The sequence below is a fragment of the Lycium ferocissimum genome, chromosome 5 (genome assembly GCF_029784015.1).
Source record: "Lycium ferocissimum isolate CSIRO_LF1 chromosome 5, AGI_CSIRO_Lferr_CH_V1, whole genome shotgun sequence".
Lineage (NCBI taxonomy): Eukaryota > Viridiplantae > Streptophyta > Magnoliopsida > Solanales > Solanaceae > Lycium > Lycium ferocissimum.
Window position 1 is genome coordinate 4,674,750 of NC_081346.1, and position 52,150 is coordinate 4,726,899.

The 52,150-nt window shown below is 32.6% G+C and overlaps 3 protein-coding genes across 11 annotated transcripts; all 3 read left to right on the plus strand.

The window, feature by feature from the left end:
- The first annotated feature begins 1,391 nt into the window (after nucleotides 1-1,391).
- On the plus strand, nucleotides 1,392-15,391 carry LOC132055553 (uncharacterized). 9 transcript variants are annotated; one of them, XM_059447434.1, is made up of 19 exons: nucleotides 1,398-1,578; nucleotides 2,361-2,402; nucleotides 2,564-2,638; nucleotides 3,445-3,510; nucleotides 6,270-6,374; nucleotides 7,048-7,159; nucleotides 7,505-7,550; nucleotides 7,628-7,699; nucleotides 8,680-8,742; nucleotides 8,846-9,000; nucleotides 9,084-9,148; nucleotides 9,657-9,807; nucleotides 11,326-11,431; nucleotides 11,523-11,658; nucleotides 13,826-13,890; nucleotides 13,996-14,160; nucleotides 14,488-14,560; nucleotides 14,654-14,732; nucleotides 14,961-15,391. In XM_059447434.1, exons 1-18 carry the CDS (start codon nucleotides 1,575-1,577, stop codon nucleotides 14,701-14,703), a joined length of 1,551 nt encoding a protein of 516 aa, XP_059303417.1. In that variant the 5' UTR covers nucleotides 1,398-1,574; the 3' UTR covers nucleotides 14,704-14,732; nucleotides 14,961-15,391. The 9 variants fall into 9 exon arrangements, 8 of the variants coding, with proteins under 8 accessions (XP_059303417.1, XP_059303419.1, XP_059303418.1 ...); XM_059447436.1 differs by having other exon boundaries at nucleotides 1,399-1,578; nucleotides 2,519-2,638; XM_059447435.1 differs by having other exon boundaries at nucleotides 1,399-1,578; nucleotides 2,567-2,638.
- Nucleotides 15,392-38,170: 22,779 nt separating this feature from the next.
- On the plus strand, nucleotides 38,171-42,094 carry LOC132055555 (protein DETOXIFICATION 16-like). The gene is made up of 8 exons (XM_059447442.1): nucleotides 38,171-38,511; nucleotides 39,853-40,397; nucleotides 40,721-40,807; nucleotides 40,912-40,968; nucleotides 41,062-41,300; nucleotides 41,395-41,513; nucleotides 41,685-41,771; nucleotides 41,861-42,094. The coding sequence occupies exons 1-8, from the start codon at nucleotides 38,218-38,220 to the stop codon at nucleotides 41,918-41,920; spliced, it is 1,488 nt and encodes a 495-aa protein (XP_059303425.1). The 5' UTR covers nucleotides 38,171-38,217; the 3' UTR covers nucleotides 41,921-42,094.
- Nucleotides 42,095-43,471: 1,377 nt separating this feature from the next.
- On the plus strand, nucleotides 43,472-51,108 carry LOC132055556 (protein DETOXIFICATION 16-like). The gene is made up of 8 exons (XM_059447443.1): nucleotides 43,472-43,775; nucleotides 48,639-49,183; nucleotides 49,486-49,572; nucleotides 49,678-49,734; nucleotides 49,888-50,126; nucleotides 50,222-50,340; nucleotides 50,499-50,585; nucleotides 50,671-51,108. The coding sequence occupies exons 1-8, from the start codon at nucleotides 43,485-43,487 to the stop codon at nucleotides 50,728-50,730; spliced, it is 1,485 nt and encodes a 494-aa protein (XP_059303426.1). The 5' UTR covers nucleotides 43,472-43,484; the 3' UTR covers nucleotides 50,731-51,108.
- The last annotated feature ends 1,042 nt before the right edge of the window (nucleotides 51,109-52,150 follow it).

Genomic DNA, 52,150 nt, shown 5'->3' on the forward strand with positions numbered 1-52,150 from the left:
CATAAATATTCCGACCCACGAGATATCCTTGTCTATCCCTTTCCACCAATCAAACTACCCCTTAATTAGGTTATTATTATAAAGTTGTAATTTGAAACTGTTTACTCCTTTGTTTTAGTAATTTTTTAAGTTAAATTCTACATGGATGGATCATGATTTTACTTACTTGAGCTCTGAGGATTTCCACGTAAAAAATTGTGTCTTGTTTATTTTTGCATTTTATTTACTACAGAAAATATTTGAACTAGTACTAAATATCATTTCGCAATACATAGCTCAACCATTTCTCGTTCAACTTACGCAAAGTTTTAAAAAATCTAAAATTGCCAAGATAATTTAACTGGTGCAGTAAACTAACACCAAAGGAGGCTCGAAGGATTTTACTGGTTATATAGATAACTTTTGAGCTTAATTATCACCTACTATTGAATATTTTAATTAGCTGCGATCAAACTTTAGTTGCTGGAAAGTTAATAAATTCAGAACTGTCTCACCCGTTATTACATACATAAAGGAAGCCATGTGGGCTATCTACACAAAAGAGCCCTAATAACTTGTTCAGTATCATACATCTAACCATCTAATAAGTACAAAGAATAATTTCACCAAAATACATCTTCATCAACGTGGAAGCTGCTAGGTTCCTTGAAGAACCAAACAACACAACCTGTATGGACCCTAACATGCAATATATGCATGCGTTACATGTGAATTTTTTTTGTCAATATATCTAAGTACCAAATGCCACATGCATGCATTACATGTGAAATATTTTTGTCAATCTCACAACCAAATGGAAAATCAAGCAAGACATGATTAATTTACCAAGAATATCTTAAAAAGTAAGTACTCTTATTAGGTGATCTAATACATATTTTTTCTAATATATTTATCAGTATTCTACCTTAAATTTGAAGTCAATGATTAATATTATTACTATATTTTCCACACCAGCGTAATCCCTGATAATATACCAAAACAATCTATTGCTAAGCCTGTTTCTCATTAATTTTTATTACGTCTTCCTTTTAGAATTCAGAACGGTAATCAACTAATTTAATCTTAATTTAACCTAAATGTTACAATATTGACAAAATAAGTTTATCAGTTTCCCTCGTTCCACTTTATATGACAAGGTTCAGAATATGAGAATTAAAGTTGACTCTTCGAATAATAACATTACCCCAAATTAGACAAATGAAGTATGAAAAGTAACTTACCGTATCTTGCAAGTTAGTAATTTATGCTACTATAAAGAAATTACCCCGTATGATTAAATTTCAAATGTGTAAAATCCTCTGCAAAGTATAAAAGTGTAATTTATTTGTCAGACCGACGTTCCTCCACTTACCAATATTTTGTTAGGCCAGGTTCCGTATTGGACCTGAAAACCCAATTTTTGGTTTCTAACAACTGGTAAAAGCAGAAACAGACATCACCCCACCACTATATATAGAGTTACCAACTTGCAAAAGCAAGCTGTAAACATTTTCCTGCTAATAGAACTTTCCAGGTCTCTGAATTGATCTTCTATCTGCTAACCGAATCAATCCTTCTCTATTCAGTTCATCGCCATGGGTACGTACTTTTTGATTACTTAGATCTTCATTCGTTAATCAACCTAGGGTTTATTATTTTGCTTTTTTTATTTAATGAATTTTATGTTAAATTTCGATTCGAAGTTGTTTATTTTGTGTGAAATTTGGATGCTTCATTTCGATAAGTAAAGATATTCTGTTGCCTTAGTTTAAGGAGTTCCGAAATGCTTCGTTAATCGACCTAGGTTTTATTGTTTTAATTTTATTTTTTATGAATGAATTTCGATTCTAAGTTGCTTATTTTGTGTGAAAATTGGATGTTCCAATTCGATAAGTAAAGATAATCTGTTGCTTTAGTTTAAGGAGTTCGGAAATGCTTCGCTAATCGACCTAGGATTCACTATTTTAATTTTCTTTTAATATTACGTTAAATTTCGATTTGAAGTTGCTTATTTTTTGTGAAAATTGGATGCTTCAATTCGATAAGTAAAGATAATCTGTTGCCTTAGTTTAAGGAGTTCGGAAATGCTATGTTAATCGACTTAGGTTTTATTATTTTAGTTTTGTTTTAATGAATTTTATGTTTAATTTCGATTCGGCGTTGCTTATTTTGTGTGAAAATTGGATGTTCCAATTCAGTGAGTAAAGATAATCTGTTGTCATAGTTGAAGGAGTTCGGAAATACTCTCTATCTACATAGACAAAATTATAGCTACGTATTTGTATATTTTAGTAATAATAAAGGTTATATCAAGAGCATTTGGATCTTCCTATGGATGATTACTTAATGGATGGTGGAATTTTTGGTTGTTTACGTGATAGATATTGAAGAAGACATCAAGGCGTTGCAGCTTGATTCATCTGGTATTAAGTTCACCACCTTGTACTTAGATATATATACTTTATTATATAGTGCGTAAAAGTGAAGTTAATATAGCTAATAAATTGCTTAGCATTATCTTACATGTCTGTAATCTAAGGAGACATGGTGAATGTGTTTGTCTGTGCCTGTACTTGAATGTCAGCAGAAGATAGTGTGATGACTAATGCTGAAGATGGAAAACCTGATGAAGCTGTAAAACCTGATAAAATTGATGGAGGTAGGCAACAACTTCAATGATGTGCTTGTTCTGCTTTCAAGTGACGCTCTGAGCAGTATTGTTTATTTTGATCTTCTGTTTTTTTTTTTTTTTTTTTGGCCGGAGTATCTTTTGTGTGTTTTTTATGTGTTTAATAGATTTAAGGGCATTTCAATTTTCTTAAGTATGATTTGTTATTTTGACTACGCTAGTATAACAATCATTGCATGGTAATAAGGCTATACTTCTGTGTTTTTAAACTGTCCCTTGCTTCTCTAGGCCTTTGAAGTCTTAGGTTTGTATAAACATACACTCGAAACTTTATGGTCTTTGTTTAATCATATATCCTTGCACCATGGTTCTTGGTGGCTGCTGAATACCTTTGTCGATTTCTTTTGTTTAAGGCTACTTTTTAGAATTGAAAATATTCCATAAACTCTTCTTTAGCATTTTACGCAATCAAAACTACCACAACAAAATCCATGAGACTTTCAGGATTATCACAATTACTACTGTAATTATTTTGGACCAACAAAAAATGCTTCACAACTTTCAGAATATTTTGTTAAAAAGTATACCCTTTGTTTAAAATGTCTAATTTTTTCCAGTAAACAGGGGCAAAAAAGTTTTTTGATGGGAGAAGGATAGTTCTAAGACTTCATTCTTTTTAGATTTCATTATTTTGCTCGTTATTTTCAAATCCATTGTATATTCTTTAACTCATATGTGTGGCTATCCTTTATTCCCTTGCTTTCATTATCCCTTCTGGATGAAATTAGCAACCGTTTTGGATGTTTTTGTCTTGAATATTCATGAATTGGTATCAAACGACAGTGTGATGTCGGAAGAATGCAAGCCAGATGATGTTGTAATACCTGATAATATGGAAGATGGTAGGTAGATCATGAACAGGTTAAGTACAATCTATCTCCTTTTTGAGTTTTCTCTCTGTCTTTATTTCTAATTCTTGCTCATTTAACTACTGAATCTGTATCTTTGAAGCTTTTATTCATGTGTAGGCGTGATAACATTAAGAAATCTCTTAATTTATTTATTTATTTATTTATTTGTGTTTTATTTATTTATTTTAAATTTTTGGGGGAGGGCATGGGCTCATGAATATGGGAAAGGGGAAGATGGAAGAAGTTTGGTGAGATTGAAACCCTGTATATGAGTGGTGCATGATGAAGTTTCAACTATTAGGCTGCAACTCTTAACCTCATTATGGAAGCTGGCTTGTGTAGTTCATAAATTTCCTATAACTTTTTCTATTGAAAGCTACTTTTGCTGGCATCACAAGCCTGTGAAAGTTACACCTCTGTATCTGGTACTTGTTTTTGTATTTTGAATTCTTGCGCATTTATTTTTTCATACCTTAGTGCGCATTCCGTTCAAGTGACAGTTCCTCTTATTTATGAATCCCTTAAGCAGAAGCTCTTACTTCTCAATAGTTATGATAGTTAAATAGATACTCCGAGGAGGGCATGGGCTCATGAATAGGAGAAAGGGGAAGGAAGAAGAGCGAAGAACTTTGATGAGATTGGAACCCTGTATATAAGTGGTGCATGATGGAGCTTTCATAATGGAGGTCTCAAGTTCGAAACCCCCTGCCTACGACAACAGTGGATTTGCCTTCTGGGTCGAGCTCGTCGCCTTTGGGCTTGCCTAGTGCGGGTTACCTCTCCTGTGTTTTGCGAGCTATTGCACAGGAGCTGGGTTTACCTTGTGTGCACCCGAAGGGTAGCGGCTGCCGGTTTCCATGTCATCAAAACAAAAAACAAAAAAATGGTGCATGACGGAGTTTCAAATATTAGGCTGCAACTCTAATCTCATTGTGGAAGCTGGCTTGTCTAGTTCATAAATTTCCCATAACTATTCTTTTGAAAGTCACTTTTGGTGGCATCACAAGCTGTGAAAGTTACACTGGGCATCTAGTACTTGTTTTGTCTTTTGAATTCTGCTCACCAAGGACTATTTCCACTTATTTATGAATTCGGTAGAAGACCTTCTCAATAGTGATGATAGTTAAAATGAGCGGCTTCAAGCAGTTGATTTGTCTATAAAGCACAATCATGTCTCTTTGTTTGCCAGATTTATGAGATTGAATTTTATCTTAGGGCTTCAGGCAGTTAGTTTGTATATAAAGCACAATCACGCCCGTTTGTCAGCCAAATTTAGACGGTTTTTGGGGGAGAAGTACCAAATTTAGATGAGTGTGAAATTATGAACTTTACTGTGAAGAGTCTAATTTTGCATAAACATTGGATTTGACTTGGAGGTTTAGTGTTGTAATAACTGGCATCGAAGACATCGAACATGGGTTTTGACGTTGTGAGGCGAAAAGTTTTATTACAAATAAAGCGGGTGTTTGGTGGTCCAGACAGGCAGACAATGCTTAGAGTAGTAGATCCCGAGAGTTCTCTGCCGAATAGAACCCTTAGTCCCGCGTGATTCACTTTATTCTCTCTCTTTCTCTCGCCTTTTCTTGAACCGTCTTTTTTACTTTGTTACTACTCTATAGTTTCACTAGTCAGCAATGACTATAATGCTAATGATTGCTACAGCTAATTACCTTTGGAGGATGGCTGCTTTGTTAGATTTATTCGTCTAAATGTCTGGCTTTGATTAAAAGAGTTGAAAGAGGGAGCGTCAGCCTATATTGCTGAATTTGAATCAGTTTGTTGTGCTTGAATCAGAGAGGCTGGAGCTGACTAGGCAGCATTATCTCAAAAATAAGAAATAATCATGGCATTAAATTATTTTACCTCCTTTTGCTTTTCTGTGAGCTGTGAGTTTCCACTTCCTTCTTTGGGGTGCCTATATCTCGTGCATTACTATCGTTATGAACGTTGCCTTTTAGAAAAAGTGAGGGATCCTTATTTCCATTTCCTCTCAGGGAGGGTTGGGTGAGAAGGGCATTTTAAGGTACTACTATGGGAAGAGTCATGATACAAGCTAGTCTATGGAGTTGGTTGTGTCATCTCAGCTAACATGGTAGCTTTATGTCACAAAAAGAAGTCAATATGTTGATGAGAGAGGCATCTCAAAAGCAGCACCTTTTTGTTTATCTTTATGTTCTGTAAAGAAGAGTTTGTTTGTTGAAAAGAAGAGAAATCAAGTAGTTTTGCTTCTTTAAATCAAGTAGTTTTGCTTCTTTTTCTCTATATTTTTCTTCAGAAATAGACTATATTATTTTGATGGCTTGGCTGTCTGTTGTTGTTTACTATTTTCGAGCGTAACATATCTTTTGGTGATAAGACAAGTCTTTACTTATTCACTTAATCATGAAGATTTATTTGGAACAAGTCTGCTTGTTAAAACTGTGGTGAAATGTGAACGAGCTGATTTCAATTGGTGGAACGTGCCTTGTATTTTCGGGAAGTAAGACTAATGCAAAATGATATTAATACTGCTTGTTGATGGTTGCCTGACAGCCATCCTTCCCTTACAAGTATTTAGAATGATCCCTGCTGTTTGACTATTCAAGATGTTATGCAACTCAAAACATTTTTTATTTTTTGCATTTATAACTAGGAATTTTGGTGTATTTGGCCTGAGTAGATGTGTTAATCCGTTTCTGAAACAGTATATAATCTTAAGCAAAATCTACAAAGAAGTATGCAGCAATTGTTTACTTAATTTATGATTTCAGGCCGGAAAGGGGAAGCAAATGCAAAGGTGAAGCCGACACATGTAGATGAGGTTGTTAACGTTAATAGAAAGAGACATCTGAATGTTGTATTCATTGGTCATGTTGGTAAGTTTCATTTTCCTATGTTGTTTGATAGCCCTACTTTTTAGTTTTTACAATTATAGGCTTTCTAGAAGCATCAAATCTAACTCTTTAAAATATCAAGGAAGAGAGAAAATGTAAAAAAATGATTACTTTTGCTATACCACTTGTACACCAGGACTTAAACCTAACATCAATAAATTATTACCTTAAAAAAACGGTAGGCAGATATTGTGACTGATATTTCCATTCTAATGTATTGGTGCATCTATTTCATAAGAGAAACTATGTTTGCTGTGTCTGTCCAGAAACTGAAGAAAACGACTGGGACAGAAATATTTGACTCAGCCCTCCAGATGTGTCGAGGTTTTGTGTTTGAGTGCATTTGTGATGTAGTTCTTATGGAATTTGGGAGCTTGAAAAGTTGGCATCTGTATGCACTGTTTTTGTTCCTCTATGCATCTCTTTTTTTGAGAAACATTTCATCCTTGCATTGATAATAACTAGCAGTAACTCGAGAAGTCCGACCTGTGAAATAGAAACGAGGAACCGCGATGTCTCTGGATTTTGGTTAAAGCAAGTTTTAGTTTGTATTTAAAAAATGGTGAAAACTTACTAAAGCTCATATGTCTCACATGATCATTTTTAATGATTTTCATACAATTCTTAGGCTTATTATATTTAATTTCAACTGCAGATGCTGGAAAGTCCACAGCTGGAGGACAGATACTATTCCTTAGTGGTCAAGTTGATGATCGGACTATCCAGAAGTATGAGAAGGAAGCAAAGGACAAGAGTAGAGAGAGTTGGTGAGCTTTTCCTTGTTTAAAGAGTTCAACTTGTGCTTATGGCACTTTTTAATGCCGGAACATATGTCAGGCCAGTGTTTGTGTGATTTGTTGATGCTTGATAAAAACTTTCTAGGATGTGATCTTATTCTGTCAATATTGGCCGGACTATACAAGGATTTGATGTAGAATTATTGGTTTTGTGAGATTTCACTTGAAGAATTTTTGTTTATGAATTTCATTTTGTCTTGCTTATCTGCTGTTTTACAGCTTCGTAGCTTCTCCTGCCTTTCAAGTTACCTAAACAAAAAGGGAAAAAGAAAAAAGAAAAGTGCTTCTCTTATATTTTCGGTTTTTGTCTGTTAGGTATATGGCCTATATCATGGATACAAATGAAGAGGAGAGAGTGAAGGTATTCTTATTATTTATATACTTTTCTGTAAGGTTAGACTGCTTTTGTTTATTTCTTGTTTGCAATTTTCTGTGCAGGGAAAAACAGTTGAGGTAGGAAGAGCACATTTTGAAACAGAGACGACAAGATTTACAATCTTGGATGCCCCGGTAACTTCCCTAACAGATTGTTTCTCTACTTTGCCTTGTATATAGGAGTATAAGTTGTGAATCTAGTTGATGAGTGTATTTTGCCAAGGATTGGTGTTTGCCCCATGTTTCCTTTAACATAAGGATTTCTATATAAAGTCTCCCTTGCAGTGAAAATTTTGTTGTCCTTGAAACAGAGACAACAAGATTTACAGTCTTGATGAGTGGCAAATCCCTTGCAAATTGCTTCTCTGCTTTTCCTTTTATATACGAGAACGAGTTATGAATCTAGGTGAAAGGGTTTATTTTGCATGAGGAATAATGTTTGCCCCATTTCCTTTTAACATAAGGATCTCTAAAGAACTCCTGTTGAAGTCTCTCTACTTCTTGCGCGGATAAATCTTTTGCATGCTTGTTTCTTTCATCTAGCCTTGCGGAAGGCAAGAGAAATTGCAGTAATGAGCTACTACATGCATTTATGAACAAATAAATCAAATTTAACGTGATCACTGATAATTTATGCATGTCTTTCTGATCTTTCAAATGAAATGAAGCTTGACGTCTATCTCCTATCATATCTCATGAACTCGCCTTCAATTCCTCTTGTCATAAGGCAGTAAATTTTCTTCCATTTTGGTTTACTAGTTTTCTGATTTTGAGCCTTTGATGCCAACAAATTCGCTGCATGGTTTGAAGAAGAAATGTTTAGCGCATTGTTTTAACATGAATGAACAGTTCCTTGAAGAGGGACATTGTTTCAGTTTACTACTGTTTTGAGGACTAAATTATGATAATATATGTAACATATTATTTGTAAAGTTCTGTATTCACTTCAATAATGTGTGAGGCAACTGTGATTTAGTACTTATCTAAAAGACAAGTTCGTGCTCTTCAGGAGTGTGAAGCGTTTTGTGACTAGTAAAGACGCAGAGATCATCAATCACGATGAATGCGAGTTTAATACTTACTAAGTTTCTGTAACTGCATCTATTTATTACCAGGGTCACAAGAGTTATGTCCCAAATATGATTAGTGGAGCATCTCAAGCCGATATAGGTGTATTGGTAAGAAATGGTACCTTTTGCCATTGGACTCCTCCATGGAAGTTTATGAATTTTGTCTTTGGATTTGGAAGTGTTACTGATCCTTGATGTGGCTAATGTGAAGGTTATATCCGCTAGAAAGGGTGAATTTGAAACTGGATATGAAAGAGGTGGACAAACACGTGAACATGTTCAACTTGCAAAGACATTAGGAGTTTCCAAGCTCCTTGTTGCTGTAAATAAGATGGATGATCCTACTGTGGACTGGTCTAAAGAGAGGTCTTCTTCTATCTATGTTTTCCGACATGCATTTGAAATATTAATTACTGTAGGTATTAATTTCTAGCAATTGTCTCATGAAGGTATGATGAGATCGAGTCAAAAATGGTACCATTCTTGAAATCATCTGGATACAATGTGAAGAAAGGTAAAGAGGATTATCTACTCATATATTGCATTTCACACCCTCTCATTAGAGTTTAAAGGTGAAAAGCTGATCTATATCAAAGTTTATCTTGCTTTTAGTGTATAACCAAGTGAGAACGTTATAATTGTTTCCTGATCCACTTCTCCTATAAACTATTGTAAATCTTCATTTTCATCTCCAAGTTTAAATAATCCGTTGTCAATCTTGATATTGAAGTAAATAAAGCGCGTAATCAAAAGTCTTGTACATACCTAAGAAACGAGTGTTTTTCATTCTTGCCACTTGTGTTATGGACCTTACAGAAACAACACCACCTGTTTGTATGATCCTTATAAATATCACCTGTTGGTATAGTTGAAGGAGAATGCTGTTTGTGGCATCTTACTTTCCATCATTACACTGTATTTCAATCTGTTTCCTACTTCATTTAAAAATTCCACGTGTTAGCTAAGATGCAGATGTTTGATTTCTGCACTTGCTTCTGAAAATTTTTGTACTTGAATTGCAGATGTTCAGTTCCTGCCAATATCTGGTCTCCTTGGTTCAAATATGAAAACTAGGGTGGAGGATAGTGTATGCCCATGGTGGGATGGTCCGTGCCTTTTTGAAGTTCTTGATGCAGTAGAAGTTCCTCACCGAGATCCTGATGGTCCACTAAGGTACTTCATTTTTGCTAATCCTCATGTCTCTCTCTTCTCCTTTTGTATGTCCAAGTTTCGGCACTCGTTGTTAAATTTGCTTGATATTCTCTTAGATTGATGATGTAAAGAGATTTGTGAACTCATTCTAGAAAAAAGAGATCTGTGAACTGATGCATTCTTCTCATTGCTTGTGGTAATCTTTTTTTCTTTATGTTCTTACCATTTCTGGAAAGATCCTCTTCTGTCTGAGTTAAGAGTGCGAAAGGTTGCACTATGGCTGCTTACCTTTTACATTTGCAAATTTTGGTGTCATTTGGGATATGCACCAGAAAGGAATGAATAAATACAACAACAACAACATACCCAGTGAATCCCACAATGTGAGGTCTGGGGAGGGTAGAGTGTATGCAGACCTTACCCCTACCTTTCCGGAAGACCCTCGGCTTAAGAAAAAGCATAGGAAATGTCAGGTACGGGCAAACAAATCAAAGCAATTATGAAAATGAAAACAATGAAAGTAAATAAGCCATTATAAACCAACAGATACTCGCAGAAATCAAGAGACAAGAAACTATAGAGCAATATAACTACTCGTAAGAAAGGATAAACGCGACTACCTACTAGCCTTCTACCCTAATATGAGTCCTCCATACCCTCCTATCTAAGGTCATGTCCTCGGTAAGCAGGAAATGCGCCATATCCTGTCTAATCACCTCTTCCCAATACTTCCTACCTCTACTCTCTTCCGAAACCGTCGCTAGCTAGCCTCTCGCACCTCCGCGCATCGGGGCATTTGCATCTCTCCGCATCACATGCCCAAACCATCTCGACCTCGCTTCCCGCATCTAGTCTTCCACTGAGGCTACTCCAACCTTGTCTCGGATGACTTCATTCCTAATCCTATCGCTCCTAGTGTGCCCACACATCCATTGCAGCATTCTCATTTCCGCCACTTTCATCTTCTGAACATGAGATTTCTTGATTGGCTATCACTCCGCCTCATACAACATAGTTGGTCTAACCATCACTTTGTAGAACTTGCCTTTAAGTTTTGGTGGCACCTTCTTGTCACACAACACTCCGGAGGCAAGCCTCCATTTCATCCACCCTGCACCAATACGGTGTGTGGCGTCATCACCAATCTCCCCATTTCCTTGTATAATAGACCCAAGATACATGAAACAAAGGAATGAATAAATGAGTGGTGGAAAATTTAATGCCTAACTCTTGAGAAATAGTTGCAACAAGGGATCAAGGAGTTCTTTTTTGACTAGTAACAAGGGATTAAGGAGTTAAGACTCACAATTGCAGGTGTTACTGATGAAATTGCTTAAGATATAGTGTTTAATGTCCCAAAAAAGTAATAGGTGTGTATTTATATATGAAATATGGCCATTCTTGTGTGAGGGCTCATCTACTTTTGGTGCTTCATCTTTCATATTTTCTTCATCGGATGGCCAATATAACCTTTTGATTTATGCTCTCTGTATTCCCCTCGTTAGCAGTCAGTGAGTATTAAATCTCCCTTTCTTGCAGAATCCCTATTATCGACAAATTTAAAGACATGGGAACTGTTGTTATGGGTAAAATAGAATCTGGGAGCATATGTGAAGGTGATAATTTATTGGTGATGCCAAATAGGGTAATTGTCCTTGGACTTTTTTCCTTAAACTATATTCAGCGATGGGATTTATTGAATACTTGAGGAATTTCATTCATAAGTTGATCTACAGGCTGCTGTTAAAGTACTTGCCATATTCTCTGACGAAGATAGAGTTAGGTATGCGGATCCCGGGGAAAATCTACGAGTTAGGTTATCTGGAATCGAGGAAGAGGACATCTTGTCGGGTTTTGTCTTGTGCAGTGTTGGTATGTATTTTCCTTATTATCCATAGCATGGTATTCATTCTCTGTTCCCTTTATTAAATGTTTGAGATTCCGTTTTATATTGCTAACCAACTTTATCTAAAAAAAAAAAAAAAGGATTTATATTGCTAGCCAGTTACCTATTTAAAGGAGTACTTTCTTCTGGCAAACATGGCATGCCTCAGATATTATAACATCCTTGGTGGGATAATTTTTTTTTGCATTTAGGGTGTGTATTCTATGGAGGAGAACAAATACAACAACAACAACATACCCAATATAATCCCACCAGGTGGGGTCGTCGGGGGGGGGGGTAGAGTGTACGCGGACCTTACCCCTACCTTTTGACGGGTGGGAGGCTGTTTTCGGTGGAGCCCCGGCTCAAATGTTTTCCAAAAATTCCTTTGTTTGGTTGGAAAATGATTGGAGAACATTTTCTCAAGGAAAACAAGTTACTTTGCAGGAATGGAATAGAGAAATGCATATTAAATGTACTTATAATGGTGTTCAATTATCAGAAACAGAATTTCCAAAAAATCGGTTGAGGGATGGGATTCAGATCAAAATTTTAAAACGTCTTCCTAGTTATATTGCGAATCTTGTAGATAAACCTCTTAAAGAATTAGAAGGCCTAGTATACTGCGATGTGTGATTTGATCGAAATTCTGATTTTACAGACTCGAAAGGAGAAACTGTCATCCCAGTCAATCCAATTGGGATGCCCTGGACCTGACATGTCACTTGGAAAGAGTAAACATGAAGCTCAGAATTGGGGTGTAGTCAATACTCCCAAATAAAAAGGGAATTGATCTATGGTCGATTTGTTTTCTTCCCTAATGGGAGTAGGAAAACAAGTTTAATAAGTGGCATTCCATGTTGATTGTCTCCTCCGCACCCCTAACACCCTCCATTGCACCACCACAGACCCCCCCCCCCTTCTCTCTCCTCCTTTTCTCCTCCATCCCTCACCCCACTCCATCCCAATAGTGTTTGCCTAGATCAAGTATAAATGATAATATCTTCTGCTTGCTTGGACACCAGAAAATAAGTTAGAAAATCACTTAGTTCCAGCAAAATACTTTCTGTGGAAAACATTCTCCTTCATACCAAACACACCCTTAACCTTTTGGGCAGCCAAGTGTTTGTGCAAGATCTTCCTGAGGAGCAGTGTGGCTGGCTTACTGAATCATTTCCTAGTGAATTTAAGAAGATTCTTCATTCAAATAGAAACTTGACAAAGGAGTAAAAAAAGCTATCCTAACTCTTACGTTGGAACACATGTTGTGTATATGCTGCAGTTTGTCTGCAGTTATCTGCTTTACAGATAAGACCAAAGAAAGAGATTCTCATTGGTGTCGGTGGGATTTGTTTTTAAGGATGGGAACGTCTTTTAGTTTCCTTTAGTCTTTAACTAGCTGAGAGAAGTTTAGTTTTCCTCCTAAGTTGATCCGTAAACAATGATGTCCTGCAGTGCGAGTCCTTGATCTTGTCTTTTACAGTAGACTTTTTGATCTTGTCTTTTACAGTAGACTTTATAATTGAAATATCTTTGAGCTGATTCATTCAATAAGATCAGCACTAATACAGTAATACTACAGTTTCAAGGAAAAAAAGAAAAAGATCAGAACTGATACTCTAGTGAATGAGGCAAATGAATAAAACTAATGTAGTGAGCTAATGGGAAAATGCACCTGGTGTAGTTTTTGATTAAGCACATATACAACTCTCAAATTTTGTTTTTGATTTATTATTTATTCTGGTCCGACATGTGAGGAACTGAAGTTGACAAGTCATAGATAAATGACCTAATGGAACTTTAAACCACCCCCCTCTTTTTTTTTTTTTTTCCTCTATTACTGAATAATTCTTTGCATGTGCCTTTCTTAATTTTTTGTTTAGCTTTAAAAAACATGCATCTTCAGTGATTTGAGGAAAATTGTTAACGTGCTTTTGAGGTATCACACTTATTTAGTAAATCATTATCCAGTTTGAGAACTAATTTAATTATATTAAGATTGGATATATGGATGGCTTAGTGAAGTTAATACTCTGGTGTACTGTACACAGAGAAAGGAGGATATTTTTAGGTACTGTACATGTACATGAATCTCCAACTCCATAATAGATTGGTTTTCAAGCTTAGCGTTTCTAATGTGTTTTGCACTTGCAGCAAAGCCCATACCTGCAGTTACTGAGTTTGTTGCACAGTTACAGATCTTGGAGCTGTTGGACAATGTACGGGTCAAACTTAACCTAGCCTTTCATTCGCTCTAATTAGTTTCAGAGCTGCATTAGTGCGGTCATCATCTGTGATTAAATAAACATTGTGTGGTCTTTCAGGCTATTTTTACTGCTGGCTACAAGGCTGTGTTGCATATTCATGCTATTGTTGAGGAATGCGAGATTGTTGAACTGATGCAGCAGATTGATCTCAAGAAAAAGAAGCCCATGAAGAAAAAACCTTTGTTTGTGAAGAACGGCGCAATCATCCTATGTCATGTTCAGGTTAGCTGTCTATTTAGATTAGAAATGCACCTTCGGGATTATCATCTACAAGGGAGAGCAAAGTGGTTTCTGTTTACACAATAATGAAACCTTTCACTTTTAGTATATCTACGATTGTAATTTGCAATTATCTTCATTCGCTTTGAATATTTATGCTTGCAAAAATGTGACTTATTATCTAGCCCCAACTGTTAAAGAAGATGCCCGCGATGCTTTAGCTATGGGAGGATACTAAATTTTTCAAACCCCTTATCCTCTTTCATTTCCGCCTTTCCCTTCCATTATATACTGTGCTAGGTCTTGATCTTTTGGGAATAATCATGCCAGGTGAATAATCTTATTTGTATTGAGAAGTTCTCTGATTTTCCACAACTTGGACGGTTCACTCTTCGCACTGAAGGTAAAGAACCAATTTGTCTTGTAAGCTTGTCATGCTTTAATTTATATGCAGCATCTTGCAACATGGGATCAAAATGACCGACACTATCTGCAGGGAAAACTGTTGCTGTGGGGAAAGTGACCACCCTGCCGACTGTTGCATAATTGCTTCAACAACTTGAAAACTGAAAAAGGTGGAGCTCCTGTTTTCTTTCAGTGCTAATTTGTAATGTCTCTTTTTTAAAGTGAGTTTAGCTGTAAAACTTTAGTTGTTTATGCAACTTTTACTGAACTTTGGATTTAAGAGATCAAACATTATCTTTGTTAACATGTCTTCTTTTCAATAGTACTTGCTTTTGAGATTTACTTTGAGACTTGATCATTTTGCATGACATTGTTTTTTTCCTTTATTATTTGAACAGTGTTTTCAGAAGAAAGGGTTGAACTTAGATGTTCGCTGCACACCCAGGGCAGCAGCAGAGACAATTTTTGGTCCTTTGCAGCATTACCCTGAGCTAAGTTGATTCGTCCTCTGATACACACGCAATGTTCACCAGTTTAGCGTCTGCCTAGTGTGCTATTGGTTCTGGTATCCATTATAGTTTTATACCACCATTCCATGATGGTGGTGGTTTTTTAGTGCGCTGTGCAGTATGAATCTATCTTGATTTTGTTTGACAATAGACCCGTTATACATGCTGGTCAATCTTATGCACCAAAAATGCCGATTTGGGCCTTTGGTTATAGCCGAATGCATAGCAGTTAGTCCTTTTGAAGAACGATGGTGATTAGAAGTTTATTGCGCTGATCTCCATGTAAGGCTATCGTTTTCATATCCAATGGTTTGAGATAATTGTAGGGGTGTCAATTATTTTTAAAATCAATCGCATTGAATCTAAATTAACCGATTAGGTTTCGATATGAGACTATCGCTATACTTGAATGATGATTTCACTTTTATATGAAGATTCCAAAAATTCCCAAACTATTTGAGTATAATACACAACAACGTTTCTAATGTAATCCCACACATAAATTAAACATATAAGATATTCGCTCTAATGGGTATATAGACTACCAAATTGTTTATTTCATAGTTTAGGTTGCTTGACCATTGCTGTCTGGAGTGAGAGAATTATTTCTTTTGACGAGCAGAAAGCAAATTTGAAAAAATAAACTATCCTCCTGGAGCAGTAGGCATTTGTTGATTTCTGTATCTATGTATTCATTAATAATGCCTGTGTCTGGGGATCAATGAAATAGGGCGAAACAAGGATGTAGAATCAGTGTTTTAATCCAAAAATGAGAGCTATAGCTGTTTTATAAGGCTCCGGTGCAGCTGACGCTATGGATTCATTTTGAGGATCACAAGTGATTCAAAAATGGGTTTGTCATGCTGTGGCAGTGTGGTGGCACTTGACTTTCTTGTAAACAGGGCTAAACTTGAGGAACTAATCACCTTTTTAGCAAATTTTCTTGTATGTATTTGTGGGGGATGCGTGTAGTGACACTTTTAATTAAAGAAAGGACAAAGGTGTAAATATACTCTTCAACTTTGCGATTTAGAGCAGATATACCCTTCGTTATCAAAGTAGTATATATATACCTCTGTCATTACAAAATGGTGTAAATATACCTTTTTCGCTGACGGGATATTTTTTTAAAAATTATTTAGGTTATTTTTTAATTTTAAAAAAGTCACGTGACTTTAAAAAAAAGTCTATCCATTTTTTTTTAGTAGACATACTTTTCTAAAGTCATATAGTAATTTTTTTTTCTTTGTGTCGGGTCTGGTTCGTTTAAAAAAATGAGTAGACTTATTTTTTTAAAGTCATAGAGATATTTTTTTAAAAGAATCAGACCCGGCACACTAGAAAAAAATTACCATGTGGCTTTAGAAAAGTATGTCTACTAAAAAAAAATGGGTAGACTTTTTTTTAAAGTCACGTGACTTTTTTTTAAATTAAAAAATAACTTCAATAATTTTTAAAAAAAATATCCCGTCAGCGAAAAGGGTATATTTGCACCATTTTGTAACGGCAGGGGTATATTTGCACCATTTTGTAATGATAGGGGTATATATTTGCACCATTTTGTAACGGCAGGGTATATATAACTACTTTTGTAATGAGGGATATATTTGCTCTAAATCGCAAAATTAAGAGGTATATTTGCACCTTTTCCCTTAAATAAATATAACTTATTTTAGTAATAAGTATATTTTCAATATATAAAAACAAAATTTTCATTTCACTCCTTTAATATTTCAACTTTCGTTCTGATGAAATTATTTACTTCAATTTAGATGTGAAGCTAGAATTTGAAGTTTATAAGTTCTGAATTCTAATTTTTGAAGTTATTTAGTTCTAACCAATAATCTGTACATATTTAATGAACTTTTACAAATACAGAATTTAACCAAAGCGCTACCGAATCCGAGCAAACCTGTATCCGACACTCTTAACTCTGCCCTTCTTTAAACTTATTTTGTGCTTGAAAGATTAAATATAGTTAACCAAACAAAAGATTCTTAAGATAACCCGATCTTGACTGATAAAGCTATCTTCATTTTCAACACTATATGGCATCATTTAATAATTTTTAAAACTATCTGAAAATCATTTTAGTAAAAATCTTTTTAAACACATATGAGCTCATTAAAGTATAAATATAAAGTAAAAGAAATTTACATGTAAGTAAAGGAATTTTTAGAAATTCTCAAATATAAATATAGAGTAAAAGAAATGCCTACATGTAAAAATCTATAATAAGAAACTAATGAAAAAGGAAAAGTGAGAGAGCAAATCTAGCAAAGAAATGACTATTTTTTTAGGTTATTAGACAAGATCAATAGCAGCAAGTAACAGGGAAAATAAAGTGCAGCCGATGGGGTTGTTCCTCCCTTACTCAAGGGTCTCGGGTTCAAGCCTGGATATGAAAAAACCCTTAATAGGAAGTGCTTCCCCCGAATGGGCCCTATGCGACGCGAATACTTTTTTTTTTTTTTTTGCTCGGATTGCTCTTCATTTGGGGTGGTCTTTAATTTTTGCCCTTCGCCTAATATCCTGAGGTTCTGGGTTTGAACCCGACCTCAAAAAAAAAAAAAAAAAAAAAAGAATTTTCGCAAGGCAGATGTTTGGATTCAAAACTCTGCCTTAAGACATAATTTTACCTTCAGGCCAAAATTCTGCCTTGCGAATCCAACTCTACCTTGCGATATTTTTAAAATTTTTTGGCTGAGCGGGGGTTCGAACCCGAAACCAAGGGATTTTTAGCGAGGGGCAAAAATTAAAGACCGCCCCCAGCGAAGGGCAATCCTGCAAATCATCCACGCGAATCCGGATTAACCGGACTCCAATGCGGATACCGGGCACCGGATAGGTAACCAAAAAATAGAAAAAGATGGTAGGAGGTTCGACAACTTTTGAAAAGTAGATCATAAGAACAAAAAATAAATTTGACTTTAAAAATAAGATTAGGAACTAGAATTAATTAATTGAAAAGTTTGACATTTGATTGAAAATTTTTGTGAGGACTATAAAAACCCCTTGATTTCTCTTATATATAGTAGTAATATATGTAGATTAGTTGGGGATATGTACTAGATGTTAGCCATTGTAGGTCATGTGCTTTCTAAGGGCGGTTTAGCCTTTGAGAGATTTATGCATTTAGAAAATATACACAATATCTAATATTTTGTATTGGCATTAAATTGGTATGAGATAAGTTTATATGGAGTAACATCTCGGTAAGTATTGATATGGTCGACCCAAATCTTTTGGGATTGCGGGTAGTAATAGTTGTTTTACTTGTAGTTAATCGTTTGAGCTTCCAAATCCCATCAATCCTGATGCAGAATAATTTTCTTGATGATCAGCCGATCAGATTTTTCGTGGAATTAATCGAGGTGGGCGCAAGCTAACTGGGCTCCCACCATTATCAAAAAGAAAACAAAACGCCTTCCTGATGATCCTATCACATCTTCACTTCACTATTCTTTATTGGAAGTTTCGCAGAATTGGCCTGTTTTCAAAAGCTTTACGGTAGGCTTGAAATTCTTTGACAAGATGTACAAGGAGCTAAGGTACTATCTAAGTCTAAAAACCATTGTATAGTGGAAAGTTTTTTCCTTAAATTAGAAATTTTGTGACGGGTCAATCAATTTACACCAACTATTGTTATTCCAAAGTCATAGTCGTCCTAGAGATCGAAAACTGCGACTCATCACTATCTGAAGAAAAAAATCTATCTTTTTATTTTTTCTATGTAGAATCTTGTTGGAAGAGGGAAATGATAAACCCACATGCGTGTTCAGTGGGAAAATCACACATGCATATTCCGAGCAAGCAGGATTAGTATCTTTCGGGAAGCGGAAAACAAGGAATGAGGAATTTTTGTCCTTATTGTTTTAGTAACGCAGGCGGCAGCTTTGTTTTCTCCTAAAATAATGCTCCCTCCGTTTCATATTACTTGTCAAGATTACTAAAAATATTCTTTTTTTTTTTACAAAATTAAAATGAGATTAATTATTTTTATTTCATTTTACTTTTAACATTAAGTATTCTGAAACATAACCAATATTAATTAAAAATAACAGAGATTATAAATTTGAAGAGTTCAAAATAGATGACTATCGATTGATATTATGATTGTTTAAATACCAATAAGATCAGAGTAGTATTGTTCTTAAACAGAATGTAATTTATCGGAGAGAAATAAGGGTAAAGTAGTAATAATTTTTTTGTTTATACTTAAGGGCATACAAAAGGAAACATAATATTAACTAATATGGGACTAAGAGAGTTTGATGGGTAAAAACTTACCAGCACTGGGTGTTTACACCCAGTTTAATTAAGTTAACCATAGAAGACAAACTACAATCTATTAAGGAGTCTTTTTACAAATAAAAATTAAAAGGAGAGTATCATCTATAGTAACATAAGTTTGAAAATTTTAGGGTTGCCGCCAATGTTGTTTTTTTGTTTATTCTCCCGCAATTCTTCTTCTAGCTCTCTGTTTTCATTTGTGATTTCATGAGAAGTTATGTTACCTTTTCAATGATGCAACTGGAAATTTAATATATAGTATTATGCCCAAAAACTCAATCAAGAGTATAGATTGGCTAAACCATTTTGCAGGTAAGCTTGGGATATTAGTTGTTGCTAAAGAGTAAGGAAAACTCAACCAAAATTATAATATAAAGTGTGAAATTTTCTTTATGTTTTCATTGAGTACACGAAACCAGGAAGGAAAAGTAGTCTACCTCTTCTTCTTTTTTATTTCTTTCTTCTTTTCCTCAAATAATACGTAGTAGTAAACTGCATCTTTGTTTTGTTGTACAATTTGTATAATTTGATATAAATGTATGCCTACGGGTAGAACGGTTTTGCATCTTCGTTTTATGCAATTTATTGATATTCCTTGATCGATTTACTTGACGTTAACGTTAGAACATAACAGAGAATTACAAGAATTATTAAGTATTCTTTACATTATTATATATTTTACTCCCTCCGTTCCATAATAAGTGATTTTTAGGCTTTTCAATTTTTTTTTTAAAAATAAGTGGTGCTTTATGATTTCAGAAGACTTTGGGCAGATTCTTCCAAGATTACCCTTATTTAAATAGTCAAGATTCATTAACTACCTTTTCTTTTTTTAGAAAGTAGTAAAGTTTGATTAAGGTTAATTTAGTAAAAAAAATTAGGAGTAAGCAACTTCTTAAGGGGTGCATGAGTCTAAAAGCACTTATTATGAAACGGAGGGAGTAACAATCATTTTCAAAACAAATTATAATTAACCATAGTTAAGTACTAATAATTGTAGTTAAATGAAGTGACACATATTATTTATCTATTGGTCGGGTGTAAACACCCAGTATGAATAGTTTCCTGCCTTTCCGTAAATATCTTTTTTTCCAGAAGGCTGACTAAGAATTATATAATTTTTCATCACCCTTCTGAAGATACGCTGGAGAAAATTTATTGCACAAAATGCAATGAGCTAGATTTTAGTTTCATGTATCCGAGAAGCATATTTAATTTGCAAATCTCAACTCCCACCAAATTTGACTCGTTAAGGAAAGTGGTAATTAATCTTTCCTTGCAACAAGTGTATCTGGTCTAGAATTAAGAATTTTTTTAAGAGAGAGAAAGAGGAGTGTTTGTTTACGGACGTCAAAATTGGATTCAATCGGATTGAATTTTCTTCTTCATTCTTTACCAATTCTTCTGTTTTCTCTAAATCAAAACCAAGTCAAATCCTCTTCTCTTTTTTTTCTTTTCTAGCTTTCGTGGGGTGGAGGGGAGCGGGAGTGGCGGGTTATATACACATACAACATATGCATGTGACATTATGATGGACATTTCAAGGCTTAAAGCTTGTTTGGATTGACTTATTTTAGGTGTCTTAGTTTTATAATATTTGGGTAATATAAAAGTATTTTTAAGACTTATTTTTAAATTAAAATAACAAATATAAGTAAAAAAGTCATAAATTGAACTTAACATGATTTTGGCTTATGACCCATGAGTTGTAAGCCTATCCAAACAGATTCTCAATACATTCACAGCTCCCTGAATTTACCAGCAAATTTCATCTACACACTCAAATTAATGTTTGTTTCAATTAAGCATTTGAATACATAATAAAGTGTTCATATTAAATATTTTTGGTCCGAATTTTGAAAAAAATTGTGCGTGTTCTCAAGAATAGCACTTAAAGTATGTCATCTTTTAATAATATGCATTTGATTTTAATAAGTTGTAAAATTTCAGGCCTATTTTAATAAGTTGTAAAATTTTAGGTCTATTTATTGAGGCCACATAAGATAACATACTTTATGTGGTTAACTCCACTATTTGATAGAGGCTTCCAAATACATGAAAAAAAAATTAACCGAAAACGCCTAATAGAAATACGTGTGTTGAGGTGACAAATTGAACAAATATTAATTTGAGTATCTAAATAAAATTCCAATAGGCGTCCAAATAAAGCCCTTTGATCCAAAATAATTATAATTTTTAGTGCAAGAAATAATCTGCTAAAAGTCGAACATGTAAACATAAATGGTACGTGCCCCGACGTGGCACATAATTTTTTATTTGTCGCCATATCGCGTCAAAATGTGTTTATGTTCAACTTTTACTTATCTTGTGTTGGAAAATCGTTAAAATTCACTATGTTTTTTTTGCGATAAAATTTATTGACAAAGTTCCGGTTGTTAATGTATTATGTCATATTTTATGGGAATGTTGCATTACACCTACATCACCACCGCTTGTTCTGTTATAATTGACACTTGATGTCGACTATATTTGATTTTAATTATTTATAATTATTTAGACGCCCGGTAACGAAAATGACAAATTGGTGACTATAATCTTTAAAAGTTGAATTAAGAAGAAATTGCAAAGATCTCTGTGTTAATTTTAAGATCCCTTCTAATAAAAATTAAATGTATATGTATAAAATTGAAAATAAGTTTATAAAAGCAATTGACCAATGAAACTGGAATGTTCTAAAAGTTTTATTCATGATTTTCTTTCAAGTTGAGAGTTTAAGTAATTCAATATTTTAGATTGAATATCTATTTTTTCTATGCACGAGAAAGGTTTGTAATTGATAATTAGGTGTCATTTGTCCGCGCAATTTGGACTTCAAATTTGAAATTATTTGTTTATGACATTTGCCAAAACTTCAATTGCAATTTAAAATTTTGATTTCAAATATGAAATTCACCTTAAAAAAGAATTAAACAAAAGTTTGAAGCAACTAGAGCCGCACTCTTTTGCCGAAAAAAACTTGGGGGTTATTTCTACAATTGTTTCTCTGATAGACTGTTAAAAGGGAGCAAAACTTATAGCCAGATTATATAGTTGCAGGTGTTTTTTTAATTCTTATATTAATATGTGTGAAATAGTTGTCTGCATTGCTGATTGGTTCACTTATCCACGTGGGAGCATGTGTAACTCACACATCAAATCTCTCGGAAATGTTTGTTTGTGAGGGCAACTTTATTAAAGTTTTTGTTTATATATCTTGACTCACCAAAGTTAGAAAGTCTTGTTATTCGGTGTGAGATCAAATTTGAATGTATGTTTATATTATGTGCAAGGACAAATTATATATTATTATACCGCTAAAAGCAATAATTGACGGAGTGATAGCAGCTTTCTTTATCTTTAATTAAAAGGTGCCCCGAATTCCTTGACAGAGTCATTTTTGTTATGAAGTCTTTAACTTTCAAATGAGACTTTACTATTAATCTAAAATTTAAAAAATACGAGTTTCGAAAACCGGAGGGAAAATAAAAACTCTAAAAACACCTCGCCTAAAATCCAAAATTGCAGGAGGATATTTTTTGTTGTCAATAAAATGAAAACAGAAGGCCAAACACCCAGGATGGCAGGACCATGCGCGCCAATTTTGATGACCGCGTGTCATCCAATGTGTGATAAGCAATTAACTACTCTAAAACAACGGCTGGAAAAAGTGGAATAATAACGTCACCACAAATTCATGTAGGATGTACTCTCAGTCCCGCACAATTCGAATTTCAAAAGTCAAATTTGTTAATTTAATCTATATTTGAATAAATATTTTTAAGAGTTATTTGACATAAAATTCACATATTTAAAACTCATAAAAAAATTATAAGTCACAATATTCGAGGCTTAAAATCTCTGAAAAAAATTACAAAAAAAAGCTATGCTTCAAAATCTAGTTTTAAATTCTAATGATAAAAATTTTGCAGCTGTCAAAACATGAAGGAGGAAGCATACATATTTTCTACCACAGGTGACGTTAGTATCTTCTCATTTGTAATGATGAATAATGCCCACACATTACATTTAGCGATCTACTGCTTTTGAAATTGCATTATTACCCTCTATGTTTAATGGCACACCTATTTTGCCTTTTTACTAAATTGGGTAAATGATCAGTGACGTCATTATGATGTAATCTTCTTCTTTTCTCTAGTAACAAAGTACAATGTAATCTTCTTTAGCTTTCCCTTTTTGTCACATAATCTCATTTGTTTTATTTTCGTGGTCTCCCGTTCGAACTTCGATTTTTATTTAGCAAGATATTTAAATTTTATGTTGGTCTAATTACTCTCTTAAACTTGAAAATATGATAGGCATGACTATTTTGAAGTACAAGAAAACTGAATACACTCTCTTGGGAGTTGAAAAATTGAAAAATCGACTTCCAAAGTATTTTTCAACTATTAATTGCCACATAATCAATATAATGATTTTATTTGATCCAATTGTATTTCTTATTGGTTTTTCTTAATATACATGCATATTTTATCCAAATTGTGTTTTTTTCTTTTTCGATGTGATGATTATTTATTTTAGCTATGTATTTTTTTCTTTTTTTCGAATCCAAATCTAAATAACTTAGTTGAAAGTTTAACTTGAAATTCTATTTATTTTATTCAAATAAAAAATAAGGTTTAGCAAAAAAACAATGAAGTTTAGGCGGTGTATTTTTTACAAAAATATTGTGTATTTTTCTTTTCATGCAAGTACTATTTATTTGGAAATATTTTTTTCGGGTCAAATTCATAAAATATTGCTAGTATTTTATTTGATTTCTTTTTTAGATTCAATGATTATTTGTTCTTCCGTGTATTTCTTCTTTTCTTCGCCAAATATATAAAAATAACTTGATTAGAATATCATTATCTTTAGGCAAATAAAAAAATTATAGTCAAAATATTTATATAAAAATAACTTGATTAGAATATCATTATCTTTAGGCAAATAAAAAAATTATAGTCAAAATATTTTCAAGTTTTTTTTTTTACAGATTTAGACCGAAAAAGATGATTCAAATAATTGTTGAACTTAAAAAGTAAAAAATATATATTTTATCCTTTAAAAAATGCCACATGGACAAAAAATCCATAAGAGGCGTATTACCTCATTGCTGGCCTGGGTCGCGCCTATCATATTTTTTTTTTGCAACGTAAAGTTTGTATTTATAAAAATCGACGAGTTCGGGGGTTGCCTTTTGCCTTTTATTTTTTAGACACATTTTTCTTAGCCCTCCTCTTAGTTTATTTCTTTGACAGCTTTTCCCCACCTTGCCTCGTTTTTATTACCCATCTATCACAAAAACATACTGCTTCTCATTTTATTTAAGATTTCGAGATTTAACTAAGTCAAAAACGAGATAAATTTCATTTCAGATTACTCGAACGGTAATTTTATTCAATTGAACATCTAAACATATGATAAAATATTTCTATTAGAAACATTCGATAATTATGAGGATTTTTTTTTCATGTTCAAGAGTCTCTTAAATAATTATGTTAACCAATAAATATGTTATTTCCTTTAATTACATACATCAACTTCCATTGGAACAAGTGAGGTTCTTGGTCCAAACGAATTCGTAAAATTAAGGATGCGACATATATTTGTTCATTTATCTACGTAACGGACACTTGAAAACAAATATAAAAGTTTTTTCTAAAATTTGAACCGAAAATTATCTAATAAAAATACTTTATCATGTTAGGTGGTCAATTGGAACAAGCCGTAGTTCAAATGTCTAAATAAATTTTACTGATAAATTTAAAGAATTATTAATGTATTGAACTGCGTGAAAACAATAAATAGTGGGGTGGCAAATTAGTCTTTTCAACTTACTGGAACTAGAATACACTAGGAAATGGACGAAATAGACAAAAGCTGGATTACAAGAAACCCTAACCTTGATGATAACATGCATGCATGACATCTCTCATCATATCATGCATTGTATACATGAAATCGACATTGACGTACTAAATTCTCATACATATCGAATTGACAGCGGCTGACAAAAACACTTGCATACTTATAATTATAACTATGTCATTTGGCCCGTGCTAAGCCCGGGACCAAATCGATCTTATAAAATTCACTTTGTAGATACTTATAAATTTTTTCTGCTATTGTTTCTTTATTTTTTTAACATCAATTTGATACGTTCAAAAGATCTCTATATGAAAGTTAAGGGAAAACATTTTTTTAGTTTATATATTAGATTTAAAAAAAAAAAAATCAAACATTGACTTTTCGAATTGCTATTTTACTTAGATATTTTTAGACTAAAATCTCCGATGATCCAAATTCAGCTTTTCATATGTTAAATTAATTTCAGTTGTTTTTTGAATTAAACTTACTTATTTTTACCAAAAAATATTACAATATTCAATTAATGTCAAAAATATTTATTGCGAAAAAAATATTATTGTATGATGAAATCAATAAAGTTAACTTATAAATAAAATAAATAATGAAAACCCTTGATATAACAAGATATTTTTGTAGATTTCTCATCCGAAAAAAATATTGAAAAGTCCATAAAATTAAATTGTTCTTACGTTCATTTTTTTCAAAAAATGCATGTTAATCAATAACATATTTTTCTTTCTAAATCATTTTATGAATTCCATTGTAATAACTTTTTCATGTTGAATTTAACTATTTTGTCTTGTATTATACGGTATTTTTGCAAAATATTTTAATATTAAAAAGGTAAAAATATACACTTTTTGCAATTATTTAGTATTACTACTTTTTGTTTGGCTTCTTTAATGGTGTTTTTATAACTATAATATTTTATAGTTCCTCTTTTTTAATATAGTAATTTATTAGATAAGTTTATGTTGAAAGTGTGCACAAGTAAATTTGATTAATTAATTAAGTACTTCGGACTATAATTTACAATTTTCGATTCATTTTTAAGTATATTTAACAATAATAGTCTATTTGTATTTATTCTTTTGATTTAAAACCTAATCTTACCTTAAGTGAAATCTTTGTTAATTACTTATTTTTGTCAGCATGTACGACACAAAATTACAGGAGAAAATAAAAAACTATCTATAACAGGACGAATAAAAATTTTAAATAGCAAATGATAATTGGTAATTAACATCAACAAATAATAAATAGTATTATACAAATAATATTTTTAATTCAATAATTAAGCCTATATTATAGAATTTGATTAACATGATGATTAATATATTCTTTAAGTGTCTATAATAAATTCTTAAGGAAAAATATAATTATAAACAAATTTAATATACTTCATAAAGACTCAAATATATATAAGCATGTTTTGTGGGGACCCATAATCTTTTCCATGACATCATTTTTAGTGGCATAAAAAAGCAATAGAGTTAAAGTTCTCAAAATTTGTCGAGTTCACAAAATAATAAATTTTTTAATTAGGGGTAAAGAGACAAAAAAATTCATATAAGCTAAAAAAAATTGATATTCTTTAAATATATAGTAGTAACACCAAATTAAATTTAAAACAAAAATTAAAAAATAATAAATTGGGAAGGTTGTGGGGTGAGGGGTGTTTTCAGTGGAAGTCGAAAAACTTTATTTTGGGCACATACGATTGATCCTAATTGTGTGAGATTTTTATCCAAATTCTTAAACTCAAATCTCGCATCTTTGCGTTCACAATTTTGTAAGTAAAAAGACTCGCATTTCTATCAATTAAGTACAATGTGAAATACAAAATAAATTTTTCGTGAAATTAGATCCGTATACCTGGTAAATTTCTTAATAAGAGGTGATTACAATCTCTACAATCTACTCCATTCTATTTTAGGTGCCTTATGTTTGATTGAACACGCGGCCTCTAAGAATTTTTTTTTTTTAAATTTGTAATTTCAGAGTATAAATAGTTGTGTGTGGTTATAAATAATTTTGCGAAAGATTAAAATACAAAATTTAAAATTAATTATTTTTAAAGATAGAAACATATCATTTTGTTGGGACATAGTAAAAGATAAAGGGTTGAATACATCATTATCTCTTTAAACTTGGCAGGTAATTTAATTTAAATATTCGAACTATGCCGTGTTCCAATTAAACTTTGAACACGCTGATAAAGTGTTTTTACTAGACAACTTAATGTCATATTATGAAAAAGTTTTTAAGGTTGATAATATAGTAAAAAATTACATAAATAAGTTAATGACATACAATGCGCCTCTCCTGATATTTACATCAACATATTGAAACATGCATGAGTTTTTACGGCTAAATGAGGCTAATGCGTATAATTGCAAAGTACCACATATTTTAAGTTGTTAACTTTGTATTAGGAGGTAGGTTTTATAAAATTGTCAGAGATTGGTATTTATAGGGTTTGAAGACATATTACAAGAAAGTATGAAATGACAATACTCTTTTGAAAACAAAAATAATATAGTTGGCAAATTCTATATTTGGCAACAACTTAGTTTTTATTGTTAGCATAGATGTTGAATCTTTTAAAAATGAACTTTTTGTTGCAATTTAATTTTGACCAAATCCAAACAAAAAAGTTGTTGTATGGTCGATGGGTAGATGGAAAAATTTATCTTAAAAATAAATGTTGTTAATGTAGTTTTCGATAATAGTTATTTATGAATAAAAATATTTTGTTATTTTTAAATAGTGACAGTATATAAATTTCCTAGAAATCAACGTTCGGAGTGGTGATATGTGTAAATAAAGCTTTAACAGAGATAATCACGAAGGTGAAAAGAGATAATCATGCAAGAGAGTGAGTAGTAATCCCTATCTGAGAAAAAATAGATAAACTTATATAATATTTGAGAGAAAAGATAGAGTTACAATTGTAGGAACAAGATGATGCCTTCCTTCTACCCTATGCTTATATAAGCCAAGACGAGATGGCTTCCTTCTACATAAAGGACTTTGTTTGGCGTAAGAAAAACATTTTTAAAATTTCCTTTTTTTTCAAAAATTAGCGTTTAATCCGTGAGAATTACAAACTCATATAATGTCATGTATCATCCAAAACTTGTTGAAAAGTGCGTTTTCAACAAAAAAAAAAAAAAAAAATATATATTTGCAAAAACTATGGTCAAAAATTTACTCCATGGTACAATTAATTACAAAGTGAAAAAGTTTTTTATTTAAATAATGTGCAACAATGTGACTAAATGGTGGGAGTGGAGGCCCAACATGTAATTTTCCCTCAAAGCTTCCGGTCATGGACTCCGAGTGCACTTTCGCCCAATAGTGATATAATGGCATGAGTTCGGGAAGTGGGAAGAATCTTGTCTTTGTCAAATTCCAAGCGGGAAACTAGTGAAATGATGGCATTCTCCCCGCGTTCGGTCATCTTGCCAAGGAAGCACTAACTCGCCTCTTCCGCACATTCGGAGTCTTGACATGGAGTCATGGCCGTGTTTGCAAGTGCGTTACGTTTTAATGTTTCAATTAAAATCTTGTTTGGTGAAAATCCTTTGAAAAAAACTTTTTTAACACGTATTTTTGATTCTTTGTGTTTTCCCGCGTTGATCCCTGCATCTAGTCCCCGGTATGCAACGAAAGAGTTAATGGAAAAAGTAGGAAAAGGTTGGTTGAATCATGCCCATAAAATAATGGTGAAGTCGTCCTTAATTATACGTATGTTTTCCGAGCCACTAGGAGCTCTTTCATTTATATTTTATGATGAATGACTTACTGCTGTTTTGCTTTGTTAGCCTTGACTCTACGGCTTTGACATGCGCTTTGTTTTGCAACAATTGTGATAATTAAATGACATGTTGGCCTTTTATTTTGCACTTAGCATAGTCGGCGTGACCGTTAACATCTACCGGAACCTTGCTAATATTCGATCATTTGTTGTTTAAGTTAAGGTATGATGACCGATGCACGCTTATGTCGTTCTTGCGTTTTGTGTTTGAGGTCATCATTCCTAACCCAATGTCTAACTTCTAAAACGCTTTCTTATTGGGGATCTAATTATGAGGTGCAATAAATTCATTTTTTGTGGTGATGGGGAGGACATCTAAACCCCATTTAATGGCACAAGTGGAATAACCTGCAAAACTATGGCTGTTTCGTATGTTAGAAGCGGTTCACAGATGTGTGGCTTAAGACACACCCATCAACGTTTTCAGATGTTAAGCGAAGGATTCCTTTAACAGCAGTAAAAAAGTTGAGATTCTTATTTCGTTTATGAGATTATGAGGGACGACTCGTCTTTTTGTTTTCACAAATTGACAACACAAAGAAACAGGGCAGGTGCAGTGACTGCCAGCTGTCCTAGTAGTGACAAAGTATTACTTGCTCACAATAAACGATAAGCACGTGCTGTGTCAGGCTGTCAGCTTTCTTTATGTCAAGTTAAAATTCACAGAGCTCAAATTTGACAAATTTATTTATTGATTTGATTCGTTTTAATTCAGTTCAAATTTGATAAAATCCCTGCCTCCCTACTCTGCCTGCTAATAAAACAAATAATTTGACTATGACTTCCCTTATCTTTTTATACCCTATGAAGATATCCTAATAGTTTTTATTCTCTAAAACTCAATTAGATTTTGGTTTCATTGTATGCTAATAGCATATTGGCAAAACTGTACTGGCAACAAATTTAACTTTAAGAGAAAGAGACAATGTAGCTCAGCGCCGATGTGGAATATTGACAAACTCCCTCCATTAAACGTTAAAAATAAATGATCCAAAAAGATTATAATTTTAGATAATCAAGAGATAATTAATTCTTTCATAAAATCAATTTTATTTTTCATATGCTAAAAGTAGATGTCTTTTACTTATCTATTGGAAAATCGATTCATATTTTTCTTTTACCTATTTTATCGTAATCATAAACTTCAAGAGTTTTAGTAATTGCACAACTTTTAATGTATGTTTGATTGATTTTAATTATTTAGATGATTTATAGTAATAATTATGAGTGATATAGTAGAATTGTCATTTTATTTATTGCTCCTTAAGGAGTTTGTCAAGTTAAACATGAACAAGTAAAAATTGAAAGAGGGAGTATTGGTTTCTCATCTTACTCAGTTAATGTGGAGAGAGATTAATATCTGGTGAAAATTGAGATAAAAAATAATTAAGTTAAATTACCCTTTTATTTAATATTTCGTAAGTGGTGTGAAAAAAAAAAATGACAAGTTGGTAGGAGTACTAGCTTGCACACAGTACCATTAGCACGTCGGTACTTTGAGCCCGTTTGGATTGGCTTATATCGTTTTATAATTTGGTTTGTATTGTTGGTTTCAATCATTTTGTGCATAAAATAAGTCAAAAAAAATAATTGGGGCCCGACTTTATATATTAAAAATTTTAAGCCAAAAAAATAAGTTATTAATTTTTTTGTATTTAAACTCATATATATATGAGCTTTTGAACGTATAATTATGATTCATATTTTATATCTATTTATTGATTTGACTTGTTTTAACTGGATCATTCAATCTCTAGCTATGCTAATCTAGTTTTATTCTTTGAAAAAGTGCAGCTGCTTTTTAGGATTATCTAATCTCCTTTTTCCTTTTGATTAGCTATTTAAACTAGCAAACTTTGTACGGTTGAGAAAAAAAGGCAAGAAAAATTCTCGTACTCTATAATTGATTAGTCCATGTCGTCGGGAATTTTTTCTTTTGGTCTACGTTAGCAGAAAGCAAAAGAAAAAGGTGAAAAGTGAAAAGTGAGAAGTAAAACTTATTACTTGGGGTTGGGTCAAGTAAAAGAAAAACATTGAGTTAACGTTTTAATTTGTCCCTGCAAATAGGATGCAATGTATTTAGATTGTTGGAAAAATATTAGAGATGATCATATTAAAAAGAATAAATAAAGAGACAAATAAAATATAGTAATAACAATAAGGATAAGACAAAATTGAAATTGAAAAATAGTAAAAACACTATGAATATAGTTTTGGTAGATTTGGTTTGGTTAAATGAAAGTGATTTGAATAAATAAACTCGAAATCTTTTAATGGTTATTTTTTACTCTTTTTAATCTCTTCTTTTGTAGGAATTCGAAATAAGAAGAAAAATAGACTCTTGAAGAGAATGACATAATAAAGAGCCTAAAGATCTAGATCTGTTGACATAATAAAGAGCCTAAAGATCTAGATCTGTTGTTAAATTTTTTTGCAATGTGATTGTATTTATAGAAAGCAAACCACACCTCTTCATGAATAGATGTAACTCTTAAGATTGGATACACGTTTATATGAATAGATGTATTTAAGGAACGGAAAAGGCTAAAATGTCCTCGAACTATGGAATTTGGTGCGAAAATGCCATTCGTTTTACGCTAAAATATAATTCAAATTCGCTTATTTTTAAGAGATTTTGGCCCAATAGATGGACAATATTTTCTAATCCCAAAGTTCCATTTTTAAGTCGTTTGAAAAAATAATTATTTTATTTATTTATTAAGTGGCACGTTTTAATTGGTTAGTTTTAAAATTAATCTAAACTAAGTATAATGCACAAAAGAATCACCTAACTTAGAGTTAAGAAAATGGTGATTGTAGACATACGTATTTTATTAATCACTTTCTCCTATTAACGGCCCAAAACCTCCATTAAACTACCACCGTAACATCGCTCATCCAAACGGCCCATCGAGCCATCATTAAATAGCCAATATTAGTGACAGTGTTACGGTGGTGATTTTAATTACCCTTAATTTCACTTGAAACCTAGTAACAATATAAGAGAAATTAATGGGAATGTTCATGTGGCAAAAATGATTACCCTTAATTTCACTTGAAACCAAGTAACTATCTGAGGAAATTAATGGGAATATTCGTATGTGTAAAATTGATTACGAAAATATTCATTTAAAAAAATTTACACTTCATGCTGCATGAGATAACCATCCATACAATTCAATTAATAATCCATTCTTTTAACGATTAGATTATTTGAAAGAACCACCGGCTAAGAATATTGGCTAGTTAATGGTCTCTCTCTACGGTGGTGGTTTTAATGGAGGTTTTAGTAATTATAGAGGAAAGGACGGCGGAGATTAATAGTAGTTCACCGGCGGGGACAGATGTTGCTACATTTTAAGTCAGGGCGGGTTAGGTGGATTTGGATTTTGTGTTGGGATATAATTAGGTTGGTTAAATTTAAAACCAACCAATTAAAACGTGCCGTAATAAATAAAAATTTAATTATTTTTAAAAAAGATCTGTGGATTTGGTACAATATTACTTTCTGTCCATGTGTTGGGCAAAAAATTATGAAAAAATAAGGAGAATAGGTTGACGGCGGGGGGCATTTTAGGCAGGGGAGGACATTTTTGTGTTATCCTATGGTTCGAGGGCATTTTTAAAGAATGGTAACACCTTTTTCATAATAAATTGTGTCTTAAAGCTCAAAATGTGCTTTTAAATTTTGAATCATCTCTAAATAAATTCCAACAAGGTTCACAATGCTAGAACACAAGTTGCTGTAATCAACAAAGGTTGTGATAGAGTGATAAGTACTTCTTCATCTTTAACCAGATATATCGAGTTTGAGCTCGGGTACGGAGTCGCCTTTGTTAGGGAGCGTTACATAAGTGGGAGGGTCCGAAATTAGACTCGATGTGGATACCAAACATATAGTGGGTGTAATAGACCATCATGGAAAATGATTTCCTGCATGATAATGGCATTATCTGCCGCTCTTGTATTTGCTGATTTTTTTAAGGTTGATAATATAGTATTAATAATTGGCTTAAGGCGATTGACAATGATATTTGTGATATTGTAAACAGTATTACAAAGGCCAATGGGAATGGTATAGTGCAATTGTAACCACATTTCGTAATTTAGTAACTAGGAGAGGTAGGTTTGGTTAACATTGTCAGGAATGCAGCATGTGTTAAAGGTGTTTTTACAGCATTGTGCCAATACTTTTGATAAAAATATGAGCGTAGACCATCCGTCCCGAAGCTTTGTTCGTATGGTAGGAGGTATTAGAAAAGATTGCATTGACCAAATCGGCATTTGGGTCGGGGTAGTTGGAGAAATTCATGCTAGTAGTGAACAAGTTAATGTAGTATTCTCGTTCCATATTAATTATCAATTTATTTTTTTAAAAGTTATATAAATTTTGATCAATATTTTGAGATTTTTTTCCCACACGAGTTTTAGGGATGTATAGGTAATGTAAATATGATATATTTAATACAATCAAACATCACGTCAAAATGTTTCTTTATAATGCAAATAAATAAGTGAAAAAACATTTGTAAATTAAGGTGCGGAAAAATCAGTCTAATCACGAGCGAGCACAAACTCATATAATGATCATGTATCATCCATTTTTATAAAAACAAGTAGCAAAGAAAATATATATATATATATATATATATATATATATATATGAGAGACAAATAAATTTATTCCTCATGGTACAATTAAATACAAAGGAAATTATTAAATAATGTGCAACAATTCTAAATTCGAGGGCAACAAATTTTGAAAGTCCTATGGTTAGTATAATTTTAGAGGCTTAGCATAGCCAACCCTTAAACTTAGCGAGAATATATGGTTAAGAAGCCCAAGTCTTGTTTAGATTGAAATTAATCTCTTATATAATGTTTCAATTAAACACTTACGATTCAAAATTTTGAAATTTTGTGCTTTGTGTTTCATTCGTCTATTATGTAATTAAGTTAATCACATAAAATACCCTTATTATACGCCTCTCAAAATAGAAAATGTATGGGGTTTTACGGCTTATTGAGGCAAATGCGATAATTAAAGGAGATGACATATTTTAAGTGGTTAACATATTACCTAATAGACAAGTGAAAACGCACGCGATTTTTTTCCAAAATTTGAACCGAAAATGTCTAATTAAAACATTTTATTAGGAGTTGAGGTGTTGAGAAGTGTTAATGAATCAAATGCAGTGGAATATACTAAAACTATTTTTTAAATCTGATTAAGACCTCCCCATCAACTAATCATGTATCATTTTAAGGTTGTTTTTAGGTTGAAACTTTTTGACATCCATTCCAGCAAAAGTCAGCATGCTCAGAGAGTCTTGACTTCAATTGGAAGAAATCATAAACCAAAGATGAAATTTTATTGCCCTGCCTTAGCGACAAGTGCTTCATTTTTTAAATTATCCTAACAGTCTGAATCAATATGCAGTGGAGCAAGAGACCACAAGGAAGTTCAAATTTAACTTTAACAACCCTGTACTGCCTTTCTTTAAAATTAATGAAAGAGAGATTAAACTATAGTTTCTTTAACATATCTAGCTATAATTTCATGCTTTACACCAACTATATTAATTCCCATATTTTCACTTTTTGCTCTTCTTTTTTAGTCCACTAAATTATACTGCAGCAATATTTGTTTGATCTTATGACAAATAGAAGATAAGACTGCAAGTAACAATGGAATATAGAAAGTTTTATGCGCTAACTCTGATATTTTCCCTTAAAATTTTCACTTTATCAGAACTTTAGGGCTTTTTACTAAAGTTTGTGTTTAACACATGCATATAATTCATCGCATCCTGAAAATAATTTTTAATTATAAAGGATAAAAACTCATAAATGCATAAAAGATAGTAGAGTTAAGAAAGTAGAACCCTATTTTATTACCACTTTCTCCTTAATTCTATCCTTTGCATTTTCATGGATCCCTTGTTTTCCTTTCGAATTTTGAACTGCGATGTTTAAGGCGAGGCAACTATTTTGTGTTCGTCACTAAATAGTAAGCCATTTTCTTCTAATCTGATGATTGTAAGGCGTAGGAATTCAACAAACATAATTTTTCCATGCCTGGATTATTGCGATTGATATGCGGCTTGTCATTTAATTAGAAGAGACACTCTCTCTCTAAAGAAGAGAAATTATGACCTCCGTTTGAGGAAAATCCCGTACGGTTACTTTGCTTTGTTTTTGATAATTCCTCTGGATTTATCCACACAAAATTCAATTAACAAAGGTCTGTGGATGGAATTATTGCCATGCCTATTTATGAATCAAAGAGAATATATCTTGGCATGGGAATTGTTTTAAGGGTCAGTTTTTTTTTTTTTTTTTTTTTGGCTAAACGCTGGAACTCTTCATCAAGAGGAACTTTAGAAACAGCGGGTAATGAAGCATTTTCTTTTTGTAAGCGTTAGACTTTTTTTTTTTTTAATAAGTAGGGTATTAGAAGGGTATTTAGATAATTTAACTTTTAAGTTGGAGTTAAATGCTTTTAATATAATATAGATATTAATATAAGAAGAGTTCTGTTGTAGCATTTTTCGTCTTTTAATCTTCAGAATATCTAAATTATAATTTTAAAATATTAAATTGATCTAATCCAATTTCAACAAAATCTAAATCTAGAACGATTTTCAAAAATGAAAGCAGACAACTAATATGGGACAGAGGGAGTAATTGTGAATGAGGTATTGAATATGTTCATGATCTTTCCATTGACGCTCCAATAAATGTGCAGTTTTAAGATTCCCAGTTCATTCAAGACTCACATACTGTGACAATGACACAAGCTATACTAATCTAAAATCTTCCAATTTGAATAAAAAAACTGCTTTAAGATTAAGTAGTAGCATTATGCTTTTCTCTCTTTTTCCCTTTAATCAGTAGTTTTAAACTAGCAAATTAACTTCTTATGGTTAAGGAAAAGGAAGTAAATAGATTGAAATTAACCTAAACAATAAGAAAGCATAGGCTAATAAATATACGAAATACTCCCTATGTCTCAAAATAAGTGTTATCGTAGCAAAAAAAGTTTGTCTCAAAATAAGTATCACTTTGGGAATTCAAAACAAAGATTGAGAAGTGTTTCTAACTATGCCTTTAGTATTAAAGAAGTAGTCCTCTTTAATATTGCTCAATTCTGAAAAAACATCTAATCCTAATAAATAAAAATAATTTAGTAAGTTTCATATTGCATTTATTGATTTCTTAATTGACGTAATTTTTTGGTAACGTGATTTTGTGAAGAAGGGAGTATATCTTTATAATTAATTCGCACACTTTTTGCTCTCACTTTACAGAAAGCAAAGGAAAAAGGTGAAAACTTACTTATTAGTCCAATGAATAACGTTCTGTCCATCGCATTTAAGGAACACATGCATTTAAAATTAATTAAAATTTTAAATTTTCAAGTGTGACGTAAGAATACTATAATTGTAGGTTGTTTCATAAATTGGAATTTGCCAAGTGATAATATAATCTTTGAATTGACGAAGATTTTGTCAAGACTTTCGCAAAAAAAGAGAATTCGATAGTTTTTTAAAGTACATTGCCACAGGCTTAATAGTATAATTAAAGATTTTTGATATTTGTACGTAAAATTTACTATGTGCATGAAATTAATGATGATTATCATAATATTCTAATATTTTTATTTTTATAGATAATATATTTCTTACAAAATATTATTACACAATATTTGAGTGTGCCTGTTATAGAGAGGTAAGTTTATAAAGAGTGTGCCGCTATAATGAATGCCACTGCTGTTATAGGTAGAATGTTTTATAGAGTAAGTAAAATATAACATAAAAATTAGTTGAGAAAAAATAAGTCGTTATAGTGAATGTCATTTATAACGAATGACAATTATAGAGAGGTTTTACTGTATTTACTTTGGGGATGGGGAAAAAAGGCATAAGGGCCAAAAGTGGCTCGAAACTATAGGAACTGAAATAATTTTACCTCGTTAAAAATGGTTTCAAATCTATTTTAGTATTTATCAAAAGTGGCTCAAAATTCCCGTGTTTTTTTTTTAAATTTTTATTTTTATTTTTCAATTAGTATTTTTAATCCACATTATATGCCACAGGTCCTACCTAAACCAGACCAGATTTACTATAAGCTGTATGCAGCTACTTAAAGTCATTTTGTGCTTAAAAGCTAACGGATAATTGGGCCCATTTGACTTATCTTGGTAGAATTCAATAAGTTTGGTTCAAATTCTATATTTATCTTAAAAAATTTGTTTAATATATACAAATTTGTTTAATATATACAAATTATTAATTTAGAGCCCAATATCTCAAAAGAACTAAAATTTGTTTAATAAGAACAAATTATAAATTTCAATATTCAAAGAACTATCACAACTTAACTGTGTGTATGACTTAGTTTTGGTTCCTCATCCACCTCTCGGTTTGCCACCATTACGTAAATTTTTTAACCAAAATGTCATTTATATTATTGAACAAAAAATTCTTAGTGAACTTTAGTAATTAACCATTCTATAATAACTACAAATACATTGAACTATCAATTTAAACATTTTTAGATTATATAACCTAGAAATACGAGTATAATTTAATTAACACAATATACTAAGTTTACTAATTAGGAGCTAATTAACAAGTAAATACTTTCCAAGAAGACCAACAAATAAGGTAAAGTCCTTTCTTGCCTTTTTAACTTATTTTTCTTTTTTGGTCTTTTTCTCCATCTTTTTGTGCACTACAAAAAAATTGAAATTAGCTACGAACTTAGTCGCTAATTGCTCGTAGATATTTTTTAAAAACCTGTCGCTAATTTGTCTCTAAATAAGATTAGCGACGAATTTTGTCGTTTAGCTATAGAATTTGTCCGTCATTGGTTAAATACTTACCCACACCGATTTTAAATCAATTATTTTCTTAAATTTGGTTAACTAAAAATTATAACAATAATACACATCACTTAATTATAATTACGCAGTAAAAAATTAGTAAATGAAAGATGGTAGGATGTAAACACCCGTGATTAAATTTTACCCTTTTGGTATGGGTTGCCAGGTTGGTATGAAATTTTGTTGACCGCTAATTTGTTTAGACATTTATTTGTATCAATTATCACTGGCTGCGTGGTTGAGACTTAGACACTTAGAGAGATACAGAGGTGACCAAAAATGGAAGCAGAATATGGAAAGTCATCCTCTGTAAAGACTCCATTGATCATCGACGACCGTGAAAAACAGTGTGTTGTTGATGATACAAGAAATAATGGTGGTTTTAGCAAGGAACAGATTGTTGAGGAAGTGAAGAAGCAAGTATGGCTAGCTGGACCTTTAGTCAGCGTTACTCTTTTGCAGTTTTCTTTACAGCTTATAGCCATCATGTTTGTTGGTCATCTTGGTGAATTGCCTCTCTCTGGTGCTTCCATGGCTACTTCCTTTACTTCTGTTACTGGTATTAGTCTCTTGGTGAGTACTTCACCTTCTTTTTCTTCTACTTTCTCAACTCAAAAAGATCTTTCTTTTTCATCTCTGGACATTCAAGTTTAGATTTTTTGATTTACAACAATAATTACTACTCAACTTTAGTTTAACTTAAGAGTAGTTCTGAGTTTCTTTCAACATGGTCAAGTCCCTAGAACGACTTTCATTTAATGCTAATCATCAGACCACTTACATATTCTATTGACTAAATATTTATCCAATTTCAATGTCCCTCTATCCTGCTATCCTTTTAGTATTATTTGCCTTTTTCTGCAATGAGATCTTCCGGTAAGTTTGGAGTATTATGAGTGTCATAAAGATAACTGTTGTTTGTTTAGTCTGGGTAGATTCAACATGCCCAAAAATTAAAATAAAAAGAGATAGACTTGATTCAGTGGCTGTGGTGCGTCATCTCTTATCCTTTTCCAGGAAATTAAACAATCTTTACTTTATTGTTGGTAATGTCTGGATATTGCTTCCAGGAATGGTGATTTCAGAAGGTAAGGATAAGTAATCTGCTATCTCTTTGCGCTTACCATGTCTCATGTTTTGTTTGCTACTACTGTAAATTTCTTAGAATCAGAGACACCACGAGTAATTCATTAGTCATGTTATTACTTTGGAATTTGAGATTCCCTTGTGACGGCCAGGAATGATATTGAACATAATGTAAGCATATTAATTAACACAATAAATCCAAGGTCAAACATGATACTTGGACACAAAATTGGTGTAGATTAGCAAGGATAATTGCGAACCTATTTGAGCCATTGATGAAGGACTAGATCATTCCTCTCTATTACCCTTTTACAATATGGAGGCATTAATGCGTCAGCTACTACACTCAATAAATATTACTCCTATGAAATAACTCCGGCGGTGTGTTTATATAAGGGTTAGATAAGGGATCTAGCTGCAATTAATGAAACCTTGATGGCCCCAACCCTTACGGGCTTCATGGGGTTGAACCTACACTCACCGTCACACTAGACCAATCAAGCTCATGAAGTGCGCGATTCAACAATCAATGATCACATATATAATTAGGGCAACATTTATGGACTAACATCAAATCCAGAATGTTTAAAATGTAAACAAAAATAGAGAAATTAACATAAATAGTCACCCAACCAAAAATAGCCGGTAGATGTATAATACATTTATATATTTATGTATATTGGCTAGAGGCATAAATATTTTTGGCCGAGTGGCTAACTGTATAACTTCCCCATTTCTAGATTCTTCATGAATCCTTCATGACGAACTTGACTACATTTAATTAGTATGGTAGATTCTAATGGAAATTCTTCTTCCTGTTTACAATAGATGGGAATGTCAAGTGCGCTAGACACATTTTGTGGACAGTCTTATGGAGCAAAGCAGTATCATATGCTTGGCATTCACATGCAGAGAGCAATGATTATACTTTCACTTGTAAGCATACCTCTTGCAGTCATCTGGGCAAACACTGGCCCTATTCTGAAGTTTTTAGGCCAAGATCCTAGTATATCTGATGAAGCTGGTCATTATGCCTTGTATTTTATCCCCGGTGTTTTCGCATACGGTTTGCTCCAATGTGTTGTGAGATTCTTACAAACACAAAGTATTGTCATCCCTATGGTGCTATGTGCTGGAGTTACAACCTTAATCCACATCCTTGTCTGTTGGATTTTGGTCTTCAAGTCTGGACTTGGTGGCAAAGGAGCTGCTCTAGCAAATTCAATCTCTTACTGGCTTAACTTCTTGTTTTTGGCTCTTTATATCAAGTTTTCTCCTTCATGTGCCAAGACTTGGACAGGACTGTCAAAAGAAGCTCTCAAGGATATGCTTACTTTCATCAAACTGGCAATTCCCTCGGCCATCATGGTCTGGTCAGTCTACATTTCTTGATTTTTCTATAAGTAACATGAAAACAAAGGGATAATTACATTTTTGGACCGCTCAAAAAAGTATACATATAATATACATATCATATAAATATACATATAATATACATATTGTATACAACAATGTAACATATAATATACATAACCACGTGTTTTGTATATTTTGGCTAGCACTGTAATTAATTTTGGCTGACGGGCCAAAAACGAAGAAAGCCCAAAAAGATCTAATGTATTACGTCACTGGATCATACTGGGAATACCGGTTTATTTGTTGATTTTAACCTGTCTACTTTCATGATTATCAACAGCTTGGAAATGTGGTCGTTTGAGTTAATGGTTCTGCTTTCTGGCCTTCTTCCTAATCCGCAGTTGGAAACCTCCGTTCTCTCAATCTGGTTCGAATTGTGCACCTCTCATTTAATCCAGTATCTTCCCACTGGTTTATCAAACAAAGATTTTCCATTTTCAAGCCTTACTGATTTGCTTCATTGGTTCCTAGTCTTAATACAGCCGCAACAGTTTGGATGATCCCTTTTGGACTCAGTAGTGCTATAAGGTTAGTCATCGAAAATATGTATCTTTTTGGTTCGTATTAATTATGAAGTGCATCTTTAGTCCTGTTTCTGAATCACATTTTTGTGCGATGCAGTACACGGGTCTCAAATGAACTAGGAGCAGGTCATCCTCAAACTGCACGTTTGGCGCTGTATGTTGTCTTAGCGGTTGCTGTTATTGAGGGGCTTGTGTTGGGATTAGTGGTGATTTTGATACGTAACGTATGGGGATATGCTTACAGCAATGAGACTGAAGTAGTTAGATACATAGCCACCATGATGCCACTTCTTGCAGCATCAAATTTCTTGGATGGCCTTCAGTGTGTTCTCTCAGGTTCGAACTTAAATAAAATGCAACGGTTTTGATTAAGGCCATATACATGTAGTTAAAGACTTTTTGAAACTATATAGTAATATTTCACATCCAGGTGCTATAAGAGGATTTGGATGGCAGAAAATTGGGGCAATTATTAACCTTGGATCCTATTATCTGGTGGGAATTCCTTCTGCTGTCTTGATGGCTTTTGTTCTTCACGTCGGAGGGAAGGTAACAACGTAACTTATTATCACAAATTAAACTGCACTGATAGTGTAAAAGATCTTTATGTTATCCGTGCATATAACTTAAAAACCTTTCTTTATCTTCTTGATGGTGCAATATTACTTCAATGTCATGAGGATTTGATTAATTTTTCCTTTCCTTTGCGATTACAAACAGGGATTATGGTTGGGTATTATTTGTGCACTTCTAGTACAAGTATTGTCTCTTCTTTTCATTACCCTACGCACTAACTGGGAACAAGAAGTAAGCAACCCTCATCCTGCCTGCCTTATTAGTTACCTGAGGTTTTTTTTTTTTAGTTACATAACTGATAAGTTTTTTTTCTTGTTTAGGCAAGGAAGGCTCAAGAGAGAGTAGAGGAAACAACATTACCAGCGGAGATAGTGTACTGAATGTGCAGTTTTTATCTAATTGAAGTAACTAAACAAAAGATTTTGACCTGTTAGACGGTTTATCGTCTAGGAGAAATGTAACAACTCTAATACAGTTTTGTGGTTCTGATATGTGGCATATCATGTACTAGAAGGCCAATGGCTTTCTTAATATAAATTTAAACTACTTCCCAATTTAAATTCTCCAAATTGGAAAATATTACGTATGTATCTTTCCATCTGGGAGAACACATAGTAGGAGGTGTTGGGTGTGCGAACAAAGTTTCACATTGGTAGTTGAAAAGAAAAGGAAGCTACTTATAAGGTGTTGGATACTCTTAATGATGTGAGGCGTTTTGGGAAAAACCGTGCGAAGCGGACAATATTGTTAAGATGCTTTTGACAATCGCTGGTTAACATGAGTGTGGTTTAGCTGCCACCTTTATTCATAGCTTTGAAGATGCATATACAGCCTCTTTGGACCGTTTGGCCCAACAGGAGGTAGGCTTATCAATGGATCATGTTTGAACCAGAACATGGTATATATTCTGACCCAGCCCACAACCTGTCCAATTAGTCCACGGACCACTTGCCACATGATTCTACTCCGTTTTCACGTGTAAAACTTCTCCATGTAATGGACAAGTAGTCCACTTTTCGAATTTCCGATCAAGCTTTAGCCAGCATGATACCAGATTAAACTTCATTAAATTTTAAAACGAAATATCATTTGGATGATTATACCCTCGACAAAAACAAGGAACTTCGGTGCAACTTAAAATACGAGGGTTTCAGGAAATATTTTTGGAGTTAGAACTGATACGGTTGAAATTCCAAATAAAAATCATGCGGTTTGAAATTTGAACCGTACGATATTCCTACTTCTATTAGTTGAAACTCCAGGCTTTCTAGTTCTAGGAAAATCTTTAGTAATTAACCATTCTTTAATAACATAAACACATTGAACTATCAATTTAAACGTTTTTAGATTATATAACCTAGAAATAAGAGTATAATTTAATTAACACAAGAAATAAATATACTAAGTTTACTAATTAGGAGCTAATTAACAAGTAAATACTTTCCAAGAAGACCAACAGATAAGGTAAAGTCCTTTCTCGCCTTTTTAACTTATTTTTCTTTTTTGGTCTTTTTCTCCCATCTTTTCGTGCACTACAAAAAAATTTTGAAATTAGGTGCTGTACGAACTTAGTCGCTAATTGCTCGTAGATATTTTTTAAAAACCTGTCGCGTTAATTTGTCTCTAAATAGGATTAGCGATGGATTTTGTTGTTTAGCTATAGAATTTGCCTGTCGCTGGTTAAATACTTACCCACACCGATATAGCCAATCGATTATTTTCTTAAATTTGGTTAACTAAAAATTATAACAATAATACACATCACTTAATTATAATTAAGCAGTAATAAATTACTAGTAAATGAAAGCTGGTAGGATGTAAACACCCGCGATTAATTTTTTACCCTTTGGTATGGGTTGGTATGAGATTTTGACTGCTAATTTGTTTACACATTTATTTATATCACTGGCTGCGTGGTTGAGACTTGATCATCGATGACCAAAAATGGAAGCAGAATATGGAAAGACATCCTCTGTAAACACTCCATTGATCATCGACGACCGTGAAAAACAGTGTGTTGATGAAACAAGAAATAATGGTGGTTTTAGCAAGGAACAGATTGTTGAGGAAGTGAAGAAGCAAGTATGGCTAGCTGGACCTTTAGTCAGCGTTACACTTTTGCAGTTTTCTTTACAGCTTATAGCCATCATGTTTGTTGGTCATCTTGGTGAATTGCCTCTCTCTGGTGCTTCCATGGCTACTTCCTTTACTTCTGTTACTGGTATGAGCCTCTTGGTAAGTTTTCAGCTTCTTATTTTTCCACTTTATCAACTCAAATAGGTCTTTCTTTTTCATCTCTGGACATTCATTTTAGATTTGTTGATTTGCAACAATAATTACTACTCAACTTTAGTTTAACTTAAGAGTTTCTTTCAACATGGTCAAGTTTCTTGAACGACTTCATTTTAGTGCTAATCATCACACGACTTACCCATTCTATTTACTAAATTATTTATCCCATTTCAATGTCCCACTATCCTGCTATTCATTTACTACTAGTATATGTACCCGCGCGATGCGCGCACTACAACAAAATATGCTTTTAACGACAATTAATTTGCGGCAATAACTTAATTGCCGTTAATTATATTCTAGAATCAATTATTACCGGCAATACCAAACTTCAGCTCTAACAATAAATGACGCTAAAGGCTTTACCGACCTTGGATCTAACAGCATTAACCTATTGCCACTAAAAGGAAAATATATTGCCACTACAAGCCTCTTTTGGTGTAGTGGCGGTCGTTTCAAAAGAAAAGAGAGCGGAGAGAGATTATTGTAACAATTTTGGCTTTAAATTCTGATCATCTTAAATAGTGCTAACATATTAAGAAAATATACCAACATAACATTGTAATAACATGAAAGAAGTTGAACAACAAAGACTTTGAATTCATCCTAAACTTCTTAGTGATGCCCACAATTTATTTTCTAACTGCCTGATGCCACCATCATCGTGAGGTTTCGGATATACATAATTTGAAATAAATTGTGATTTCAATATTCGAGATTTCAAATGGTTTAGTTTCAAGCACTTATCTCTATAAAATAGAAATAGAAAGTTGTTTTATACCAAAAATATAGACAATACGAAAAACATCTTTTTCGTGACAAAAATAATTGCTAGAAATAAAACAAAAATCTAACATTTAACTAAACATACTTCTTTAGATTCACTAAACTATATTTTATTTTCATTGTTCCAAATTTTATCATCTCAAATTAAAATATTTTTGTCTTTCATTCAGACTAAGTATTTTATATTTCAATTCAAATTCAATTTTGTCTAGTTCAAATACTTTTATCTTTTTATCCCAATTAGATTTTTTTTTTTTTTTAATAATGCCTATTTACTCTGTTGTTTGGAATTTCTTTAGTTTCAAACTCATATTTTTCTCTCAAATTAAATATTTTTATCTTACCATTCTAATACATGTTTTGTAATATTAATTCAATATTTTTTCTTATTACACATGCTTATTCAATCTGTTAATTGGAGTATTTTTTTTTTTTTTTTTTTTTTTTTTTTGTCTTTAACTATTAAGATCTCAACTATGCAGTATTATTACTGTATGATTTTTTGTATCATAATTTGAAAATAATTTTTGATTTCAATCAAATAAATCTTATCATGCAAAACTACTTTCTTAAGCACTTTGTTGATTCAGCCAAAACATTAATAAGAATGTCAAATAAAAAGAAAAATTGTAAAAAAAAATATTAATACTACTGAAATTATTCAATAGTCATGCTGTAATGCTCATTTTAGGTGTGATCAAATTGTACTTTTGATATTTTGTTATTTGAGTCCCGAAGACAATTAAATCTAAGTACAAATCACTAAATACAAAACTGTCACAAATGGAAAAATATTTAAGAAACTATGATGGAAGATACAACTTTCAAATAAGAAGAATAATTATCTTAAAAATGTTTTTCCTTCTGCAAATATAACAGCCATAAGGATAAAAGAAAAGGATTAGCCAGTCCAACATGTTTGCTTATATAAGCATTTTGTTTGACAGTGTTTTTTACAATTTTATTTTTGACATTTTTTTTTTAAATCTCAAAATATCTTTTTGCAAAGAAAAGATCGCTAACAGATTTATAACTTTTTGTAAAATTGTAAGGATATTTTAATTATTTGATTAAAGAACAACTTATTAGCATTTGTTTTGCCAAATAGATTAATTGTTTAATATCAATTTCAACATTTCTATTCAAACAAGTAATTAAGTATTTATAATTATAATATTAGTTTCAACACTTAAAAATATTCAACACTTAAAGCTTACCAGTTATTTAAAATAATGGAAGTCCAAGGGGCTCTAAGAATTGAATGGTTATAAAAGTCTTTCAAATCATAGAAATATAATTTTTTTTCTATCAATAGACAACAATCCATTTTGCTAATACAAAGCGATCTATTCCTTTGTATGTGTATATTTTAAATAGTATTAAGAACAAAATAAAATTTTAACGGGAAGGCTTCTATTATTGAAGTTATTCCTATATAAATAACTTAAATACCTCACCTTCTAATTTTTTAAAGTAAGATCTTATTAACATCCATAGTCATCATTAAATACAAATCAAAGTACTAATTTGATTCAAAATACATGCATCTGATTAATTTAGAATATACTAAAATATCATAAGCTAACTATTAAGAACAAAAATTTACCATAGTGTCTTTGAGTATCTTCGAATCCAACAATTTCTGAAAAGACCGGCAAATACTGCAAAATTTAATATCTCAAAATTTGAGAATTTCATAGATGCAACCAATTAAAAAAAAAAATAGTGGTGAAGACAAAGAAAAAACTAATAGAGGTATATGTATTGTTGATTCCTAAAGATCTAAAACATGAAAAACAAGAGCAAATTAGAAAAGCGTGCTTGAAATAACACCAAACACACTTAGCCTTGATGAGATGAAGTGACAAATACTATCTTTATGAAATATTTAGATAGAATGAAATACACAACTTGTTATAATAACTCCGTGCTATCAACCATCAATCCCAAATTGGGCCCATTAAATAAAACCATTAATGTGGCGATCATCCTTTAAATGATTGAATTAACGTGTGTTAATTTTTCACTATGATTCAAACTTCTGAAAAGTAGTTCAACTCCGTTGTAGTGGCTACTTGAAACTTGACAGACTCCAATAATGTATCCTTGTACGGATGATCATGCAGGAGTGAAATAAGGAAAATAGGGAAGTTGCTAACGTGGGATTTGGGGTTGGTTTAGGTTAGTTTTTTTTTTTAGGGAGGGTCTTTTTCTTATTTTTTCTTTTTTCTTTTGTATGTACAGTTTTATGTTTCCAAACGTAAGTTTTTTTTTTTTTTTATAATTTTTATATCTCAATGGAAATGGACAAATAAATTAAAGATATATAAGGAAAATTGAGTTGAATTTATCTCTTTTATTTTTAATTCAAAATTTTATCTTTAACTCTTTATTATTATTATTATTATTATTATTATTATTATTATTAATATGTGAAGAAATATATAAGAAAAATTGAGTTGAACTTTTCTTCTATTATTGTACTTTGAATCCTTTCTCAGGCAATTGTGCAGTTACTAACACGTGCTAGCACTTCTTGTTTTTTTTTAAAAAAAAATCATCTGTAGTATTTGTTCCTATATTTCTTTTTTACAAAGGGACGTGGGGGTTTTGGTGCATGAAGTGGAATTAGTGGGCAAATTGGGTATGTTTTTTTTTTTTTTTTTTTTTTTTTTTTTTTTTTTTTGTTTTCTCTGTTGTTTAAGTTTCAAAACCGTAGGCATTAACATAAATACGTTAGTTTAATTAACAATTATTTTTTAATTTAAAATAGTTAATATAAAAAATCTGATAACTTCCACATCAAAAATAATTAATAACTAATCTAACTACTTTTTATCCTAAAACTATCCTCTTTTTAATAATATATAGATATAGATATAGATTATTTGCCCATTTCTGCAATGAGATCTTCCATTAAGTTTGGAGTACTATGAGTGTCATAAAGATAAGTGTTGTTTGTTTAGCCATTCAACATGCCCAAAAATTAAAATAAAAAGAGATTCTTGATTCAGTGGGTGTAGTGCGTCATCTCTTATCCTTTTCCTAGAAATTATACAATCTTTACTTTATTGTTAGTAATGTCTGGATATTGCTTCTTCAGAAGGTAAGGATAAGTAATCTGTTATCTCTTTGCACTGACCATGTCTCATACTCTTTCTTCAACTACGATTTTCTTCACTCTTTTCATATATCGTAAATTATTAAGTATTTAGACTTATAATTATTAAATTTTCAAATATGTAAATTTTATTATAAAATACTTGAAATATCTATATTTAAAATTAAATCAAAGAAAAACCTGTTTAACTCTCCAAGCTGATCAACCTTCAAACAAATTGGGACGGAGGGAGTATTTTGTTTGCTGCTATTCTAAATTTCTTTAGAAGCAGAGATACCAAGAATTCATTAGTCATGTTTTTGCGCTGGAATCTGAGACTCCCTCTTAACAGCCAGGAAGGAAATAGAACATAATGTAAGAATATTAACACAATAAACCCCAGACGAAACATGATAGTAGGACAAAAAATTAGTGTAGATTAGCAAGGATAATTGCAAATCTATTTTCTAAGACATAAATTAAAGACTAGTCTTCCTCTCTATTACCCTTTCATTGTATGGCAGCATCAATGGTACAACTAGTGTACACAACAAATATTGTGAAATAACTCTGATAGTGTGTATATATAAAGGGCTAAAGAAGGGACCTGGGTGAAATTAATGGAACCCTAGCCCTTCCCTCATGGGCCTCACCAGGTTAAGCCTACACTCACCGCCACACTAGACCAACCAAGCACGTGTAGTGCAGGGTCCAACAATAAATTATTACACTTATAAATGGGCCTACAGTTATGGTCTAACATTAAACCCAGAACATTTAGAATGTAAATAAAGTAGAGAAAATTGACAAAAATAACCTCCCACCAAATAAATGTGTGTGTGTGTATATATATAAGTTGACTATATTTAATTATATGGCTAGACTTCTAATGGAAACTCTTCTTTACTGTCTACAAATAGATGGGGATGTCAAGTGCACTGGACACATTTTGTGGACAGTCTTATGGAGCAAAGCAGTATCATATGCTTGGCATTCACATGCAGAGAGCAATGATCATACTTTCACTTGTAAGCATACCTCTTGCAGTCATTTGGGCAAACACTGGCCCTATTCTCAAGTTTTTAGGCCAAGATCCTAGTATATCTGATGAAGCTGGTCATTATGCTTTGTATTTTATCCCCGGTGTTTTCGCATACGGTTTGCTCCAATGTGTTGTAAGATTCTTACAAACACAAAATATCGTCATCCCTATGGTGTTATGTGCTGGAGTTACAACCTTAATCCACATCCTTGTCTGTTGGATTTTGGTCTTCAAGTCTGGACTTGGTGGAAAGGGAGCTGCTCTAGCAAATTCAATCTCTTACTGGCTTAACTTCTTGTTTTTGGCTCTTTATATCAAGTTTTCTCCTTCATGTGCTAAGACTTGGACAGGATTGTCAAAAGAAGCTCTCAAGGATATGCTTACTTTCATTAAACTCGCAATTCCCTCGGCCATCATGGTCTGGTCAGTCTACATTTCTTAATTTTTCTATAAGTAACATGAAAAGAAAGGAATAATTACATTTTTGAACCACTCAAAAAAATATACATATCGTATATATGTACATATAATATACATATTGTATACAAAAAATGTACATATAATATATGTTTTGTATATTTTGGCTAGCACCGTAATTATTTTTGGCTGACGGGCCAAAAATGAAGAAAGCCCAAAAAGGTCCAACGTATTATGTCACTGGATCATACTTGGAATACCGGTTTATTTGTTGATTTTAACCTGTCTACTTTCATGATCATCAACAGCTTAGAAATGTGGTCGTTTGAGCTAATGGTTCTGCTTTCTGGCTTTCTTCCTAATCCACAGTTGGAAACCTCAGTGCTCTCAATCTGGTTCGAATTGTGCACTTCTCATTTAAACACAGTGTCTTCCCACTGGTTTATCAAGCAAATTTTTTCTATTTTCAAGCCTTACTGATTTGCTTCATTGGTTCCTAGTCTTAATACAGCTGCAACAGTTTGGATGATCCCTTTTGGACTCAGTGGTGCTGTGAGGTTAGTCATCTAAAAATGTACTATTTTGGCTCATATTAATTATAAACTGCAACCTCGCAAAAGATTAGCAGCAGTGATTTCCTTGAAGATGCATTTTTGGTCCTGTTTCTTTAATCAAAGATCTGTGGGATAACATATTTTTGTGCAATGCAGTACACGGGTCTCAAATGAACTAGGAGCAGGTCATCCTCAAACTGTACGTTTGGCGCTGTATGTTGTCTTAGCGGTGGCTGTTATGGAGGGGCTTGTGTTGGGATTGGTCATGATATTGATACGTAATGTATGGGGATATGCTTACAGCAATGAGACTGAAGTGGTTAGATACATAGCCACCATGATGCCACTTCTTGCAACATCAAATTTCATGGATGGCCTTCAGTGTGTTCTCTCAGGTTCGAACTTATATAAGATGCAACGGTTTTGATTTAGGCCATAGACATGTAGTTAAAAGACTTTTTGAAACTATATAGTAGCATTTCACATCCAGGTGCTGTAAGAGGATTTGGATGGCAGAAAATTGGAGCAATTATTAACCTTGGATCCTATTATTTGGTGGGAATTCCTTCTGCTGTCTTGATGGCTTTTGTTCTTCACATCGGAGGAAAGGTAGCAACGTAACTTACTATCACAAGTTAAACTGCACTGATAGTGTAAAAGATCTTTATGATGCATGTATATATAACTTAAAACCTTTATGTATCCTCTTTATAGTGTAATGTCATGAAAATTTGATTAATCTTTCATTTTTTTCTAATTACAAACAGGGATTATGGTTGGGTGTGATTTGTGCACTTCTAGTACAAGTGTTGTCTCTTCTTTTCATTACCCTACGCACTAACTGGGAACAAGAAGTAAGCAACTTTCGCCCTGTCTACCTCACTGGTTACTTGAGTATTTTCTTTTTTCTCACAACTGATAAGCTTTTCTGTTGTTTAGGCAAGGCAGGCTCAAGAGAGAGTGGAAGAAACAACATTACCAGTGGAGATAATATACTGAATGTGCACTTATATCCAAATGAAGTAACTAAACAAAAGATTTTAGACCTTTTAGACGGTTTATCGTCTAGGAGAAATGCAACAACTCTAATAAAGTTATGTGGATCTGCTATGCAGGGGTGGCTCGACTATAAGGCCAATAAAGCAATTGCTTGCGGCCTCAATTTTTTTGGGGCATCATTATTTCTGTATTTTAGATGTAAACTGTTGTCTCAACCGAAAGAAATTTTTCAAAATTAAAATTGATAAAATCTTATCTAAGATCAGTAATGTCTCAAGAGAGATTGAATGGATTATATATATTATCAATTGAAAAGAAATTGTTAGAACAAATAGATTATAAAACAGTAATTAATGACTTCGCATATGAAAAAGCTAGAAAACTAGACATTAAATAAAAATGTATATGACGATCTTTCCTTTAAAAACAACTAGAGCCTCTATTTGAAGTTTCGCTTTAGGCCCCAATATTTTTGAGATGGCCCTGCTGCTATGTGACGAAGGCCAATGGTTTTTATTAATATAAAATTTCAGCTACTTCCCAATATAAATCCTCCAATTTGGAAAGGGCAATTTGACGATTTCCCTTCATATGGACTGGTCTTTAATTTTTTGTCCCTCAATTCGCTGGTCTTTAATTTTTTCCCTTCGCTTAAAAATGTGGCCGAAAATACCCCGAGGTTCTGGGTTCGAAACCCAACAGAGTCAAAAATAATAATAATTTCACAAGGCATAGATTTATAACTATTCGGGCGAAGTTACATAGAACCTATGCCGGAGACGGCAGACTTTGCCTTGTAAGACAAACTTTTAGTTATGTCTTAAGGCATATAAGACAGACTTTTAGTTATGCCTTAAGGCTGCAAAAGCCTTGCCTTGAGATTTTTTTTTTTTGACTGAGCGGGGGTTCGAACCCAAAATCTTTCGTATTTTCGGCCACTTTTTTAAGTGAAGGGAAAAAATTAAAGACCAGTAATTTGAGGGACAAAAATTAAAGACACCCCAAAAGTAGGACAATCCGCGCAAAAAAATGAATCGGAAACTATTAGGAGGTAGGCTTATCAATGGATCAGGTCTGAACCAGAACATGGTATGTTTGGGCCCAGCCCAAAACCTATCCAATTTTAGTCCACGGGCCACTTGCTACACACTCGGGTCATTTGCACTTTTGTTCCTATTTTGGGCTGGTCTTTAATTTTTGGCCCTCATAACAAATACTAACTTTTTCGCGGGACGTACATTATATTTTATATATCTCACAAGTTATGTCCTTAAAGAACTTATGCCTCAGTAAAAATAGTTTGATTGCTAAAGGGCAAATATTAAAGACCAGTCCATTTGAAGGACAAAATTAAAGACCAGCCCATTTGAAGGGAATTCGTGCAATTTCTTCTGAGTGAACCCGTCATTACGCGATGATT

Excerpts from the sequence above, each read along its gene's own strand:
- LOC132055556 (XM_059447443.1), top strand. The coding sequence starts at position 43,485 with ATGGAAGCAGAATATGGAAAGACATCCTCTGTAAACACTCCATTGATC. Across the intron at positions 49,184-49,485 it reads CCCTCGGCCATCATGGTCTG|CTTAGAAATGTGGTCGTTTG; the intron begins GTCAGTCTACAT and ends GATCATCAACAG. Across the intron at positions 50,586-50,670 it reads GCACTAACTGGGAACAAGAA|GCAAGGCAGGCTCAAGAGAG; the intron begins GTAAGCAACTTT and ends TCTGTTGTTTAG.
- LOC132055555 (XM_059447442.1), top strand. The coding sequence starts at position 38,218 with ATGGAAGCAGAATATGGAAAGTCATCCTCTGTAAAGACTCCATTGATC. Across the intron at positions 40,398-40,720 it reads CCCTCGGCCATCATGGTCTG|CTTGGAAATGTGGTCGTTTG; the intron begins GTCAGTCTACAT and ends GATTATCAACAG. Across the intron at positions 40,969-41,061 it reads GGACTCAGTAGTGCTATAAG|TACACGGGTCTCAAATGAAC; the intron begins GTTAGTCATCGA and ends TGTGCGATGCAG.
- LOC132055553 (XM_059447434.1), top strand. Across the intron at positions 2,403-2,563 it reads GTTGCAGCTTGATTCATCTG|CAGAAGATAGTGTGATGACT; the intron begins GTATTAAGTTCA and ends CTTGAATGTCAG. Across the intron at positions 3,511-6,269 it reads ACCTGATAATATGGAAGATG|GCCGGAAAGGGGAAGCAAAT; the intron begins GTAGGTAGATCA and ends TTATGATTTCAG.